Source organism: Bolinopsis microptera, chromosome 10, assembly GCF_026151205.1.
Source record: "Bolinopsis microptera isolate Bmic1 chromosome 10, MBARI_Bmic_1.0, whole genome shotgun sequence".
NCBI lineage: Eukaryota > Metazoa > Ctenophora > Tentaculata > Lobata > Bolinopsidae > Bolinopsis > Bolinopsis microptera.
The window spans coordinates 4,114,148-4,186,236 of record NC_087081.1 but is presented as its reverse complement, the minus strand read 5'-3'; the positions used below and the strand labels follow the sequence as shown (position 1 = coordinate 4,186,236).

Here is a 72,089-nt window from a genome sequence, read left to right as displayed (position 1 = left end):
TTAACGGGGTAGTTAACGGGGGACCTTATCACGTGATTAGGTAAACCAATCACCTGATCACACGTAATGAATAAACTCGTTATGCTTCATATCTCGGTCATCTGAGAAGCTACAGTTCTAATTCTTTCAGGACAAACGTAATTCTAGATAGAAACACCGGCAAAAGACTATTCAGTTATGTTAAAAGATCGGGCGCATCTTTGCGGAGAAGACTCCTCAACCCACAATTGCACGCAGAGAATAACACTATAACAAAAACAGAACCTTGCCATCAAAGAAATTGTAAGTGTTGTGCAATGATAGGAAGTGAAAAGTGTTATTGTATTAATGGAGTCAAGATAAGACAAGCTCCAGGGACCTGTTCTAGCTACAACATAGTCTATATATTCATTTGTAAATTGTGTCCATCTCCTTTCTGCTATGTTGGACGTACCATTAGGACTTTGCATGAAAGAGTAACCGAACATAGAGCTAACTATTATAAATTATTGAAAGACCCTTCCTTAAAACTTAGTGATGATTTTTTATCTGATGATAGTGACACTTATAGTTTAGCAGCTCACCTTGTAGACTCACATAACCTTTCCAATAGACCTGATTTTGATGCTTCTTATAATGTTTTTATCCTAAAGAATTCTAGTCCTAGTAATTTAGAAGTTAACGAACACCTACTTATACAAAAACTCAGAACTTTGAAACCATATGGTATTAATTCATGTGATCCTTTTGGTATGCCACTTTTATTTGAAAATAAAACTTTTGATAATGGTCCTTAAATTATTTCACCTTTAATGCAGGGACTAGTATATTTTCCCGACTAGTTGGGGCCTCACAACCCCCCATACCCGAGTGCTTCCCATTCCATTTTTGAGAGTTTGGCTTCTTTTTACAGCTAACATCCTTTAGTTCAATTTATAATTTTCTGATATAATTGGAGTATTAACCCTTATCTTTATTAGGTACTGAAGATGTCCGAAAATGTTTTACCAATGATGTTATAAAGATTTTGTTGGAATTTTTAAACTCATTCGTTGTCTGACTGTGGGAACTATTGATTCTTGATCAAACGTAATTCTAATGGCCAAACAAAATTCAATAACATTTAGCTTGATCCGATTATCCAAACTATCAAATAAATGTGAAAATGAACCTCCATTTGAAAAAAATGAACGTGAATATTTTTTGAGTTGACAAATTCCTCGAACCAGTGGTGGTACTAAGTCATACCAGAAAGAAGTATTTAAATTGGGCACTCGGTGACTGCGCTATAAAGGCCAACGTATGGGTACTGACTTTTGGCCCACCCTGTATTTTCCAAAACTTCAAGTTACTTCAAATTCATCGTAGCAACTTACTGACAGATAGAAATTTTTAACTTGGCAGTACCGTATATTCAATCAATTAAAATTATACTTCTATTTTTTTCCCTACTCTTGCCGAAGGCAAAAAGATCGTAGGGAATAAGTAATCGGGTTTGGATATATGAGGTAGCCCGATGGACCTGCGATGATGACAAAAGCCTGCTCCTTCGCAATATAGACCACTCCCCTAAAATTAAGCGTATAGGAAGCGTCTGTTATGCTGCGCGCGACGCTAGCCATGTGTTAATTAATTACAGTGAAATTCCTCCTTCGCAAAGTTATTTTCCGCAATTTTCTGGATCCTTTTTTGTTGATGCGCGGCGCTGCATTGGTCAAATAAATCGTCAATTTTTAACATGCACGAATCCCACTCATTTATAAAAAACATAGTATGTAAATATGGTGCACTTTTTTCCAGTCACACTTTTCACTCAAAAGAATTAATGGTACAAGTACATCGTAGGGAAAATTGATTGTGCGTGGTTTAAGCGCGGCAAAATTCTTGTTAACTTGGCAGTACCGTATATTCAATCAATTAAAATTATACTTCTATTTAATTAATAATTTAAACTTGTTATTTCTCGTGTTCGACAAAGTGCTAACAAATATGAACTATTTATAAGTGTTACATACTTCGTATTGTATCTATAGTTTATACAGTATACCATGTTTTTATTATTGATGTGATTATTATATTGTATTCTTTGACTTCCCTTGCCCTCTTTTATTTATTACTCCTTTACCGCTATATTCAAAACCATTGTCTTATTCGTGTACAAGGTGAACGACACCCACAAATTACAAATAAACATTACAAAATTGTAACTTACTTACTGCGTATTGCTATTATGTAATAGTTAACGGCAAATGCAGAACGATATTCATTTCACCGCTGAACTTGAAGATGCATAAATATGGGGCAGTTTAAAATTTAAATATTACGTTTTCAATGTTTGGAAACATTTACACTTGAGAGTGCCGCAAATTGGCGCCTCGAGTGCCGCAGTGCCCCAAAATGTTGTCCCAAATGCCTCAAAGTGGTGCCTCAAGTGCCTCAGGGCCTCAAAGTGGTGCCTCAATGGCCTCAAAGTGCTGCCTCAAGTGCCTCAGGGCCTCAAAGTGCTGCCTCAAGTGCCTCAAAGTACTGCCTCAAGTGCCTCAAAGTACTGCCTCAAGTGCCTCAGTGCCTCAATACGTAACAAGGTTGTCTCTAAAAATTTCGGAAAACCGTATTTTTTGAGTTTTATTTAATGGTTTTGATGTTTAATGATATCAATTTTCGTCTACCTTCTTTTTTTGTCTACCAGATCATATTACTGTATCCCCTGAATCAAGCAACAGGTGTTTGTGAATAGTTGATTGGTTACCAGATCATATGAATGGTATGTATGGTATCTTGGATGCAATTAGTTACGACTAGCATAATTAATTGTAGCGTAGTAAATTACTGGATCAAACTATTGATTACGATTCAAATGTGGTCTCTCGGATATAATTAGTTACGAATAATATTGATTGTAAGACCCGGCGGTCAGGTGGAAGACTACCGTAATCTACAATGGTGGACCAAACTGTACTTAGATAAACCTAGGGTGGAGTGCTTATTTTAGGCTCCACAAGAGCGCTCCTACAACTCTTGAAAAATGATTATGCCTGGCTAGCCGGAGTAACGAGTTCGACTTACCTACATCATGTCCTCCTTCAGGTCCACCAGGGTCCCGAGTTCGTAACGTCCCACTAATATAGTGGTACCCAACCACGGATACTCGGGAGCATTATTCCCGCAAGTGGCGGGAAGGAACTTAGTAATTTCAATCACAATTATAGCTCAGGATATTTCCTGGCTGGTGACTCAATAGTCACATACTTCAGTTTAGAGACTAGTAACATACGCCTATTTAAGGGGGCCGGAATAGAACTTCCGACATCAAGGTAATTAGAAGTAAACATACAATAGTCTTCAATAGAATATTTAACACGTAACCTATTAGCCCGTCCTAGGAGTACTCACCTCAGTATAGGAAAGGAGTTAGTTACAGGAAAGGAGTTCCGATGGGTTGGACTCTAGATATGTGATGATCTCCGCTGTTCACGATGATATGTCGTCAGTGCTCCTCCAAGAGTAGTATTCCATCCTGTCGTAAGAGAGTCCGTTGTGGAGAGAACCCAGGTTGGTGAGGACTGGAGAGAGAGAGAGCCCCAACTAAGTATTGTGCCGTATATTTATATCCTCCTCGTTAGGAGGTCGTTAATGAGAATTGTGTTATCTTGATTACTTCTCGATTGACTAACTCCGTTTAACGACCGTGAGGGGTTCCTTAGAGCGCTATCTTAACTTAGCTTGATTAGTTATGATTGACTGCGCTCGCTTCAGCTTTGTGATTGCTCCAAAACGCTATCTTGGTTGTCACTTTTATCTTGGTCCTTCCTTTGACGTGGGTTCACCAATTATCGTTGGCTGAAGTCAATTAACTCCGATAATCTAAGAATTAATATCCAAGAGGCATTACACACAGGTAACTGAACACATACTGGTATGCTGAATACACACCGATATGCTGAACCATCGGAGGTTCTTACAGCTTTCTTCTTTTTAACTTTGACGTCCGCGTCAAGACTGATGCATCCCAGTGGTGAGAACCTCGGCTGTGAGTCCGGCTTTTCCTAGAGTCCAAGCGTAAGGAGTGTGGGTTTTCCTACACGAACTAGGGGCTATTTAACACATATAAACAAAAGGTCTAGTGATTTGTTCAATGATACTATAAGGTATCGCTCCGTTGAACTTGAACATAACTAGGCTAGGGTAACGTCAGTTACCCTACTGGTGATTATGGTCATTGGCTAAATAATTTAACTCTCTGGTCCTATTGCATTCTTTAGTTCAGGGATAAATAATTTAACGTTATTGTTCTACTGCAACTGTCCAGTTCCTTTGGTTGGGATATCATGGGACTGTTCAGCATCAACATCGGCACCAAATCCAAATCCAAATTCTCCTTTTTGGTTTGTTGATATAGCATTGTTGTATTTGTAGTCCCGATGGAGGTATAGGGTTTGAGAGTTGTTCTCTGGCTTTGGGTTGTTGATGCGTTCCGTTCTCGTCACCAATAGCCGCGTTCTGAAAAAGGGGTAGTTAGTGATTCAGTTTGGAGAAAGGGTTGTCTTCCTTCAGATGTGAAGGGACTTAGTGCTTAGTTTTGATAAGATGAATCATTTTACTATGGTCGTAGCTTAGTTAGTATTCCCGTTATCTTATAAAGACTATAGCTTATTTTAAAGAAACGTTGTATTTAAATTTATATTTAGCGTTTTAATATACCCGTAGATGATAGTTTCACTAACTTAAAAATGGGGCCTAAAGATGAGGCCTATAAAAGATGTCATCAGTTGATACCGAATTTACTGTGACAGGTAATACTTAGACAGGTGGGTGTGGGGGTGTTTCGAAGGTAGCTGTGAAGAAGGTGTCGGGTAGATGTTCCGGTAGGGTTGTCGTTGATCTGGTGCTACGAAGCCTCGTGGTCACGTTTCCAACTTGTAGCTTTTGTCGTTACCACCAAGGAGATGTGGCTCCCGGCTCGTTATAAATGATTTGGTTAACTTCCAATTGATCCAGTCGTAGGGATATGTCGTTTAACCGTTGCCAGAGCTCATCTCTTTCCAGCTCGAAACTCCCGTTGTCCTCCTGGTAAGTTACCACGTTGACTGGCTTTATTGATGCCGTTTGGCATCCGTGTAAGGTGATCGCTGCATCCAACAGCTGCTCCATTTCGAGCTCTTGTAGTTCCCTTAGCCGCGATGCTAAATAGGAGTCGTTGATGTTGGCGATAAATGATTCTCTGAGAGACCCGTTTCTCATAGCATCATTGTTTGGATAAGCCTTCTTTGCCAGTTTGTGTAACTCGAGGTGGTATTCCCAGATACCTTCTGTCCGAAGTCTTTTTCTGTTGCGTAACTCCGTTATGTACCGTTCTCTGTTACGGCCTTGCCCTTCTGCACGTCTGATTTGGGCGATGAGTTCGTCTAAATCGCCCTGCACGAGTTGAACCGTTCTCGAGATCCCTTCTAGTACCTTGTCCTCCAGCAAGCTTATTAGAAGGTCCGCTTGTTCGTTTGCCGGACAGTTAACGGATCTGGAGTACGCCCGGAACCGTTGTAGGTATAGATCCAGGTCCATCCCGCTCTTAAACTGTGGTGGTGCTCTTATGAACATCGGGTTGAGACGCTGTGGCATTCTGGCGGCAGCGGCAGCGGCTGCCGCTGCGGCGGCGTTATTACCTTGCGGATCGGCCATTTTCTGTCAAAGTACCGATTAGTAGGGGGGTTATTTAAGTGCATTTTGTTTCAATAACTTTGTACTTTGTAATCAAAACACTAACTCGTACATTGTAATATAAAAGTATAATATGAGAGTATGAGGAATGATCTGGATTTTTGGTTTTTTGGTTAACATGATCTCACAGGTCCAGGAATATAATAATAACAGTTTGCACTATATATGAGTGTTTGGAAATGCGGATTAATTGCGACTCATTGTCCGCACACATTTTTTTTTTTTTTTAAAGGAACTTGATCTAAGATAAGGCTGATTCGGAATGCGGCCAGTTGCATTTCACGTGTGACTTTCGCCATTTCCAAAAGAACGACAGTGTGTCAACTTCAAGTTTACAAAGGTGCAAGTTGCTTTTCTCTTATTCCAGAACGCTGTAAGGTTGTGAATTGTGATTATGCACTATACTACTGAGATCAATTATAGACGGTACTGTGTTAAGGTGGTAATTTGTAATAATATGATTATTATAAATATTAATACTAAATAGTTCCACTTTTGTTGCACGATGGAGCAAATCCAGATCATCAGTACTGGTAAAAATAAACGTTGACGGTTTTTTAAATCAAAGTGTATCTGATGCTTTGCCAGAAGTATTCGTTATCTCTCAAATAATATAATAAATATCTCACGTGCAAAAACGAAGCTTGCTGAGTTTGTATACAAGTATACAGTATTCCGATGTTTTATAGTAGTTTTTAGAATAGCACTACCCGTGCATTGACTTTACCAAGGGAAAATCCCAGGTGAATTTGGTAAATTAATCAAGTACCGTGAAAATAAATGCATTGCCGTTTGCATTGCTAGCTAGAGGGAAATGCCGTTGCAATGATGTATGTGACGACAAGGGAAACAAAAAGGGGGAGCGGGAAGGAGCAATCTACTTGTTTACCATATTTGTGTAACCAGGTTACCTGGTTTGTTACCGAATATGTAACCAGGTTACCAGGTTTATTACCGTTTATGTAACCAGGTTACCAGGTTTATTACCGTTTATGTAACCAGATTACCAGGTTTATTATCGTTTATGTAACCAGGTTACCAGGTTTGTTACCGAATATGTAACCAGGTTACCAGGTTTGTTACCGTATGTGTAACCAGGTTACCAGGTTTATTACCGTTTATGTAACCAGGTTACCAGGTTTATTACCGTTTATGTAACCAGGTTACCAGGTTTGTTACCGAATATGTAACCAGGTTACCAGGTTTGTTACCGTATGTGTAACCAGGTTACCAGGTTTATTACCGTTTATGTAACCAGGTTACCAGGTTTATTACCGTTTATGTAACCGGGTTACCAGGTGTGTTACCATATGTGTAACCGGGTTACCAGGTGTGTTACCATATGTGTAACCGGGTTACCAGGTGTGTTACCGTATGTGTAACCGGGTTACCAGGTGTGTTACCATATGTGTAACCGGGTTACCAGGTGTGTTACCATATGTGTAACCGGGTTACCAGGTGTGTTACCATATGTGTAACCGGGTTACCAGGTGTGTTACCATATGTGTAACCGGGTTACCAGGTGTGTTACCATATGTGTAACCGGGTTACCAGGTGTGTTACCATATGTGTAACCGGGTTACCAGGTGTGTTACCATATGTATAACCGGGTTACCAGGTGTGTTACCATATGTGTAACCGGGTTACCATATGTCGAAAATACGTACAATACTGACGTTCTCGGTCTTATCACTTCTAATGTCACCGGCATTAGTTATTTAATTAATTTTATAATTGTGGTCGTAACTTGTAACAGTTCATTACATACGTTGGGTATATAATTGAATAATATAGAAATTTCTGCTTATGGAGTGTGTCCAATATAGTACCTATACTACCTGTCCTGTGTTACCTTACCTAAACGAGTGGCCACTCTTACCTGGGACACACTTCCATGCATGCATGCCTCTCTTAATCATTCTTAAGATTAACTTACTTTGAACTTTTATAGAATGAACTGCTTTTGCCTGGGCCTTTTTAGGTATACGGTATTTTTATGTTTCTTAACTTACTTCTTATAATCTTAACATACACCGTATATAATTTAAGGGCACGTGTGATAGCATCGACTGCGGCGGGTGCTGGGCACTAGTTGCTCTTGGGAGTAGATCAAGCCGACGGATCCCCGATCCGATTTTCAAGAGAATTATTGCATCCATTTAGGGACACTTGCACCTTCATCCTGTACCCAACAATCTGCGAGCAGAATTGCCGCTTACCCATTGGTTCGCTGAAATACAGGGAGAGGGGGGCGCTGATTTCCAGCATCCCTTGGTGCTCCCAACTGCGCAGCCAGACCCGCACAATCGACGCAACCACCCGTACACTCCATAGTAGCTGCCATTGTGATGTTATGTATACTTCCTAACACTTGTATCTAACATGTGATACGTGGTGATTTGTTAACATAACACCTGATAATCTGTGAGCCCTCTCATGGCCTTTTAACAATTGTTACAACCTGTTATTTATTTAGATTTCTTACTTTGGTTCCACACGTGACCTTTCACATGGCTTCTAATGCCGTTTACATCATGTGACCTTTTACATGGCTTCTTATGCCGTTTACATCACGTGACATTTCACATGGCTTATTTATGCCGTTATAACATGTGACCTTTCACATGGCTTATTTATGCCGTTATAACATGTGACCTTTCACATGGCTTATTTATGCCGTTATAACATGTGACCTTTCACATGGCTTATTTATGCCGTTATAACATGTGACCTTTCACATGGCTTATTTATGCCGTTATAACATGTGACCTTTCACATGGCTTATTTATGCCGTTATAACATGTGACCTTTCACATGGCTTATTTATGCCGTTATAACATGTGACCTTTCACATGGCTTATTTATGCCGTTATAACATGTGACCTTTCACATGGCTTATTTATGCCGTTATAACATGTGACCTTTCACATGGCTTATTTATGCCGTTATAACATGTGACCTTTCACATGGCTTATTTATGCCGTTATAACATGTGACCTTTCACATGGCTTATTTATGCCGTTATAACATGTGACCTTTCACATGGCTTATTTATGCCGTTATAACATGTGACCTTTCACATGGCTTTTTTATGCCGTTATAACATGTGACCTTTCACATGGCTTATTTATGCCGTTATAACATGTGACCTTTCACATGGCTTATTTATGCCGTTATAACATGTGACCTTTCACATGGCTTATTTATGCCGTTATAACATGTGACCTTTCACATGGCTTATTTATGCCGTTATAACATGTGACCTTTCACATGGCTTATCTTGTAAGTACCCTAGTTATTTCTAGATCTAGTACTTCTTCGCCCAATATTTTACATATGCAATAATTTTACGTTGGCGGAATCGGCAATATCAGCCGTAACATCTGCAGGAATATACCATCTGCAGAGGTTAATAACTACTTCGTTTGAGATCTCTACACTCACTTACCTTTTTATTTTATTTAATAGGGCCGGTGGCTAGTCCTTACCTAGGTTTGTTTAAGACTCGCGAGTCGCCTGTTAAAGCAACGGCACGTGTGTTCGGGAATGCGTTATAAGGATAACACTGATCGTAAGGTTGAATAACCAGGAGTTCAGTGAGTATACCTTTATCGCTTTACAACACATAACTTACTGAATCAGCCGTGTCCTTACCAGGTACTTCCAACTAGTCCTTAATGGCCCTATTAGTTCGCATATGATTAACTATATTCACTCCTTATATACTCTTATTATGATCGTTAGCAGTTGCACCTTCCAGCTCCCTTCCCCAGACGACGTTTTAATTGGCAATACGGTAATAGTAATTTTATAAAGGTCAAAATATAGGAAATTTCAGTGGTTTTGCTGTATATGGTGGATAATAACTATTTAGTTGACTGATATCCACCCTATTAAGCGCCTAATTGAAATAACAAAAATAATGACTGCCCTTTATCTTAATTTATAGTGGGTCAGTTATACCGATTATTATGTTGAAACCCGTTGTTTGATTAACTTAACCAGTGTTAAGTCTGTTTAGCTCTGTTAAATGTGTTATGCGCCCACAGTCCGATTACGTCATTCGATCACGTTATATATGGGTGTTTTCAGCCATATTTTAATATTATATTGCCACTATAGAGTCAACTTACTTAACTTGAATTACTGCGTGTCAGTACGCTTTTCAGTGCTCGGAGGTAAGTTTACGAAAATAAGTCTTAGTGTCTTATCTCTTCTAGTTAATTTTAGGGCTCTGTGGTAATACGGTTAACCGTTAACGCCATATGCTTTTAGGTTCACGCTGGTGACACACAAGGTCTCCTAGTATAGTGGGTCCGCAATCCCACTGAGGCTAGATGGCGTGTACTGCTTGTTGCACCTATGTACTTATGTAGATGATTCCCGATGATGATCACATCCAATTAAAACAAGTGTTCCATGTAACGTAGGATCAAAGGTAGAATGTGGCCGATTACTTAATTTGCACTATTTGTGACAGTTAACTATTTGACTACAGCGTGTACATTATGGTTAACTAACATTTCACCACTTCTGGTAACTGCTACTACTGGTGTTTTTAATCTCAGCCTCGTTAATGTAATGTTATTAATGACATAAATGTTAAATCATCTATTAACCTAGGTTCTACGGTATGGAAATGTGTGGTATGAATATGTGCTTTACCAATACATTACCCCGATTGAGTGGACTAGATTCCCATTGGCCATCAGAGGTCTATTAACGTGAGTGCTTGTTTACGGCCAATGCTAACGTACAACTCTTACCTTTCAGGTAGATAGATTAGGTAGCTGAAAGTGGCAGTTCACTGAAAGTGTGGATCCAGAAGGAGTACAGGAATAAAATGATATATGTGAAGAAATAGGGGGGAAGGAAAGTCAATATTGTAAATTTTGAATTTTCTACCTCGAAAACCGCGGTAATTGGCCCCGGTGGCCCCGGTTTCTAGACGGGGTGGTTACGAGTTCCACTTTACTACACAAACAACACAACATAACATTTCACGTGAACTTTAATCTGCCGGAGGAACACTGCTACTCTTATCGGAAGGTGTTTTAAGCTATGTTATGAACCATTTGCCGGCCACTGCTGGCTTATATTAACGAGCCACCACTCGACCGTGATGGTTCATTATTGACTCCTTTCAACGAGCTATTGCTCGACCGTGATGAGTCACTGTTGGCTCTTTTTTAACGAGGCACTGCTCGACCGTGATGAGTCACTATTGTAAATTTCAACGAGTCACTGCTCGACCATGATGAGTCACTATTGGCTCATTTCAACGAGTCACTGCTCGACCATGATGAGTCACTATTGTAAATTTCAACGAGTCACTGCTCGACCATGATGAGTCACTATTGTAAATTTCAACGAGTCACTGCTCGACCATGATGAGTCACTATTGGCTCATTTCAACGAGTCACTGCTCGACCATGATGAGTCACTATTGGCTCATTTAACAAGTTACCACTCGTAACTTTTCACAGTGTTCCCAACACTTAGAACGTGCCTAATAACACTAAATGATATTCCGCACAATTCTTTTTTTCGCATGTAAAAAATAATCATGACACGTTAGTTAGACAACCATTAGGGTTAGCACCCCTTGGTATGACCCGTGAGTGACGAAGTGTTTAGATCCCATCAATTAACCAGTGTCACGTGATGCCAATTTTCGGTCTCCACACATAAACGGTGATGGAGTGGAATTTGTTAATCATGATATAGCTCGTAGCGCAGAGCGCTGAACGGTCACGCGAACTTTATCAAGGTTTGGCATGACACCAGTTTAATGTCCGGGCTCTGTTTAATTTCCTTAAACACAATTTTTCGTTACCCCGGTTACAGTCAATGAATGTGGATTTTGGTTGGGTGATAGTGATTATGAAGGTAACCAAGGTAACGCTACGGTGAATGTGAAGTGATCCTAGTTAATAATATACTGGACGCATCGCCTCCCTTCTCCGAAGGGTGGTCAAATATTAACTCTTAAACCTCACTATCGTCATCTCGCTGTGACTGGCGATTAACGATCAAACTTGTAACTTAACACTCCCGTTTTTAGATTTAAAAATTGCTGTGGCAAAGTGCCTACACTACAGTATCTCAGTGTATTTGAAACTTCTTGGTACAATGTCAATATTTTACGAAAGATTACCCGATATAAAAGAAGGGGGTGGCTAGACCCTGAGTTAATGATCCATAAACGGGGATCGATATTACTGTGGATAGCCAATAATGTTGAATACACGGACCTGTTTTTCCTAGATTTTCATCCGGGCCGTGGATTCCATAGTGTGTAGTGTTTCCAAGAAGTGTCCTCTGGAGTCGTTGTTTCCGTCCTCACTCGTACTGTGTTTCTCGTCTAGATCCACGTCAGCGTCACTCCAGTATAATATGCGGGAGAAGTTTGTTAACAAATCTTTTAGATCACGTACGCTTTTACTTATGCGAGCTATATACTCGTGTTTGTACTGATAAGGACGTGTTACGTATAATATGTAGGCTCGTATTTCAATTGAAGTACTGTGAGTGAACATATCAGGCCTCAATTAGAGCGTGTTATTAATAGTATTACTCGTTCATTTCCTGCTTCCACACAGGGTACAATACTGCCCGGGGACCCGCAGTTGGGTCCCGGATACTGGCTACAATTTGTAAGACCCGGCGGTCAGGTGGAAGACTACCGTAATCTACAATGGTGGACCAAACTGTACTTAGATAAACCTAGGGTGGAGTGCTTATTTTAGGCTCCACAAGAGCGCTCCTACAACTCTTGAAACATGATTATGCCTGGCTAGCCGGAGTAACGAGTTCGACTTACCTACATCATGTCCTCCTTCAGGTCCACCAGGGTCCCGAGTTCGTAACGTCCCACTAATATAGTGGTACCCAACCACGGATACTCGGGAGCATTATTCCCGCAAGTGGCGGGAAGGAACTTAGTAATTTCAATCACAATTATAGCTCAGGATATTTCCTGGCTGGTGACTCAATAGTCACATACTTCAGTTTAGAGACTAGTAACATACGCCTATTTAAGGGGGCCGGAATAGAACTTCCGACATCAAGGTAATTAGAAGTAAACATACAATAGTCTTCAATAGAATATTTAACACGTAACCTATTAGCCCGTCCTAGGAGTACTCACCTCAGTATAGGAAAGGAGTTAGTTACAGGAAAGGAGTTCCGATGGGTTGGACTCTAGATATGTGATGATCTCCGCTGTTCACGATGATATGTCGTCAGTGCTCCTCCAAGAGTAGTATTCCATCCTGTCGTAAGAGAGTCCGTTGTGGAGAGAACCCAGGTTGGTGAGGACTGGAGAGAGAGAGAGAGCCCCAACTAAGTATTGTGCCGTATATTTATATCCTCCTCGTTAGGAGGTCGTTAATGAGAATTGTGTTATCTTGATTACTTCTCGATTGACTAACTCCGTTTAACGACCGTGAGGGGTTCCTTAGAGCGCTATCTTAACTTAGCTTGATTAGTTATGATTGACTGCGCTCACTTCAGCTTTGTGATTGCTCCAAAACGCTATCTTGGTTGTCACTTTTATCTTGGTCCTTCCTTTGACGTGGGTTCACCAATTATCGTTGGCTGAAGTCAATTAACTCCGATAATCTAAGAATTAATATCCAAGAGGCATTACACACAGGTAACTGAACACATACTGGTATGCTGAATACACACCGATATGCTGAACCATCGGAGGTTCTTACATTGATTGCTCAATGAAATAAATGATTACGATTAAAATGCCAAATATGCTTAGTTGACACTGGTTTATGGCTCCGGATCATATAAAAAGGAAGACCATGTTTCAAGGACTATACTACAGCCAACAACATGTCTACTATCCTTGGAAAACGAAAGCAACCCCGCAGAGAAGTCCCTTGGGTTGGTACTCTCCTGGAGAAACTACCCTTCTCAAAACTTCCAACCAATGGAACTGTTATACGAAGGCTGTTTTTTGAGCTTGAGAAGACTGCAGGTGATGGATCGTCAACCTTAGCCGCAGCTTGTGCCCAGGTGAAAGACGAGCTTATTGAACTATGGGAATATGCTGGGTATGGCGATATCCTCAAGCACTCCTCTAACATCATTAAGGATATCAAAGCTCTACGAACCTCTCACCAAGACCTCACTAAAACTCCAGCAGTCAGACGACAAAAGCAGTTCTTCAAGATGAAAGAAGTGGCGTTCCTGAATTCCCTAGAGGAGCTTTTCGACATTACAGTTAAATCCCTTCAGTCCTCTAAGCTGATTACCGATGAAGACCGCGACTTCCTTCAGAACCACTGGAAGAAGACAATCAGCTCTACGCCCGACCTCAACCTTCAGAAGAGCCTGGAAAAGAAGCTAGCAAGAGAGGAGTCCCTCAAACGATACTCCTTAGCAGAGTCCTCCACTTCTACTACTTTCCTCTCTACCTCCATGTCCTCAGACGATTCCCAACTGGACGCCAGCCGTTACGCCGCTGAGCTTAATGTAAAAACTGTATTACAATTGATAGCATCATTACAATTTCAATCACGTTTTAGAACAATTTACACGAGAGTAGGACAATTACAACCTGTTTAATCTTGTTCGGCGTCATCGAAAACATAGGGTTACAAGGTTTCCGCTTCGATTTCCATCAATAAAAAATCCTTCTAATTTCGATTCTCTGGGCCAGCTGTCTGCTGGGTTTCAGAAGGTGGTACCAGATGCTGCTATAATTGAGCGCTCAGCTGCTCTAATTGGGTCCAATTACACCCGATACACGATAGTATTCCATATACGGCCTGATAAAGTAGCTTCAGCTCTGGTGACGTCACAAAATCTCCTAGTCGGCATACGACACGTTACGAATGTGATCACGTGCCCAAGGCTTTACGAATCAAGGTCACGTGATAGGATTAGCGGTCACGTGATAGGACTGAATGTCACGTGACCTCAGTTATCCCTTATATGGCACAACTAGCTGCAATTGATCAGCTCTTAATTAGGCTGAAATCCTTGACAGGCCTATAATTACCCAATTTTAAATGAACGATATCTCATCCTACAGAATGATGAGAGCGTAAACAAAATGCTTCCCGGAATCAGCACAATGCAGGGAACAAGATGCTGTTGGAATATCAATTATTCATCTTCCACCCGTAGTCCCTACAGATGGGGGCGATATTTTGAACGATCCTATTTTATATTCATCTATTGCTGTACTCTGTAAAATTTGAAAAGTATTTAATAAAAAAAAATCATAAACGTGACCCCGTTTTACTCTGTTATCTTTTGAATAGTTACATTGGCTACGCTTTTACTGTCCATTTTCCCTTCCTCCCGTTTCGTTTCGGTATCTCTAAAACAAGTAAACTCCTTTTGTACCATGATAGTTTTTATGTATTCCTGTAGAATGCGCTGTTTTAACACCCAACTTCTACCCCTTTATAGACCCTCACGTGCCAAATAGACATCGCTCGAAGTAACCGTATCTGCACTGGGTACGGGTGCGCGTATTTTGCCGTATTTGCGCGTACCGACTGAAATTGTGGTGGTACGCGTACCGAAGTCAGCTTTTTTGACGTATTGACCCACGTATTGACCCACTAAGGTGATAATTAATCGATACGCTTGGATAACTTTTCAACTTTGCACCTTTAGTACAATGCTTTGTTGCTTATCATACCTTAACAGGCCATTTGATGTTTAAAGGTGTTTACTGTTTACGATGAAGTGTGTCTATTTTCTCCATGGTTGCTTACTTAGGACTCCAACCATGTTTGAGTTATAAATCATCAATCAATACAGATACAACTTGAGCATCATATATTATATAACCTCAGCTTTCTCTCAAAGGAAATTTTCTTACCGGACAACCATACTTTTTCAAACTTCTTAAAAGCAACCTCAGCTAGGATTGTCCTTCTTTGAATGTCCGCTCAGTACACAGTAAGGAACCTAGTGACTTATTACTTCGCCATGGTTCGTTATTAGCTAATGGATGACCGTTCGTGTCTTTATCGGATTTTGTTCGCCAGGTAGAAGGTACTGAATTCAGTTTTACTTTCATTTACTTGGAGGTTCCAGTCTTTGAGAACCTCCTTCACTGCAGGAAGGAAAGTTATCAGTTTCTCGATGTCCTCGTCAGTAAAGTCACAATCGTTCTTCAAACTGCCACCTTGAAAAGCTCCGAGTAAACTTACAAACTCTTCCGACAGTGAGGCGTTAATACGGACTCTTGAGGAAAATATTCGATAGAAGGTATTGAACTAAGCGAATGTCGTCCTCCGAACAACCAGCATCTTTCAAAACATTGATGATAGTGTCCCTTTTCACGGTATCAAAAGCTCTACTCATATCAATACCCATTTTGCTGAATGTCCATTTCTTCCTCATCACAACAGATATGAGCATTCTCTGAGCCCACACAATGTCAGAACAGCTCCTACCTCTCTTGTGAGCACTCTGCCATGGCATGGTGTAGTTTTCAATTCTACTCTCAACCCGTTTTAACTTTTAAGGCAATTTGACAATTTGTACCATAATAAAACTAGCACTGCCATGGGGTTCAAAAAGGGTCATTGTAAGCCTCCAGCGTAATGGTCCTAAGTCTCTGCCCCATGCAGTGCCTGTCAGCATCAGCTAACAGAATAGCCCTAACATAACGATCAAGCCACAAATTAGGTTCTATAATGATTTAATATTGTTGAATAAAGAGATTTGAATATAATATTTGTTTTATTCTGAATATTTGTTTTATTCTGAGTGAGCATCTTCCTCGATCCGTTTAACAGTGTAAGTGGTCTAAGGCTTGTGCGGCCGGGACCTTCAGGTTTACCGGGCTTCTCTTCAGGAGTCACAAAACTGTGTAATGGGGTTATCAAGTGGTTCGCAGGTAAAAGGTTACAGGCCAGCTTCAACTCCTTCTGTTAGTTGTTTCTCGAAGAAAGCTATCGCTGTGTTTGCTTTCCCTAAGTCAGTACCAATAGGGTTGTTGTTGATGTCATTGACCACTATGTTACCCGACTTTTTTATTCCAGCTAAATATCTTGAAGCTTCAAACATCTTTCTAGCATTGTCAGTGTTATTTATTTCTTCTGCTAAAGCGTCAGCCTTCATGTTATTTATTTGTCTCTTAGAAATGCTACTCTGAATCTTTATAACTTCTCTCCTATCCTCACTAACATCGCTACCACTTGGGGCTGATTTGATCTTCAGAGCCTGATCACACTTTTTAGCAAGTAATGAAGCTACTGTTAGATCACTGGAGAAATTTTCCCTTTCAGTGGTATAGTTTCTTCATCACACGCACGTATGTCACTAAAAAGTAAATTCATTTTCTCATTTGGGTCATCTGGATAAGTCTACCTATCAAACCTTCTAGACCTAGTTGTTCATCAACCCTAGTTCGTTTACCCAGCTTAGGGTTGAAATCTCCACAGTGGAACATTTCCCATTTTGATGGAGTAGAGGATACATTGTAAATCTCTATAGAACTGAGACAGTTTGAAAGGGTTTTGTTGAGCATGAAGAGATGTGAGACCATAACTGTTGACGATTCTGAAATTCTTATTACCACCACCCTTGAGAGAGTGAGAGGAAAACAAAAATCAATATACCCAACTCTATCAGAGATCTGTTTGAAAGTTGTGATGAAAGGTTCAAGTTTAGGGCTAATAACAAACCCCCATGACATTGTTCTTTCTGATCAAAAATTAACAGTCTGTAGTTGTTGTGAAGTACCAGTCAAGATCACCGTCCCAAGCTCAACAGCAGTTCATCAGATTCTGATGAAAATAGGGAGACTGAGGCTAGTTGAGACCCACAAAGATTTATGGATCTGTCCAGATAGATCAAGCGAAGAACGAGCAACGAGGAAGCATCTGGCCACTGACCTGAAGAAGAAGAGGGCTGAACGGACTCATCTCAACCACTATATCCGGTACGGGAAGGTCTGTGGCCGTGATAAGAAGCCACCATGAAGCAATTCATGTCTCTCGAACACTGATCAGTATATGAAAGTAATGAGTATCTTAATACTGGGGCAGCCAAAACTCGTATAAGTTCTGTATTCAAAGCACAAAAATATTGTCTCAGGGTACTGTTTGGCGACAGGGAGGCATACCTAGATAAATTTAAGACCTGTGCTCGTGCTCGATCGTTTGGCAACCAAAATCTGAACAAAAAATGTTTCTTGAAAGAGCACACGAAACCTTTGTTCAAGGAACACGGAATACTTGCCGTCCAAAACCTGTACACTTACCATTGTTTCCTTGAGCTCTAAAAAATCATGAAATTCCGTGCTCCGATTTCCCTCCATGAAAATTTCACCTGCTCAAGTAGGAAACCCACCCTTATACTAAGCCAAGCAGACCCCCCTGACAACTTCAATAGCAGCACGACTCGTATTTGTAACGTAATTGTGCCTAAGCTTGGTATACGTGACTACTGTCTAAGTGTGGCCTGCCTGAAGTCTAGGATGAAGCAATCACTGCTCGTCAACCAGCATAACCATGCTGATCTTGATTGGACAAACAAAGATTTCGAATGCTCTAATCTAAATTTTGACATTAAGTCTACCCTAGGGTCCACGCATCCAAAATGATTATCTTGAAATTGAAAATTAGCTGGGTGTGCATTTTCCTTTGTCTTACTAACGTGTGTGAGCGCAGTGTAGCGAGAAAGTGTTTTTAACAGATTTATTATTAGACTTAGGATTATGATTTTTAATATATTACATTGATATAAGATTTATTTTTGATAGGTACTTAATAAAGTTGATGAATTTCCCTCCCTATTAAAATTTTAAACCCATTTAGTGAAAATTGATAAACGAAGATCTAGATATTGATACATATTATAACCAACATTGCTTATATTCTGCCTTGTAAACAAAGAGCAAATCTTCTTAATGCCTTCTTCCTGTCCTAAAACTAAAACTTCATCCTATTAAAGTAAAGGCCAGTTGTTACCACAAGCTATTATACCGTCCCTCTCAAAAACATGCCTCAGCCTCCATCAAAAACAATTTTAGTTTTCAGTCCTTCTAGTTTCCAAAAATCTACCGAGCTAGTGTTCTGGTGTGCACAAAAGCCCCTAAGCCCGTGCATTCCTTGCCCCGCTAGCTGCCAGTCCTTGACAAACTTCCAATAGCAAAGATCAACTAGTCATTTACAAATTGAGCACTATACAATTTTAATTGTTTTAAATATTTGACTTTGTAAAATGAGCTAAAACATTGATTTATTAGTTTCATTGATTTATTAGTTTCATTGAATAGTTTTCGAACGTTATCTGTATTTGAGAGACAATTATATAATTTACATACACTATTTTTTATTGTTTTCATATTTCATAATTTTATTACTAGGTGGAGGTGATGTTATTGAGACTTTGGGCGGCCATAAAACTTGTGTTTAGAAAGTTGTCCTCTGTACTTGTTTCACCGACCCAAGCTTTTTAGCATTTATACATTTCGGCCCATTTTATATGTTTGTTCGATTTGCTGTACATTTGTATATTTGCTATTTTGTAAAAGTTTCAAATAAATCAAATCAATTGATAAATGGTACTGCAATATAAGTTGCTTAATGTGTGGCCGAATGACAACTAACTAAACAAGAAAAATAAACTTGGTTATATGATTATTAATTCGGCTGAACCAACACATAGCAAGAGCCACATTAATGTTGGGGCCGTCTACCAAATTTGCATGACAAACAATAACAAGAAATCAAACATATCATAAATAATTATATAAATATATGCTCATTACAATTCTGTACCAACAAAAAAACATTTCTGGGAATCATATGAGAAGACTGATGAGCTAATCTGGCCAAACTGTATCGGCAGCCCAAAGGCACTTGATCAGTTTTGCCTTAAAAGTAGAAATCCGCTCTGAGTTCTGACTGCCGGATACATACTGGTAGACTATACAATTTCAGCATGAATCTATGAAAGAAGCGCCATCCGAGCAGGGCACAGTGGTACTGATCATGTAAGTTGAAGTATCCGACCTATCAATTATTTGAGCATTGTGCCTAGCCGCCCTAGTGTATCGGTTGCCCTCTGGATCGACGGCATAGGTGATAGGACTATATAAGTAGGGAGCGATACTGCATGGAATTATGCTATTCACTATTTTATAGAATGTCATAAGATCGTTATAAATAAATTTCTGTTTAACAGGGAGAATATTTAATTTCTTTTGCTCTGTAGCTAGTTTATCGTCATTATGGTCAAGTTAGGAGACAACCTGTACATTTTTTACTTTTTTAGAAGTGTGTGGTGGAGCCAGCTCAACACAGAATGAAACTCCCTGATTATATGGCTGACAAGACATTTTTCAGGACTTTCTCTGAGTAAAAAAAAATTAAAAGGTTGAACGGTTGAGCAGATACAGGTGGTATTAAACAAACCCTTAAAAGGTGGAGATTTAAGGTGGAGACTGGCTCTGGTTGAAGAAACTTTTGATTAAGGTGGAAAAGGTTATTGGTAACACAAACTACATCAAATTTGCAATCTGATGGTTTTATCAATATTTTATTTAAGTGCTCAACCGGGGGTGGAGAAAGGTTTAGAGAGTTCTAGGTTAGCTAGAAAGTTGCGTCTCGGCCTTTTCTACTTCCCGTTAAATTTTGTTTTTTCCATTGACGCTCAACAGGGTGGAGATCTTTCATTAAGAAACAGTAAAAAGCCTGTCAAACATGCCTAAATTCATTGGTTTTATCACTAATTCTAATCTGCTCTGTTAACTGCTACTGTAGGGGATCATAAAACTGGTAACCCTTCTGTCTTAAAGCAAAGTGTTCTAGCAAATGAAAAAACTATCAAAGTTGTGAAAAGGTACTCAACAAGGTGGAGAAATTGTTGATTAAGCATTAAAACATTAAAAAATGCATTAAAACTGGCCCCACCGGGTTGAGTTGAGCTTTGGCAGTTGATTTCTGGAAGAAATAACATTGGGTGACCCTTTAGCATGTATACAACTCATAAAACTAGCCATCAACCACTCAACCGCGGTGGAGAACCTTGACTTCTGAGGTCAAATTTACGCCCAAATTTGCCAAATTTGAGTCTCCACCTATGTTGAGTGTACTTTTCAGCAAGGATGCCTTGTAATATGAGTTGGTAGATGATTTAGAATCATTGGTATTGCAAATGGACTGCCACAGTCACTCTACAGCTCCTAAACTACAAAATAACAGATTTTGAACTGCATGTCATGCTGTCTCCACCTCGGTTGAGCAGATTCTGAGGATCCTATTCTATTAAATATGATTGGTACAACCCATAATATTAAATATTAGGACTTTGGAGCAATTAAAAAGCATGAGAGGGTTAGTTCTAGTCACTTATATTAGCTCATGTAGTCAGTGAGCTGCTCCACCTGTGTTGAGCAGACAAACCTGCTCAACCGGCACTTTTTGAGTACCCACCTGTCTTACGTAACTTTAAATTGTGAAATTTGGAGTAAATATTTTTTTCATAAGTGATTTACAGCTCCTTTATTTTTGTACTTTTCAGGTGGCCACTGTCTCCACCAAGGTTGAGTTATTTAAATTTTGAACCCAGATATCATTATAGAAAGGTTAGGAGTATAATATCTGAAGAGCCTGTACCCCTTGGACTGTCAGAGGATTTATAATTGATTTTACCGTTTATGGCAGTGAAATGAGTGTAATTAGTGACTGATTTTATGTACAGGTTGTCTCCGAACTTGACCTTATAACTGGAGTAGGGTTCACCATTGATCCATTTAAAATACAAGTCAGAGATGGTGAAAATTCATTAACAAAATGTTTCATTAACGAAATTATTCCTAACTGTTCAGACATAAATTGATTACAATTCAACTTTTGCTGTTAGATACCTTTAATTCTCGTAACCTCGTAGTTTCGTAGCCTACGTTGAATTTTCGGCTGGCATAGGAATTCAAAATCAGTCCGGTCAGTTATCAACGGTCATGCGCGTTAGTCACGTGATGTCAGTTTATATTCCTTCTTTGGCACAAGTAGTTGCAATTGATCAGCTCCGAACTGTTACTGAGTGACTGTTGAGTGTTGGTATAAGATGCTTATGTTTAGATTTTCTGATTGGTTCTGATTGGTTACTATGGAGCTATGGCTACCTGGAACCACTTCTTTTTTTTTACTATTGTCGTAACAGAATTGTAACAAACTAAAAATTTTCTAAAAACATTTGGTCTGATAATTGATAATTTTTATCAAATACCTTTCCCAATATTTCAAGTTATGATTATTTTAAATTCTGGCGGGTACGTAATCTCGGCAAGTAATCAGTGACTTCATCAGGAGCGAGTCGCTGACATGCAACAATAGCCTGCACTGATAAGCCTCATTAGGTGGTACCAAGCATATCGAGGAGATGACGATGACCAAAGTCAAAATTTAATTGCGGTACGCGCGGAATCGCGATTTTTCCCATTCTCCGCGACAAATCACGATTTTTGACGTTTGCATTTTTTTTTAATTCTGAGGACCAAATTTGCGTATTATCCTTTCAATCCGACTCTAACGAGCTAGTTAACAAATTTATGAAATCTAATTCTAACTTAGCTCTGCAAATACATTATTTTTCGCCACGAATTTGCCACGATTTTGCCTAGTTTGGCTTGTTGCGGCGCTTTGATTTTTGGCCTAAGTAGTCGCGATTTTCTTTTGTCCTTAACATGATCAGTGTCTTCTTTATACTAGGACAATAAGCCCTCGGTCCCCACGAAAGATTTATAGTGAAGACTAGTAGAATTATAGTTAAGACTAGTAGAAGACGATTTACACATGTATTTTGAAAGCTCCTGCTAATAAAATCCTTTCGTATCACTTATATGTTTTAAATATCCCCCTCCAGCTATAGTAGTACAATTTGTGAAAAGGAACTCGTGGACCGTGGTCAGTCTATAAAACACACGAAAAACATTATGCTCTTTATCCCTTATGTCTCAAAACACGTGATTCGATCACGTGATGTTATCTCATTGTAAACAGGGTTAATTTGTTGGACTATACGTGTAGTATCAAGTATGGTAAAGTATTAACACAAGTTAACTAATAATATTGTGTATATGAGTACAGATTCGAATTCCGAAGTGGGACATCGAGTTCCGTTTTGGCGAGGTCTGGCGAGCTGGGAGGAACTTTTTAGATCGTCTGGAAGGGCTGATCTAAAAACCAATCTCTGCTCAGTATTTATAGCTAATCTTACTAGACTAACGAGCTAGTCAACAAATATATGACATCTAACTTTTGCTCTGCAAATACATTATATTTCACCGAGATTTTTGAGATTTTCGCCGCGATTTTGCCTAGTTTGGCATGTCGCAGCACCGCGATTTTTGGCCTAAATAATCGCGATTTTCTTTGTCCTTGTGACGATCTTATAATGCTGAGTAAATTAGTACCGATATTATTATTTATTATTACTTTTATATATGGTAGAAAGAAAACTCCATTTAAGGACGTGAGGAGAATTAGGACTCCTCAATATAACTACATTAAATACATTCCTTCTGTATCGTCCTCAATAAATGTAATAGATTTGTAGTGTTCATGTTGTAATTAGTTAAAAACTAATATATTACTAACCAGTTGAACGAAATTACCTCAACAAAATTCTACTTAGATAAAGCTCCAGACATCCCAGATATTAATTATACAGGGTGGCCCATAAGTGACTACCCACACGCAACCTCTTAATAACTCACGTAATTCGTCTCCAAATTGCACCAAAATTTCAGAGATTATAGATATGAGTCAAACTTCGGATTTTGATATTTGCTGTCGAATACATTACGTAATTCTTGTCTTGTAGATTAAACCTCGCAAAACTTTTTTGTATTTCTATATTGGCTTCGGTGCATTTGTGAATAGCTTTGCCCATTTAACTTTTTACCCTCGAATTTTTGGCCTTTTAAACTAATAATGAACCATAACTATATTTGTTTGTAATTTTTGTAAAAAACAGATAGTTCAGGCGATAAGTACTGTTATAACCGGCCTTGCTACTCAGAATAATACAAATATTCAGAATAAAACAAATATTATATTCAAATCTCTTTATTCATCAATATTAAATCATTATAGGGACCTAATTTGTGGCTTGATCGTTATGTTAGGGCTATTCTGTTAGCTGATGCTGACAGGCACCGCATGGGGCAGAGACTTAGGACCATTACGCTGAAGGCTTACAATGACCCTTTTTGAACCCCATGGCAGTGCTAGTTTTATTATGGTACAAATTGTAAATCGAAGTTATGAAAACGATCAGGTCACTCCTGTTTTATACTATCAACAGCTACTTAAAACAACCTAGATTGTACAACTCACTTTGAAGATTAAACTGTTAAGTGATGAGTGATTGGGCTCATTAAACATTTTAGTAGCGGAGACATGCGGATCAGCTTCTTGAGGTTCTAATAGTTCATTCAGACAAGAAATTTTACTTTTTCAAATTTATTCGTTCAAGCTGCATGAGTTCAGAAAGTTTGCCAAAGGGGCCCAGGTATTCTTGTCACCTTTACCATGGGACGAGAGAATAACTTTTTAAACTTTGATTTGAATACACCATGAGTGATTTCAAGGTCGTTCAGTGCCAACATCTGACGGAATGAATTCCAAAGGCAACTAGATTGGTAAATAAAACTGTTTAAGGGCATGGTTGTTATAAGAAAAGTTTCTTTGCCGGGTCTTTTAGACAAACAGAAAAGTTCAAATAGTGCAATTGGTGTTCGATATTTAAAGACTTTAAAAAGTTCATTGCAGCAGTGATACGCGTATAAATTATGCAATGTCATGAGTGATTGACGGGCAAAAAATTGGCTTGGTGTGCTCTCTCTCAAAGAATTTGCTCGTAAGTTTCTGTTCACTGATAGGTCTAGTTCTCGCACATGTCATAAATTTATCAAGGTATGCTTTTTTGTCACCAAACATGATACGAACACACTTTTTCTGGGCTACAAATAGTGGTTGAAGTTTATTATTACTTGCACCTCCCCAAACGGTAATACTATAAGATAGGTGACTTTCAAACAGTGTGTGGTACAGGTCCTTATGGATTGATGATGGAATTTTATCCTTAATCATGTACAGCCTCCCAGAACAGGACGAGAGTTTTCTAACTAGTTTGTCTCTATAGGGATTGAAAGTTAGGCCTTCGTCGACAATTACTCCCAGGAATTTCGTTTCCTGCACCTTTGAGAGAGGTAGGCCGTTGAGGTAAAGTCTATTTTCGATTAATAAAGATTGCTCATCAAGTTTTCTTGACTAAATGTGGAACACAAATGGCAAAACATTGAAGGGACACTCCACATGGAGTACTCTTTGCTGTTTAAGGGGGGGGGGGGGGGGGGGGGGGGGGGGGGGGGGGGGAGGGGGGGGGGGGGGGGGGGGGGGGGCCAATGAGTATTTTTTTGTGAAACTTGATTTCGAGATAGCAGTTGACCAACAAACTAGTGATCGAACTTTTGACGGTGCCCGTTTGGCGGCCAAATTTTGGAATTTGGCCGCCAAATGTTTTTGGAGGTCTAAATAAAAATTCGGCTTCCCACAATAAGGTCGAAATGCGATTAAGAGTCGATTCCGAAAATTTCATGCAAAAATTTTATAAACTGATTGAGTTATTTGAATTTCCAAATTAATGAAATCAATTCTGGGAATATCACGAACGAAGATACGGGCAATTTTGTTAATTTTTTGGGGTATTTTCGCCTTAGTATCCACATTTAAACAGATATAACGTTATAACTTACAGAGAATATGTAGTTTAGGCTTACCTTTCATATAAAGTTAGTCTCATCCATATTGATATTTGACCAATTTATGAGACGAAATCTACCAAATTTGGTGCATATGTCCAAACATGGGCATATGGTTTTTGGCTCATAACTCAGTCATTCTTTGTCCAATCTTGATAAAATTTCACATACGAGTTCAGGAGACCACTAGCTACAAGTAGAGCACATAAAATATGGGTTTTGGGCATGTTCGTGTTATTTGGCTAAATTGGGCCTAATTTGGACCAAATATGGGCGTGGCTACCCCGCGGTCACCGTTTGGCGGTTGGGGTCCGGGACCCCCTCAAAATTTCCCCAAAAATACCCATTGGCCCCCCCCCCCCGTTAAGGGTTAAAAAGCGCCAATAACTCATAAAAGCATAAAGTATGCTTTCTAGGGTTAGTATTTCTAAAAACATAACAAAAAAACTAATGTGCTCATTTTAATACGGCTAATTTTATAGTTGCATCTAAAACATTTTGAGTAGTTTTTCTATCAATAGTTAGCTAAATATTAAAGATTAATTATGATTCAGTTTTTGCTGTCGGATTTCGAGTGCCACTAGAAATTAACTTTCTTAAGCTTAGGTTACTTGGGTGAGCTTTATATCTTACTGATTTCTGTTTTCATGAAATATTGCTCGTTCTCCTTTGGAGAGACAAAACTTAAGGGGGGGGGGGGGGGGGGTTCACCCTGATTTTTTTGTGAAACTTGTTTTCGAGATAGCAGTTGACCAACAAACTAAGACCGGTGACCAAACTTTTGAGAGGGTCCCGGACCCCAACCGCCAAACGGTGCCCGCGGGGCAGCCACGCCCATATTTTGTCCAAATTATGCCCAATTTAACCAAACACCCTAGGGCCTGTCGTGATATCATGGATCGCTTAGGTTCCACCAGGATCTGGTAGTCCTCATAATTCTGCGGCCTCTATGTGTCGTCATCTCGCACAACTCTTTAAGAATCTTGTGGATTTGGCATGTGAAAATTTGCAGCCTTCCAGACATTGATTGGGTTAACGAGGTGTCGTACGTCACCTCAAGATCGGGTGACAGGGGGCTGACCAGGCCAGAACCCAATTGATTGGGCCTGAGGTCACGTGATTATGAGCCTGAGGTCACGTGACTATGACGTCACCAGACCTTCCTCTCCGTTTCCCGCTCATTGGACCAGGTGAGCTTGCATGCATGTGAATGTGGGTGTAAGTATAGCTGTACTGTAGTTTATACCTAATTAAACCCCTATAGAAACCGACAATTTATTTTCTGGCAGAAAGCTAGAAATTTACCAAAATATCGTCATTGTTTTAAATTTATTTTGATGACCATTCCTGACCTAAAATCGCACGAGAAATCGATTAAACTTGGTTTCAGAACTCAACAATGCTTCCTTATGCCTCAAAATCCATGTTTTATCGATACAATCAACATCTCGATCCTGTAGTTCAACTTATTACTTAAAGGGTTCAAGTATAGTTACGCGGTAGACAAACTAAAACAAAATTGTAGGTTTATAACCTGCCAGGACGTGTGTCGAGTTAAGCTCGAGTCGAAGGTAATATTTGGAACAAATATTTTACGAGTATCACCCGTTAAAAACAAAACACCAGTTTAATTGTCCTTTTGTCTGAACCATATGGTTAAGTGTAAGCTGTATACAATACGTCAAAAAATCATATCAACGAATCGTATCAAAGTCCATCATCAGTTAGTAACAGAGTAGAGATCAGAGCAGAACGAAGGAACATGCTTGCTTGCGGGAATCTTTTCTGAAATATTGTCGACAGGTTAAAATCAATTGCATTTCTGTTACTTGGGTGTGGGATATAAAGCATTATATGGTTGTTAAAAGCCTACATAATACTCTTCACTTAATATTTATGTATCTAGCCAGCACCTCGATCTTATGTTGGTGGCTAGGTTCGGGGGTGGACATGTGATAGCGGAGTATTCTCGATGCCATCGTCAGCCACCTTGCGTGACACAACGGCCCAATCTTGTTACCAGCCGATGCTGGATCAGCGTATCCTAATGAAACGAAAAAATTCTTTAGAAGTTAAAGAAAGACTGAATTTCAATCACAGGTCCCTCAAAAATGTAAATGTTTATTGTAATTGTGATTATGAATATGATTTTATGTCATAACATTCGTACCGTCCATGCAGGATATACAGAGTTTGTATAAATGCTTCCTGTCCTCGCTCATTGTTGCGAGAACGGTGTCAGGGAGCCTCGGGAAACCGGTGCACGGAATTCTCTGAAATGTTGTTATTGGTCGCTCACACACCGGTTTCCCGATGGCCTTGCCCATAGACCCGTTGAATTGTCCGATTCCTGAAAGTTAACAAGAATTAATCATAATATTAGTAATCGAGATGGAATTTAATATTAAACAGTCGACAGGTCGGGCCGAGCCCCAATCTCCTTTTATATCAACACAATGGTCTTCAACCGTAAATTAGTATTAATTGTACATTGTTTAATTATCAAAAGTCATCACGTATGATAAACTTAGAAAAACCTTGGGTGACTTCATCGAGAAAGCAAAATAGGGCTCTCAGCGGCAACTCTGCCAGGTGTAACAGGCAAATCGCCAAGTGACATGGTCGCCCTAACATATCCTGGATATGTCTCAATGCTCCTCCCTGAATGGAATGTTCTTTAACTCCAAGCCTGTCATTGAAAACATTTTACAGTTACTGTTAAATATCGCTTAATGATGCTGTGATTTGTCAACTGTACCTCGTATCCTGTCAATGAATTTGTCCCGTCAGAGCCAAGAACCTTGACATTGGACAGTTTTACTTTTTTCTCTTCTAAGTAGTTAATAATAGCACTTGCTATTCCCCGTCCTGGACATTTAAAGATTACAAATTAACCATTAATCAAATGAATCCGGCTGCAAAGAGCAATTAGTTACTATTTCTATTTTGTTTATTACTCGCTTTTACGCATGATATCAACTATAAATAAATCTCTAAACCGGCGATCACGTAGGTAATGACTGATGATAAACCACAGAATTGAATTTATAATGTTTCCCACACTAGCTTTTAATAATTCATTAAAGTGAGTACTTACTGACCTGTACCGACATTTATCAGGCAAGCCCCCAAACATTTCTCCCCCGGGTACCCCACCAACGACAAGCGGTCCTCTTTCAGAAGCACGTTCTTTCCACCAAGGTAGTGGAGGCTGTCCCCTACCTTCCCATCAAAGTAAAGCCCTGCACGAAAGTTCAAATTAAGTTTACACTTATACTCACTCATTACTCAAATATACAGGGTGGGCCAAAAGTCAGTACCCATACGTTGGCCTTAATAGCTCCGCCGTGTTTTATATTTGAGAGCTGTTGCTTTGCAGATTGCATACTGTACTTACTGGTTCGAGGATTCCGTCGTCAAAATTTGAAAATTCGAATATTTTAGACCACGCCCATTCAATATTAAAACACCTATATTGTTTTCTCTGAACATGCTGAACGCCTAATTTTTTCAGAGACGGTAGATTATCAAATGTTACATATGATCTGAAAACATGAGGCAAAACGGATTAGAAATGACGAAGTTATCAAGCATTTTCTGTATCTCGTTAACAAAATTGACTGGGTGATTATGTGACACCGTGACACGACACCTTAATTGGGCACTCTTAACAATTCCCATAATGTTTAACGGGGTAGTTAACGGGGTCACCTTATCACGTGATTAGGTAATCCAATCACCTGATCACACGTAATGAATAAACTCGTTATGCTTCATATCTCGGTCATCTGAGAAGCTACAGTTTTAATTCTTTCAGGACAAACGTAATTCGAATGGCCAAACACAATTTAATAACATTAAGCTTGATCCAACTATCCAAACTATCCAATAAATGTGAAAATGAACCTCCATTTGAAAAAAATGAACGCAAATATTTTTCGAGTTGACAAATTCCTCGAACCAGTGGTGGTACTAAGTCATATCAGAAGGAAGTATTTAAATTGGGCACTCAGTGACTGAGCTATAAAGGCCAACGTATGGGTACTGACTTTTGGCCCACCCTGTATATTTTTGAACTCTAAATATCATGAAATACGCAATCGAACAGATTTGTCTTACCCTCCACTTTTAGATCTTGCACCGACAACAGAGCACTCCTCCTTCGCTTATTTGTTGCCAAGCGCAACTGAGCCTCTGTTGCCTCCCTGTACAGTCCGTCCTGAGCAGTCATGTCACGAAGAATATTAGTCATCGTGACATTGCTGATGGTTTACGAAAATTGAAATAACAGACACTTTAAAAAAGCTGCCCAACTGAAATTGCACAAATTGCAATAAAACTGCCACATAACACAAGGTTTTTATACATATAAGTTTATTTAACGGGTGATACTCGTAAAATATTTGTTCCAAATATTACCTTCGACGAGTTTAACTCGGCGCACGTCCTGGTAGGTTATAAACCTACAATTTTGTTTTAGTTTGTCTACCGCGTAACTATACTTGAACCCTTTAAGTAATAAGTTGAACTACAGGATCGATATGTTGATTGTATCGATAAAACATGGATTTTGAGGCATAAGGAAGCATTGTTGAGTTCTGAAACCAAGTTTAATCGATTTCTCGTGCGATTTTAGGTCAGGAATGGTCATCAAATTAAATTTAAAACAATGACGATATTTTGGTAAATTTCTAGCTTTCTGCCAGAAAATAAATTGTCGGTTTCTATAGGGGTTTAATTAGGTATAAACTACAGTACAGCTATACTTACACCCACATTCACATGCATGCAAGCTCACCTGGTCCAATGAGCGGGAAACGGAGAGGAAGGTCTGGTGACGTCATAGTCACGTGACCTCAGGCTCATAATCACGTGACCTCAGGCCCAATCAATTGGGTTCTGGCCTGGTCAGCCCCCTGTCACCCTTAACATGCCCAAAACCCAAATTTTAGGTGCTCTACTTGTAGCTTGTGGTTCCCTGAACTCGTACATGAATTTTCATTAAGATTGGACAAACAATGGCTGAGCTAGTTATGAGCCAAAAACCATATGACCATATTTGGGCATACGCACCAATTTTGATCGATTTTGGCCCATAAATTAGTCAAATATCAATATTTTTGAATGGAACCAACTTTATATAAAAGTTAAGTCTATACTACACAATCTCTATAGCATCTCTATAGCATCTCTATAGCATAGTATAGATATCAGCTCAATATCTACCTAAAAATGCCCGGCAAATTTCAGAATTTGGCCGCCAAATTTTTTTAAAGGCCTAACTCAAAATTCTGTCCCAAAACTTAAGGTCGAAATGCGATTCTACGTTGATTCTGAAATTTCATGTAAAAATATTCAAACCCTATTGAGTTCTATTGTTTTGAGCGAAGTCAGTTTTGCAAATATCGCGAACTGAGATATGGGCAATTTTGTTCAGTTTTTGCGATTATTTGAACACAGAATCCACAGGACCACAGTTAGGTAGATACTGAGCTAATAATCATAGATAATGTGTAGTATAGACTTACCTTCCATATAAAGTTGGTTTCATTTCAAAATATTGATATTTGACCAATTTATGGGCCAAAATCGATCAAAATTGGTGCGTATGCCCAAATATGGTTATATGGTTTTTGGCTCATAACTCAGCCATTTTTTGTCCAATCTTGATGAAAATTCATATACGAGTTCAGGGAACCACTAGCTACAAGTAAATCACCTAAAATCTGGGCATGTTAAGGGTATTTGGCTAAATTGGGCCTAATTTGGACAAAATATGGGCGTGGCTGCCCCGCAGGCACCGTTTGGCGGTTGGGGTCCGAGACCCCCTCAAAAGTTCACTGGTCACTGGTCCTAGTTTGTTGGTCAACTGCTATCTTCGCAAAAAAATCAGGGTGAACCCCCCCCCCCCCCCTTAAGTTTTGTCTCTCCAAAGGAGAACGAGCAATATTTCACGAAAACAGAAATCAGTAAGATATAAAGCTCACCCAAGTAACCTAAGCTTAAGAAAGTTAATTTCTAGTGGCACTCTTAAGCATTTAAGAGGTGTTCCGTTTTATTGGAAAAAGCAAAATTCAGTTATTTTCTTTTGAGAATTAAATTAAACTTGCCCCATGACATAGCAATGAAGTTCAAGTTGAATGTCTTCACTGTTACTACCTGTTCATTTTATTTGTTAAATATCCCTTGATAAATCGAGCGCACACAATCAGTCAGTGTCGGTCATTTGAGTTTCCTTGGTCGCCTTTATCCCTTTTTATCGGACCGAATTGGGAAAATTTGTCTACTAACGAGACAAGTTAAAAATGAATTACTTTATGAAGGAGTAAAATGAACGACTCAGTCACCTAACTATCTCCATCGTTGTCTAAAAGGTCCACCATGTCGCCATGGTAACGTTACGCCACTGCTGTCACCTCGTCTGTAACCTAAAATTTAACAGTCACTGCTACAGCAGCAGCTGTCAGCAGACAAAAGATTTTGTGTTTTGCTCCGGGAACAGGCTTACCACATAGGTCCGGGAGTTCCGAACGTTTAGGCAGGGTGCTAGGTTGTCATGGTACACGCTCAACTATATGTTAAGGTAGTCTGAAAGTCCGAAAATCTCCAAATAGAGAAGCATCATCAGAGTGTGAGCCACTGCAGACAAGAGATACGAGTCATACCAATTACAGAAAACATCTTGTAGTATTAAGCATTAAGATCATATTACACATTAAGTATTAAGTGGCGGTCGCGCGCTACTGCAAGTATCAATTTGAACAATAATTATATATAACGTCACAAAAGTGAGTGTCCCTGACACTCCTTATATGGTCATCACGTGGTCACAGCTACTACTTAAATTTATATGTTTTTACAGCTTAACTAAAGTGTTTAGTTTGTTTCATACTATACAGATACTATCATTTTCCGAGTGGAGTTGAACCCCATCTATAATTACTTATATGTAACGAATTTTGACTGATTAAATTTTGCCTCAGTTGCAATTTTTACGTCTGAGTTAATAAACTATGATGATTATATATGAATTTTACTTGAAAGAGTGCTTATCTTAAAGTTAAATGTTTTTACAGGCTCTAATGTTGTAGTCTTACGAAGATTTCCTTACGTCGTGTGTTTCCCTAATTCGTGTCCAAAAGCATTATAGCTACTACTTTATTACTGAGTCGGAACTAAGAGTCCATTATACGCCAGATAACCCCCTCCATATATCCCTGTCCCGCATCAGGGTTTACAGTTCCTCTTTAGAGTTTGGTAATGTTACCATGGTAACCCTCCTCTGTATTACCATGGTAACCCTCCTCTCTTTAGAGTTTGGTAATGTTACCAATGGTAACCCTCCTCTGTATTACCATGGTAACCCTCCCCCATATAACTTTAGAGTTTGTCCCAACTTCTTTCAGCAACATACCTTATCGGACATAATTGTCACGTACTTTCACGCTGAAGACCTGAGCGTGAATAATTATGTCCGTGAAAAACTTGTCCATGACAATTGACAATTATGTCTGCTAAGGTAGGTATATTTGTCTCGGTCAGCCACCCAAAGGTTCCCATGGTAACCCCCCCCCCCCCCCTCCCACCCAAAGGTTTCCATCGAACCTGCTTGTTAGTTATCGTATGTTATCGCCTTTGATCTTATTATTAGTTTATAGTAGCATCTGGTACGTTTATATCGGTAGCAGCTTGGCAGATTTATTCTTCTTGATAAGTGGTCGCTTATAATGTTATAATGTTGCTGCCCCTTACTTCTGCTAGCGATCTTCAGTTTAATACTCTCCCCAATAGTGGGCTCTATCGTCTATTTTTATTTTTTATTTTAGGAAAGAATTTAGTAATTTAGTACAGACAGATCCGTCTGAAAAAATCGATCTGCTGACACACGAAGCTTTCAGAGGATTTTTGACGTTTTTGAGTCCCATTAGGTGCCCTTTATGGCTGACCAACTTTTCCAAACTTTTCCACTTGTCTTAAGGCCACTTTTTGCCACTTTACCACTTTTTACCACCTTTCTTGTTTGTCGAATATCTTTAGTTGTGAACATCGTAAAAGGTTGCGGATCAATCGAGTGTGTTCATATTATCAGGAAGAAAAACTTTTGTTCAAAACAACTTTTACGTCAGATAATAAGTTAATTGGATAATTATCAATTAACTAATTAGCAAAATTCTAAAAATTTTTTATTGGCTCAAAATGATCGGAATAGCTTAAAACACGGAGAAAAGTAGTTTTTAGAAAAAATTTGAAAATTTTTCACTTACATTTTTTTTCGAGACTTATAAAAAATTTCGAAAATTCAAAATATTTTTTCCGCCAAAAGTGATCAAACCGCATGAAACACGGAGAAAAATGCCTTTCAAAAAAACTTAGTGAATTTTTCGTTTCAAGAATACTTAAATAGCCAATATTTGTAGTTGGAGTTCAGTAAATCTCGGCAGATTTTAGTAATCAGGAATTACTAAGTGAAGAGGTCTGAAACTGAAAAACGTTAACCATACGATCGCGCGGCGATATAAGAGTTTCATAAACTAATTTTCGCAGAAACTGCACCAATGGCACAGTCAAGATCGAAACGATAGCCTGCTGTACTGTCATTTTATTGATTTCAATGATGAATCAGTGGGGTTAAGATAATCACATTTGTAATAAATAAACATCTCTGTACCGTCAATTGTGCTAATCTAAACCAGCCTACCTGTATTACCAGACCTCTTCTTTTCCTCGACAATCAAACCAAGTTGTTCATATCGCATTTGGTGGGTGATGTAAGTAGTAATACATATCGTGATTGTATTCAATCACAATACGACACAAAAAATTGGGACTTCCTCTGCACTTTACTTGCGACAACAGAGCACTCCTCCTTCGCTTATTTGTTGCAAGCGCAACTGAGCTCTGTTGCCTCCCTGTACAGTCCGTCCTGAGCAGTCATGTCACGAAGAATATTAGTCATCGTGACATTGCTGATGTTTACGAAAATGAAATAACAGACACTTAAAAAAGCTGCCCAACTGAAATTGCACAAATTGCAATAAAACTGCCACATAACACAAGGTTTTTATACATATAAGTTTATTTAACGGGTGATACTCGTAAAATATTTGTTCCAAATATTACCTTCGACGAGTTTAACTCGGCGCACGTCCTGGTAGGTTATAAACCTACAATTAAAATTTTGTTTTAGTTTGTCTACCGCGTAACTATACTTGAACCCTTTAAGTAATAAGTTGAACTACAGGATCGATATGTTGATTGTATCGATAAAACATGGATTTTGAGGCATAAGGAAGCATTGTGAGTTCTGAAACCAAGTTTAATCGATTTCTCGTGCGATTTTAGGTCAGGAATGGTCATCAAATTAAATTTAAAACAATGACGATATTTTGGTAAATTTCTAGCTTTCTGCCAGAAAATAAATTGTCGGTTTCTATAGGGGTTTAATTAGGTATAAACTACAGTACAGCTATACTTACACCCACTTTCACATGCATGCAAGCTCACCTGGTCCAATGAGCGGGAAACGGAGAGGAAGGTCTGGTGACGTCATAGTCACGTGACCTCAGGCTCATAATCACGTGACCTCAGGCCCAATCAATTGGGTTCTGGCCTGGTCAGCCCCCTGTCACCCTTAACATGCCCAAAACCCAAATTTTAGGTGCTCTACTTGTAGCTTGTGGTTCCCTGAACTCGTACATGAATTTTCATTAAGATTGGACAAACAATGGCTGAGTTATGAGCCAAAAACCATATGACCATATTTGGGCATACGCACCAATTTTGATCGATTTTGGCCCATAAATTAGTCAAATATCAATATTTTTGAATGGAACCAACTTTATATAAAAGTTAAGTCTATACTACACAATCTCTATAGCATCTCTATAGCATCTCTATAGCATAGTATAGATATCAGCTCAATATCTACCTAACTGTGAATTCTGTGTTCAAATAATCGCAAAATTGCCCATATCTCAGTTCGCGATATTAGCAAAACTGACTTCGCTCAAAACAATAGAACTCAATAGGGTTTCAATATTTTTACATGAAATTTTCAGAATCAACGTAGAATCGCATTTCGACCTTAAGTTTTGGGACAGAATTTTGAGTTAGGCCTTTAAAAAAATTTGGCGGCCAAATTCTGAAAAATGCCCGGCAAATTTCAGAATTTGGCCGCCAAATTTGTTTAAAGGCCTAACTCAAAATTCTGTCCCAAAACTTAAGGTCGAAATGCGATTCTACGTTGATTCTGAAATTTCATGTAAAAATATTCAAACCCTATTGAGTTCTATTGTTTTGAGCGAAGTCAGTTTTGCAAATATCGCGAACTGAGATATGGGCAATTTTGTTCAGTTTTTGCGATTATTTGAACACAGAATCCACAGTTAGGTAGATACTGAGCTAATAATCATAGATAATGTGTAGTATAGACTTACCTTCCATATAAAGTTGGTTTCATTTCAAAATATTGATATTTGACCAATTTATGGGCCAAAATAGATCAAAATTGGTGCGTATGCCCAAATATGGTTATATGGTTTTTGGCTCATAACTCTGCCATTTTTTGTCCAATCTTGATGAAAATTCATATACGAGTTCAGGGAACCACTAGCTACAAGTAGATCACCTAAAATCTGGGCATGTTAAGGGTATTTGGCTAAATTGGGCCTAATTTGGACAAAATATGGGCGTGGCTGCCCCGCAGGCACCGTTTGGCGGTTGGGGTCGAGACCCCCTCAAAAGTTTGGTCACTGGTCCTAGTTTGTTGGTCAACTGCTATTTTCACAAAAAAAATCAGGGTGAACCCCCCCCCCCCCCCCCCCCCCCTTAAGTTTTGTCTCTCCAAAGGAGAACGAGCAATATTTCATGAAAACAGAAATCAGTAAGATATAAAGCTCACCCAAGTAACCTAAGCTTAAGAAAGTTAATTTCTAGTGGCATTCTTAAGCATTTAAGAGGTGTTCCGTTTTATTGGAAAAAGCAAAATTCAGTTATTTTCTTTTGAGAATTAAATTAAACTTGCCCCATGACATAGCAATGAAGTTCAAGTTGAATGTCTTCACCGTTACTACCTGTTCATTTTATTTGTTAAATATCCCTTGATAAATCGAGCGCACACAATCAGTCAGTGTCGGTCATTTGAGTTTCCTTGGTCGCCTTTATCCCTTTTTATCGGACCGAATTGGGAAAATTTGTCTACTAACGAGACAAGTTAAAAATGAATTACTTTATGAAGGAGTAAAATGAACGACTCAGTCACCTAACTATCTCCATCGTTGTCTAAAAGGTCCACCATGTCGCCATGGTAACGTTACGCCACTGCTGTCACCTCGTCTGTAACCTAAAATTTAACAGTCACTGCTACAGCAGCAGCTGTCAGCAGACAAAAGATTTTGTGTTTTGCTCCGGGAACAGGCTTACCACATAGGTCCGGGAGTTCCGAACGTTTAGGCAGGGTGCTAGGTTGTCATGGTACACGCTCAACTATATGTTAAGGTAGTCTGAAAGTCCGAAAATCTCCAAATAGAGAAACATCATCAGAGTGTGAGCCACTGCAGACAAGAGATACGAGTCATACCAATTACAGAAAACATCTTGTAGTATTAAGCATTAAGATCATATTACACATTAAGTATTAAGTGGCGGTCGCGCGCTACTGCAAGTATCAATTTGAACAATAATTATATAACGTCACAAAAGTGAGTGTCCCTGACACTCCTTATATGGTCATCACGTGGTCACAGCTACTACTTAAATTTATATGTTTTTACAGCTTAACTAAAGTGTTTAGTTTGTTTCATACTATACAGATACTAACATTTTCCGAGTGGAGTTGAACCCCATCTATAATTACTTATATGTAACGAATTTTGACTGATTAAATTTTGCCTCAGTTGCAATTTTTACGTCTGAGTTAATAAACTATGATGATTATATATGAATTTTACTTGAAAGAGTGCTTATCTTAAAGTTAAATGTTTTTACAGGCTCTAATGTTGTAGTCTTACAAAGATTTCCTTACGTCGTGTGTTTCCCTAATTCGTGTCCAAAAGCATTATAGCTACTACTTTATTACTAAGTCGGAACTAAGAGTCCATTATACGACAGATAACCCCCTCCATATATCCCTGTCCCGCATCAGGGTTTACAGTTCCTCTTGAGAGTTTGGTAATGTTGCCATGGTAACCCTCTTCTGTATTACCATGGTAACCCTCCTCTCTTTAGAGTTTGGTAATGTTACCAATGGTAACCCTCCTCTGTATTACCATGGTAACCCTCCCCCCATATAACTTTAGAGTTTGTCCCAACTTCTTTCAGCAACATACCTTATCGGACATAATTGTCACGTACTTTCACGCTGAAGACCTGAGCGTGAATAATTATGTCCGTGAAAAACTTGTCCATGACAATTGACAATTATGTCTGATAAGGTAGGTATATTTGTCTCGGTCAGCCACCCAAAGGTTCCCATGGTAACCCCCCCCCCCCCACCCAAAGGTTTCCATCGAACCTGCTTGTTAGTTATCGTATGTTATCGCCTTTGATCTTATTATTAGTTTATAGTAGCATCTGGTACGTTTATATCGGTAGCAGCTTGGCAGATTTATTCTTCTTGATAAGTGGTCGCTTATAATGTTATAATGTTGCTGCCCCTTACTTCTGCTAGCGATCTTCAGTTTATAATACTCTCCCCAATAGTGGGCTCTATCGTCTATTTTTATTTTTTATTTTAGGAAAGAATTTAGTAATCTAACTATTTGCAGCTGTTATATTCAGTCGAAATAACGCAATTTTCCATTTTTTTGCAATTTTGATTATTATAGTTATCCAACTTTACACAAATCACAAATAGTTAGTTAAACATCCTAAATAAGATAAGTCTACAACGAAGTCCAGTAAAACATATAGCCGTAATTTAATTACTAATATAAATTTCTCCATAAAATACGGTTTGAGGCAATGTGTTTCAGTTTAGTCAATTCTTCTGGATTATTTAGTTATTTAATTATTTATTCTATTATAAAGGTCACTAAAAATAGTTTTGAACAAGTTACTACCCTATATTAACTACTAACAGCGAAGATAAGAGCTTACTGCGGTGTAGAGTTAATATAACTACAGAAAATTATTCCAACTTTAAGCAAAAAAGGGCACATTTTGACCACCTGGAATAATAACTTAATTTTGATAACATCATGTACGGCTGTGTTTTAGTTATCTTCATGGAAATTTTGTTGATATGCCAACGAAATTAACTTGGGAAACTCAGACCTTTCATTTCAAAACCACTTTTAGTTGATTCTACGGTCAAAAATAGGTCTAGAAAAGTAGAAAGGTGTATCTGGAGTCCCTAGCGTATCAAGCAGAAACTACTAGTACTGCTTCTCAGATCGTGTCCAAACATTTTCCATTTGGATTTAGTAACCCACTCTAAGGATGGTGTAACGTCGCAGTTGCAGTGAGCAGATCAGCATATTTATTGGTAGTAATACGAGGGTACCGCGTCATATTAATAATAAGAAGTGCAACAAATTATGGGGTGCTGGAACCCGCATAGCCCTCATTACAAAGATAAAGTTGTATGAAGCATTTGTAACCCCTGTGATGCTGTGGGCCGGGCAGTGTGTTACTATGGTAACTAGTAGAGTGTAACTTGTAGTGTAACATGTAGTGTAACTATGGTAACTAACAGCTGGGCCGGGCAGTACCAAAGAATGCTTTGAAAAAAATTGATGTCTGCCATCGTAAACAAATTTAATATTAATGGTTTTTTAAATTTTTATTTTAATAACACGTTCTTGCGCATTATTTATTTATTTATTTCTCTATTGATGTATAGTTAAGACGTGGATGTTAGGGCTCTCAAATTTATGTTTAATCCTGTTTAATCCTGTTTAGACAATGTTATGTATCTAATTCGTGATTTTGACACCACCTGTCCATTTTACTACGCTTTACTGTCGCTCCAATCATGATTATATCTCCATGGTAACTACTAACTGCAAGATAAGATTTAGCATTGTCATTTATACATGACTCTATAACTATAAGATTGGTCAGGTTTGACCAAGGTGTAAGGCCTAAGGGTTCGCTGTGCCCGCCTCAGTCTTGGTACATTGTTATGCAAAGTCCCATGACAATTACTGATTACTTTACCACTCGCGATGTCCATGGCTTTTAAGCCGAATGCTCAAACATCCATTGTTAGGGGTTGGAATTGACATAATTTGATGATATACTGCAGGTCCATTATAAATATAACTCCCCTTTGACCTATATGAGAGCAACCGAAAACATATTCGGTGCAATTATAAAACAATATATACCAGGTCCTTTATAACTCGGTCTTTTGTATTACAGGTGTAATAAAAAATATATACCAGGTCCTTTATAACTCGGTCTTTTGTATTACAGGTGTAATAAAAAATATATACCAGGTCCTTTATAACGCAGTCTCTTGTATAGAACGCAGTTATTTAGCACCGCGTAATAGAGGGGAAATACTGGATTATGAAATTTAGTGTAAGCGCGCCATTTCTGCAGTAGTTGCTCTGGAAACATTCGCAAAGTTATTTTACATGATTTCATGGTTTGAATTACTGTAAAGTGAGAAAGTGAGATACATGATCGTATTCGTATTATCTATTGTAACTCATAAGCTGCTATTTATCAAAGCTGTCAAATATCTCACCTATAAGTATGTGGACTCAAAGTCTTTAACAGTCGAGCTAACCTACCTACCTATTGAACCTATTGAGAGGTTTAGAAATAGGCGTCTTCACGGTCATCACGCAATCTGCGGACCACCTCCTTAACTGCACCAGTCTTTAACCGTGCAAGATGGTATGCTTTCTTCGAAGGGTTGCTATAATATGCAGCTTCTGATAGGATATAATGATGACTGATGAGTCTTATACATACTGGCGGGGAGGTGAAACACATTTGTTTAGCTATTAAATATCCCCGATATATAAATTTTCTTGTTACTTCCTTACTGGTACTACCGTTAAAACAAGATACCTCGATCTTTTAAAGTTTTAAAGAGTTGATGATCACAGTGCTGGCAAGCACGACCGCCGCCATTATACTAACTATACTATTTATCCCTATATTATACCCCTTTCCTGTTTTTCCAGGCATTAAGACTCATCGAAAGTCGTTCAGCAGGCATAATTTAAGTTCAAAACATTATAATTCAATGTTTAAGATGACAGGAATAAGAAATAGTTATGTGGAGGTTTCTAAGAAATTCGCGCAAAATACGCGCCAGCATGTTATACGAAATTAGGTAAAAAACCCAAAATCACCATATTCAGGTGCCTCAAAAATCATGTTAAAGTTGAGTTAGAGATCTGAAATTGCAGAGCGTCTAGATGTTGACCAAATCGACTGCAAAAAGGTTTCAAGTTTCAGGAGTATCGGGAAGTGTCTTTTCTGAAACCCCTGTTTTACAACAGATTGTCGTGAAGTATATAAGTATATAGATAGATGTATACATCTATATACATATAATACAATATATTATGGGCAAGTTTCCATAAATGAAATTTTATTATCAGCGCTGATAATCGCTTATTGAGCGCCATAATCGATTGTAAACGGCTGTTTTTTTTAAAGCGCCGAAAAAGCGCCCGATAAGCGATTATCAGCGCTGATAATAAAATTTCATTTATGGAAACTTGCCATATTATGTATGTATAGAGTATAGACGCTTTGGTAGTAAATTGTAGCCTGCATTCAAGTGTCTGCAGATTCAAAAGCTTTAACGATACAGCCATCTCGGACCACAGGTCTTGAAGATAATTGTTTAGACTAAAGTTTAAAATAAGTTTAAAAACGATTTAACGTCATTATCATCACTTGATGAAGTCATCAAGTTAACCGTTTTTAAAAATTGATTTTTGAGAAAAACAACTTTTCAAATCAATTTTACACCATTTTACACCATTATAAGGACTTATTGAAGTTAGATAAATGTTTAAGGTAAATTCTGAAAATTTACCGGAAAGTTTTCTTTGTTTGCTCCTTCATAAAAATATTCGTTATTGAAGCTATATCAATACTTTTTTGAAGAATAATTTTATAAAAACACAAATTTTGTGATTTAGTATTCTCTGGTGTTGGGCCATCCCTTGGGTTATGAAGCTCAGTTCTGCTTCCTATAGGTATATTATATATTGTGCATTAGGCGCAGGTTAGTTTAAAAGTTAAAATTCAAAAATTTGCACACGTGGGGACACGCCCAAATTGATGCAAAATTGCTAAAATCGATTTTTATCAACTTTGGAGTCCCGTTGTAAGTTCATTTCTTATTGAAATCTTTGGAAACTTTGTATGCTTATCAAAGCAGCTAGATCGGACTCTGATATTATGTATTAGCAAATTTGTATAGTGTATAATTTTTTATTGTTAATCATACTCTGTAACCTGGTAACGCGGCTGACACAAAAACAAAATGTTGGCCTGGCTTGTGCATAACCTAGTAAATAACACGCACTCCGATAAAAGCCGTCTTGAGAAACTCCGCAAAATGTTCATTGTAGTCAACGGGCACAAAGAAGCATTACTAGCAATTGTGTCCTTTACCCTCCTACATAATTTGAACATTTTTTGTGGCTAACTCATTGAACAACATCTGAATTAATATGTATTTAGTATTAAAAGATTCAGTAAGTTATCTTTTCATGTACGCTGTACACTGTAGTTAGTAAATCAAATCAAACTTTTTCGATCAGCCGCGCGCTGAACCAGTGTTGCACTAGGTAAAAATTGTGTATATTTTGTACATTTTTGAGTGTAAATTAATTTATTAATTTATCACAAATTATTTTATTATAATAAAATCAGTAACCACTTATGTGAAATGGTTATTTTGACTTTAAATATTTGAACTAAATATGAACTGATTGTGGGTATAAAACAAAATTTGTTTTACTAAAATTTGTTTTACTAAACTATATATAAAATACCAATATGCAAAAATCACTCAAAGAGTTGATTGGCTTACTTTTATAAGTTTGTACAGCCAAAAATGTTTTCAGATAATGTATTTGTAATTGGGACGGCAAGATTGTTTTTTAATGACATTTACAAAATTTGTGTTATGAAAATTGAATGTTTAAGCCTTTATACTCACGCACGATAAATTTTCCCTACAATGTTTCTCAAAGAGAGGCTGGGCCCGTATGGCCCATGAAAGGATAGCACGAGGATGCCTGCCCTTGGAGTATGGCAACCCCGGGGGAGGTTGCCAGAGATATCAATGTGTATAGCACGTGATATGAAGGGGAGAGCTTAAGTTATAAGTTCCTTATGAGTATTGCTGAAAGCACAGTGTAAGGCCTACACGGACCGCCTCTAACTAGCCAATCCCTGTTTACATGCCGTGTAGCAGGGGACTAGAAAGAGCTAAACTAGTAAGCGGGGCATAGCCAATACACTGTACTCCCATCATTGAGTATATTACCAACCAAAAGGAAAATTTCCTTGTGTTTGGAATCTACCAAGTGGGTAGATGTACATGTGGGCGACGGGTGTGGAACAGAAAGATGAGACAACTTGTAAGTAGTAACTATGTCACTCCGGTCTGGTGCAGCTCCTCGGGCACAATTAGGTTTGGTGCGGTCTGCGATATTAACAATAGTGGTGATGTGTCATGGTTGTCAACAATTTCATTGACGGAGAGGTAATTATAGTCCTGGAAATACTGCCCTCTTATTTGGGCAATGGCCATTACAGTTCAAGACAGTCTCCTCTTCGTCGCCGCACATAGGACAATGTAGTTGTACCACTTATTATTCTAAAGTGGATTCGAGTAAAATTTAACAAATGACATAACGTCCAGACCTCTGCACTAATATAGTAGTAATTTAGTTACATGTTGCAGTTAAAAGGAATTGTCCACTTTGACATGTTAATATTTAGTATAATACTATACTTTTAATAATTTCAACACTACTATATAACAAATAATTTGAGGCTCTAATGATCTTTATTTATAACCTATGCTGTGTATTTTCCTCAACATATCTAAATATTTTAACCATATTTATCAAAATCAATATTTCATTTCGATATGAGGCCGAATCGTCTCGCGTCCCTTGATAGCAGAATAACCGCCTCCACAGAAAAGTAGGGCCTGTCGTGATATCATGGATCGCTTAGGTTCCACCAGGATCTGGTAGACCTCATAATTATGCGGCCTCTATGTATCGTCATCTCGTACAACTCCGAAAAACCATTATGAGTTTGGCATGTGAAAATTTGCAGCCTTCCAGACATCGATTGGGTTAACGAGTTGTTGTACGTCACCTTAAGATCGGGTGACATGGGGCTGAACAGGCCAAAACCCAATTGATTGGGTCTGAGGTGACGTGATTATGAGCCTGAGGTCACGTGGCTATGACGTCACCTGAGCTTGTTCTCCGTTTCCCGCTCTTTGGACCAGGTGAGCTTGCATGCTTGTGAATGTGGGTGTAAGTACAGCTGTACTGTAGTTTATATCCAATTACCCCTAATAGAAACTCCGCTCGATCCTGTCTCTTGATTGCTGATGATGATCAGGAACACATGACGTATCATCACGACGATTATTGGTCACTCGAAATCGACCCGTTTAGAATGCAATTTAGGTGTGATGGTTGTTTCTGCGTATTTGTTACTGTTTAACAAATGACATAACGTCCAGACCTCTGCACTAATATAGTAGTAATATAGTTACATGTTGCAGTTAAAAGGAATTGTCCACTTTGACATGTTAATATTTAGTATAATACTATACTTTTAATAATTTCAACACTACTATATAACAAATTATTTGAGGCTCTAATGATCTTTATTTATAACCTATGATGTGTATTTTCCTCAACATATCTAAATATTTTAACCATATTTATCAAAATCAATATTTCATTTCGATATGAGGCCGAATCGTCTCGCGTCCCTTGATAGCAGAATAACCGCCTCCACAGAAAAGTAGGGCCTGTCGTGATATCATGGATCGCTTAGGTTCCACCAGGATCTGGTAGACCTCATAATTATGCGGCCTCTATGTATCGTCATCTCGTACAACTCCGAAAAACCATTATGAGTTTGGCATGTGAAAATTTGCAGCCTTCCAGACATCGATTGGGTTAACGAGTTGTCGTACGTCACCTTAAGATCGGGTGACAGGGGGCTGAACAGGCCAAAACCCAATTGATTGGGTCTGAGGTCACGTGATTATGAGCCTGAGGTCACGTGGCTATGACGTCACCAGAGCTTGCTCTCCGTTTCCCGCTCTTTGGACCAGGTGAGCTTGCATGCTTGTGAATGTGGGTGTAAGTACAGCTGTACTGTAGTTTATATTCAATTACCCCTAATAAAAACTCCGGTCGATCCTGTCTCTTGATTGCTGATGATGATCAGGAACACATGACGTATCATCACGACGATTATTGGTCACTCGAAATCGACCCGTTAAGAATGCAATTTAGGTGTGATGGTTGTTTCTGCGTATTTGTTACTGTTACCTGTTACTAATTAATCAACAGGATCAAAATGTTTATTGTATCGTTAAAATATGGATTTTAAGGTCATAATGGTCATACAAATAAATTTTGAACAAGGTCGATACTTTGGTAAATTTTTAGCTTTCTGTCAGAAAATAAATCTGCGTATCTATTACGGGTAATTGGCTTGTATATTCTGTTGTGTGACTTAAAAAACAACATAGGAGAATTTGTGAAAGTTTTAATTTTTCCAGCCTTGAAAATGCCAGATGAAAATGGCACAAAATTCCAAATATCAAATAAAATTGTCCAATGGTGTTTATATTCCGGTACACATGAATAAGTTTTGAAATTTCTGACTGGGAGTAAGACAGGACTGCACGTGCTACTTTTTGTGGACTTTATGATTAACAGTTTCCTTTGAATGATTGTTCTGAATCTCTGCAGCGCTCGTTGAACTCTTGCTGTAAGTTTCACCACTATAAATTCAAAATTTTAATAGTTATGAATTATGGTCCCTCCTATAATGCTTTCTGTTTGTCAGAAATGTCCACCTTATGCTCTATAGTATAATACTATAGAGCATAAGGTAAGTATTCACACATTTTATGCGAATATTTTATGGATAACAAATGAAGTTAGGCCCAGCTTCTCGTGCTGATTGCGCTATATATGTCTGCAAATCCTCCAAATGATTGCTCGATTAGATAACCTGTTTCTCGTGAGAATGAACTCTTTGCCGTATTTTGTGGCTTTTAGCTAAAAAGGTGTGTTCTAAATGATTGTCGCATATCAAAAATATGATTTTATCGAGTTTTTTTTTCTTCCTGGTGTCAACTGCAGTCAACTGAGTGCGAAGCATAATGAAATCGGACTTTTGATAACATATTCCAGGGATGTCCAGCTACAGAAAAAACCCCTAAAAATTAGCTAAAATAGATAAAGTAATAACGTCGTGAAGGGAACTACTAGACTGCCTCTAAATGATTGCTCGATTAGATAACCTGTTTCTCAAGAGAATGAACTCTTTGCCGTATTTCGTGGCTTTTAGCTAAAATGGTGTGTTCTAAATGATTGTCGCATATCGAAAATAAATAAAGTAATAACCTCGTAAAGGGAACTAATGCCTCAACTGTTGGTATATGTGTTGTTGAGCAGGTTACCTTCGGTTTGTACTGTCTAACCTCTAACTTCGATAACTTGATTCTTGCCTGGTTGAACAATTTAGGGGCCTCACAATCTAGTGCATAAACTCCGGTTTGACAATCCCAATGGTTACTTCCAGCAGTACTCAATAGGGTTTCAATATTTTTTCATGAAATTTTCAGAATCAACTTAGAATCGCCTCATGACCTTAAGTTTTGTATTGGATTTTGAGTTAGTCTTTTAAAAAAGTTTGGCAGCCAAATTCTGAAAAATGCCCGGCAAATTTCAGAAAATTTTATGAAAAAATATTGAAACCCTATTGAGTTCTATTGTTTTGAGCGAAGTCAGTTTTGCAAAATATTGAAATATCGCAAACTGAGATATGGGCGAGTTTGTTCATTTTTTGCAATTATTTGAACACAGAATCCACAGTTAGGTAGATATTCAGCTGATAATCATAGAGATTGTGTAGTTTAGGCTTACCTTTTATATAAAGTTGGTTTGATTCAAAAATATTGATATTTGACCAATTTATGGGCCAAAATCGATCAAATTTAGTGCGTATGTCCAAATATGGGTATATAGTTTTTTGCTCATAACGCAGTCATTTGTTGTCCAATATTTATGAAAATTCGTATACTAGTTCAGGGGACCACTAGCTACAAGTAAAGCACCTAAAATCAGGGTTTTGGGCATTTTCAGGGTATTTGGCTAAATTGGGTCTAATTTGGACCAAATATGGGCGTGGCTGCCCCGCGGGCACCGTTTGGCGGTTGGGGTCCGGGACCCCCTCAAAAGTTTGGTCACCGGTCCTTGTTTGTTGGTCAACTGTTATCTCGAAACCAAGTTTCACAAAAAAATCAGGATGAACAGCAGCAGTTAGCAGCAGTGAGCAGCAGTGATCAGCAGTGAGCAGCAGCTAGCAGCAGTTAGCAGCAGTGAGCTGGTGAGCAGCAGTGAACCGCAGTGAGCAGCAGTGAGCAGCAGTTAGCAGCAGTTTCTTTGCACTATAGTCCTCCTGTGCTTTACTATTTACCCCCTTTACTATTTTTCATGCATTAAGACACATCAGAAATCGTTGAGAAGATTAAATTTTAGTTCAAAACATTCTCATTCAATGATTCAATGTCAAAGATGACAGGAATAAAAAATAGTTATGCGGAGGTTTTTAAGAAATTTGTGCAAAATACGCGCCAGCACTGTTATACAAAATCAGGTAAAAAACCCAAAATCGCCATATTCAGGTGCCTTAAAAACCATGTTAAATATGAGTTACTTACTTTGGTTACTTTAGTTGACTTTATCCTCGTAGCAGGAAGGGTCATCAAATGTCTGACCACCTCGATGGCGAGTAGTCTACCAGGGAAATAGACCAGCTGCATCTATTACCGGCAATCGGAGGATTGTCCGGTATCAAAGCAACAAACTTAGGACAAACTAACTTTAAATGACTCAAAAGTAGCTCCAGCTACTTAATAGTGTCAGGCACTTTGTTCCATAGTTTGGTCCTCTTACAGCGAATGAGCTATCAAAGAGTGTCTGGTTGCTCAAGGAACTCAGCCTAGACAGGGAAGGGATGATTGCTCGGGTACCATGTCTGGATGTTTTTGTGAACCTAATATATTGCTGCAATTGGGGACAACATTGTGAAGGATCTTCCACCTCATCAGAATGGTATACCATTCCCTTCTAGTTCTGCGCTGCAGTGACATCAGTTTTAGATGTTAACGCCTCTCCCAATAGGTCTTATTTTCCAGACCGCATATGCGATTGGTGAATGTTCGCTGGACCCTCTCCAAAAGCTGGATCTCAGTCACATTAACAGGGTCCCACAGCGGACAACAGTACTCTAGTAGGCTTCTGACCAAAGACTTATATTACAGGGTAGTCATTACGGTCCTATCACGAGTTTTGAAGACACTAAACACCCATGATAATGTGCTTCTAGCTTTCTTGATCATATTACCGATCTGTTTGGACCAGTTCAGATCGCTTGATACCATAACTCCGAGGTCCCCAAAGTTCTCAACGGGTTATAGTATGTTCTCGCTGGTGACCTTGTAAAGTAGAGTTTCCACGTAAAAAGGGAGTTCAGAGAAGTGGCTCTTTCTGTTGTGGAGAAGATTCAAGAGCTCAAACTTCTGTTCGTGGAGCTTAATGTTGTTGCAGCGTGACCAGTCGAGAATACCGTACAGATCAGCCTGAAGCAGCAGGCAGTTTCCCTAGTATCGTCAGCAAAGAAGTTTACCCTGGAAGAGGTCAGAGTAACCGGTCTGTAGTTAGCACACCTACTACCTGTCTTGAAAAGCGGTGTGATATATCCAGTCTTGTAGAAACTTGGGACGATGCCTGTATACATGGACTCAGACCAGAGGAGATGAATCGGAACACTCAAACTTGAAGCACATCTTTTGAGGAGAATAGCAGGAATACCATCAGGTCCCGGTGCAGAGTCCAGCTTAATCTCAGATATAATGACTTATCCGACCGATATGCTTACCTGAACACAAGGAAATGTTTTCAAAGGAAAAATTTCGAAATCAGTGAAACTACCTCCTTATTAATGAAGATATCAGTTTATATTTGGATAGATATCAGTTTATATGTCGACTTGATAAAGTACCCTGATATTATAATCAAACAGAGATGATATTTGACCAAAACCCATAATTATGGGCAGTGTCTCTCTTTCGCAAACAAAAGGAAATGATATTAATTTGATTGACCGTCTGCAAATGCAAATTGCTACCAAGAATCAAATCGGATGATTTAAGGCGCCGAAAAGACGGAAATTGGCGGATGCTAGATTTCCATTCACTATAACTATAAGTATAAGCTCTAATCAGCTCACTTCATAATAATAATATTGATAAATTATGCTTTAACTAGGGAAATACCCTTTTTTACAAAAGGGTGAAATGGAAAAAAATCCTTCAATTTTAATTTTGCAGAAAAAGATAATTTAACGATAATGTTAGCACAGCTGCAGCTCTGTCGATTCTGATTTAGAGAGGTTAAGCGGTAATACCTTTACCATTATCGAGCCTTTGTCGGAATGCGCACTTTAAAAAAAACCTACGATCGTTTTGAAAACGTTTAGAAACAATTATGTTTCAGCCGGAGTTTCAGCCGGAATTTCTGCTAACTTTACATTATTGAACTACTATCAGTACCGTTTGATTTACTTTATAGTTTATACTGTTTAACACATGAAGACAACTGTAAATTGTTCACTAGCGTATTTAGTACGTTATACCACTTTATAGGTTTAATGATAGAAATTTGTCAAGGATCTCTATGTGGAGGCATTATTCTCCTGTTTATACCAATGGCTCACTGCATCAAACGGACCTTTACCGATAGTTGAAATTCGACATCTAGCGTCATTTAGCGTCATCTAGCGTCATCTAGCGTGAAATGACGCCTGATGACGCTAGATGACGCTAGATGACGAATTTCAACTATCGGTAAAGGTCCGTTTGATGCAGTGAGCCATTGGTATGAACAGGAGAAAAATGCCTCCACATAGAGATCCTTGACAAAGTTCTATCATTAAACCTATAAAGTGGTATAACGTACTAAATACGCTAGTGAACAATTTACAGTTGTCTTCATGTGTTAAACAGTATAAACTATAAAGTAAATCAAACGGTACTGATAGTACTGATATCTGGATATTATCCGGTTGGAAGAGACAAGGACAAGTGAAACAAGGAAGTTAGGAGTAAGGGCAAATTTTCGGCGTCAACGCCATCTTCAGGCTAAAATTGTTATAAATGTTAGTATATAATAAATGCTTCTATACTAGTTAAAATGCTAAATTGAAATTACACACACTGAATACAGGTTACATCAAATGGTATTATACATTACAGTAATGTATAATACCATTTGATGTAACCTGTATTCAGTGTGTGTAATTTCAATTTAGCATTTTAACTAGTATAGAAGCATTTATTATATACTAACATTTATAACAATTTTAGCCTGAAGATGGCGTTGACGCCGAAAATTTGCCCTTACTCCTAACTTCCTTGTTTCACTTGTCCTTGTCTCTTCCAACCGGATAATATCCAGATATCAGTATTTCAATCATGAGACTAATAAACAGCGAACTACTCCGTTATTTGGTACTGATAGTAGTTCAATAATGTAAAGTTAGCAGAAACTCCGGCTGAAACTCCGGCTGAAACATAATTGTTTCTAAAAGTTTTCAAAACGATCGTAGGTTTTATTAAAGTGCGCATTCCGACAAAGGCTCGACAATGGTAAAGGTATTACCGCTTAACCTCTCTCAATCAGAATCTACAGAGCTGCAGCTGTGCTAACATTATCGTTAAATTATCTTTTTCTGCAAAATTAAAATTGAAGGATTTTTTTCCATTTCACCCTTTTGTAAAAAAGGGTGTTTCCCTAGTTAAAGCATAATTTATCAATATTATTATTATGAAGTGAGCTGATTAGAGCTTATACTTATAGTTATAGTGAATGGAAATCTAGCGTCCGCCAATTTCCGTCTTTTCGGCGCCTTAAATCATCCGATTTGATTCTTGGTATCAATTTGCATTTGCAGACGGTCAACCAAATTCCATACCTCTTAAAGTCTTTACCATCTTAAACTGCTTCCCAAGAAATAAACCCTGTCATGCAGGGGTGATTCAGAATCAGCGTTCGAAAATACATCGATTGAAGTTGGTTACAACCATCGGGGGCTCTTTTAACTAGCGCTAGTTGTCGGCAACTAGCGCTAGTTGTCGCGTTTACACTATCGCAAAAGAACCGATTCAGGTTGGTTTCGGAGGCAATAATCCCGAAGATCGAGTGTAGAGTGATTTAGCAAGCTTTGTATTCATACCATTACGTCGTGGAAGCATTGAAAATCCTCAAACTAAGCCGGTCTATTTCGCTTTTTGGTTGGTAAGTACCTTATCGGACCTTATTTGGACGGACATTACATGAACGGACATAATTGTGAACGGACATTAATATGAACGCTCGAAGGCATTCAAAACCATCAAAAATCCGAAATTTTTTCAATTTTTGACGTTTTTTAATTTCAGCAAATGATTTTTTAATCCATTTTTTATACAGTAAGTAAAAATAGCATTCATTAAGCAGTAAAAATGTTAAATATGTGTACATGATCAGTGTCTAATATCACATATCATCTTCATTAAATGGGTTTTCGTGCATGAAATAGTCCATGCTTAAACAAGCATCAGTGATTTCTAGCTTTGTGGAAACCTTTTTTATCAAACTACCCCGGTCCTGCATTTCAGTGTTAACTTTTACAAGTCATTCGGCGTGAAGTGGTTTTATCTTAGACAACTTTAGGTTAACCTTAACATCACGTGGAGCTTTCCTAGCACTGTTTCATTACCTCCCCTCAGTAATATGAACTAAAAAAACGTCGGACAATGTCCTTGGCAACACGATTTACCGTAATATCTAGAGGCTGGAACAAGTTTGTCATGTTGGCGGGGACTAGCTCATGAACTATGTTGTTGAGTGCCATGATTTCGTTCACTTTTTCCGCCAAGTGACCCTTGAAAACATCATATACTAGTAGAGTTTTCTGTGCCTCCGGCAGACCAAGGAGAACCTTTCCTTGGTCTTTCTGGCACAATAAAGTTCTCATAGTTGTCATATTCTGGGTAAAAAGTTCGAAATGGAGAAATTTTTGAAAAAATTTCAACGGACTTTAACTTGGACGGACATTAATTGAACGGACTTTATTTGAACGGACATTAAGATGAACGCTAGGGCCTCCAGCGTTCAAGTAATGTCCGTCCAAATAAGGTCCGATAAGGTATCTCATTTAGAAAATCAACTCTTCTTATAACTTTATTAATTCATTTCTATCCCAAAATTTCATATCTAGGTCAATTTATTTGATTTTCAAATTAACCGATGCTGTTGATTGCTACCTCTACATTTAAGAAAAAGTTTATGTTCGATTCATATTATGGCGAAGAGAATTTTGAATAAAGATTAACATCTGTAGTAGTTGTACAGCAATACTAAGGTTATTTAACATCCTTGATAACATATCATTTTACGTCTTATAGTTAACATATACCGAAAACTAATAAACAACTTATGATTTTTTTCATCTCCTTATTTCACAAAAACGAAACCCAATGTTTGAGAAAATTAATCACAAAAATATTCTCTGATCAGCTGTTCCATCTAGTAAACAATTTTTCTGGAGCCTTTGAAAGTTAGTCTCAACTGAACTTATAATCCTTCAGAGGGTATAATACTTATAGCTTTATACTTTTATACTTTTATAGGAGACCGACAGTGTTTGTTATCTTAAAGTTAATCCACTAATCCCGAACTTTTGTGTTTTACAGTTGTAATTGCCTGCCTCCCTAAATAATTCTTTTAAAAGAAGTTATTTCTCAGGAACCAGCGTTTAATTGTTCTTAGCAATCAGCAACGTGTTTATTGTTTGATTTTGGGTCGATAAAAAATGACAAAATTGGCACGACTTTATATTCACAACTGATTTTGATTGATTTGAAACTTTTACAAATAGTACATAATATACAAAACAGCAAAGAGAATTTAAAATAAACGATATCATGAGGTATTATGCTGTGTAAAAGTTGTAGACCATATTGTAGAAATACTAAAAGCAATTAGGGTATGTGGTACAAGCTCTGGGGGTATACGTATTACTATTAGAAGTAATATTTCTACCCCCATGCCAGACTCACTAATAAAACCTCCATCTAAACACACAAATTTAGAATTATCAAAATAAATAATATGATAGATAATGCCACCATGACGATGCGACCGAAGATGTGGCAACAACAATGCGTAATGCGCAGCATTCGTGTAACACAGCGTAATCCAATTTTGAGATGTATCAACTTATACATTATATCTCGAGGGTTGCCTTATGTTTGAACGCAATCTACCCTGTTCACTGGTTGTTATCGGGGTTAAATAGGATGGGAGCTCCAGTACAGATTGGCTATTGCATATCTGATGAAATAATAGTAAGTCTGTGTATTCAAACTTCAGCTCCATTGGCAACATGTCTAGCTCTCTTAACCGAGCCTAATATTCTATGTCATTATAGTGACGATCCTGTTCGCCAAGGATCCACTTAACTGCTCTGCGCTGGATGTTTTCAACTTTGTTATTCAGGAAAACACTTGTTAGTCTCCAGACAACACTGCAATTTTCGAAAAGGCTTCTAACCAGTGCTAGATAGAATGCCCTTTTTTGTTTACGGTCCTTAATAAACCGTAGAGTTCTTTTCACTAGACCTAGACGTGAACTACCTTTCGTACAGAGGGCGACTAAGTTCTCCTCCCACTTAAGGTCTGTTCTAACAAAGACCCCGAGTTCTTTTTCGCTTTGGACGAAATCTTGTGCCATTCCATTTAGGTTGTAGACAAAGAACTGGAAGGGGAAAAACTCAAAATTCCCTTTTCGTTCATTTTGCTAGACACAGAGAGCACCCTGCATTTATTGGGATGAAACTTCATTTTGTTTCTTACTGCCCAGCAATGCAGGGCATCTATGTCTGCTTGTAGGATCTCGTGGTCCCTCCAGCCCACGATTTTACGCCATATTTTGGTGTCATCAGCGTATAGGGCCATCTTTGTACCTTCACTTACGCATTCTGACATGTCGTTAATAAAGAGTACAAAGAACAGAGGTCCTAAAATGGAGACTTGGGGAATCCCTGATTCGACATTTTTAAGTTCTGAATGGGATCCCCCAATTATAACACACTGTTTTCGGTCTTTGAGATAGTTCATAATGAACTTCAACAGTGTACCATCAATTTCAAATTCCGATTTTAATTTCTTTAGGAAAACGTGCAGGAACTTGTATACAAAATAATAGCTTTCTAACTAAGCAATTGATCAACAAATTCAACAAATTTCAACAAATTCAATGAAAATTATTTTCAATTAACCAAAACTGACCGTCCAATTTCACCAGGAAAATGACCGATGTGACAGAGGCAACACTAGAAATACCGGTATCCTCAATCCTAGAGACTCGCTCAATAAGTGAAGCCCGGATCAGTGAAACCCGGATAGTGCCACAAGTCAAGTACAACAACAAGCTGCAGACTACACACACTGCTACCATATTCAAATACTTCATGTGTACCTTCGTCATGATTGTGGGGGCGTTGGTACTCATACCTGTTATTGCTACTGAGATACTGTATAGACATAATGCTACTGAGGACGGTAGTGCTTACTTTAGTGAGTTACCGTAGCGTTGTTACTATGGTTACTATGGTTACTGTAGCTCTATAATTTTAGTCTATAATAACTATTGCTACTGATAGATACTGTATAAATGTTATAAAGACAGAATGCTACTGAGGACGGTAGTGCTTATACTTTAGTGAGTTACCGTAGCGTCGTTACTATGGTAGTATGGTCACCATGGTTACTATAGTAACTAGTGATTGCTGATACATTGAGCTGAGCGCTTTTATGTAAATCTTTCAAAACGATGTCATGAGTACAATATTTTATGTTTGATCGATTTATTTATTCCAGTTTATTTGCTTATCGGGCTCAATGTTATTGCGGGTGATGTATTTCTTACTGCACACTACCGTGTTTTGGTTACCCCTCTGGACCTCTTTCAAAACATAATTTGTGTTCCGATATAATGGACACTTAGATTGGTTTTCTTTTTGTATATCTCGGTTTATTAAGGGTCATTCTATTCTGTATAATTATTAATTTATATGTATTGTTTGAAAAAATTTCAGTTTGTGTTTCCAAAAAATAACACAATAAAAAATATGATTGCAAGTAAATTGAAACAATCCTTCAGAACAAATACAAAATTAATAAGACAATGCAATGAACTAAAAAACAAAGTACAATAACTTCTGCAATGAATACACACACACACACACACACACACACACACACACACACACACACACACACACACACACACACACACACACACACACACACACACACACACACACACACACACACACACACACACACACACACACACACACACACACACACACACACACACACACACACACACACACACACACACACACACACACACACACACACACACACACACACACACACACACACACACACACACACACACACACACACACACACACACACACACACACACACACACACACACACACACACACACACACACACACACACACACACACACACACACACACACACACACACACACACACACACACACACACACACACACACACACACACACACACACACACACACACATAATAATGGTTGTTTCATTTTCTTTAAAAATGAAATTGTACTATATAGATGTGCGTTGTGATGGCGATGCATATTTTTTGAAAAAAATGTGTTTGTCGTTTAAAATCGACAATTTGATTATCTACAGATTATTTTTATCTCACACCTCCCTGTTTTCGATCCTAGTTTCTGACTCTAACAGCCTCAGCCTCGAACTGCATTTATTATTATGATGGAATTGCGTACACATCTATAATTGTATAAAGATAGATCAATCATGCAATCTAATTGAAATGTCAGGACACCTTGTAAGCTTGTAGAATAACTTCAAACCTGACTGATTAGTTCAGAGCTTGCTAATCACATCTCCGCTCACCATGGTGATGCACTCTCTCAAACCCGAAAGCTTCATATCGCATCTCTTGAAAGCTATATATAAATATATTGACCATAAACTGACGGTGGTTGATCTAATGAATTTAATGAAGATTGCCCGTAAAGACACGAACCATGCCAATGGAGAGCTGATCGGTGGAATACAATGGTTATAACGCGTCGAAGTTACAACATGCTCACGCTCTTAATGGTCATTTTCTTTCCGATCAATCTATAATTGGTTTTGAGAGGTACACCTTGCGCGTGCACGTGGGCACCTTGCGCGTCGCATCCGTTCACGTGGGCAATTGTTTAACAGTAATGAAAATATGCCACCCAAGTGCATTGCAAGAGATGGTTAGAGCAGAGCAACATTGTAATACAAGGCAGGTTCTTTTTAGCAAACTGTTCAGTCAGGTGACATTTTGCATTTGTTATCCGTCACTTAAATAAGTTACTTTAATAGTTTAATAGGTGTGGTTACTATGGTTACTATGGTTACTATGGTTACTATGGTTACTATGGTTACTATGGTTACTATGGTTACTATGGTTACTATAGGTGGGTTGATAAGAGGTGGTGTCCATTAAATGGACAGGTTAGACAATTTCCCCATCCTAATCTGTATCATCTCATCTTCTAAATTGCATCATCTTGCCAGGATAGTGCAGCTTTACTGTTACTCACACAGTGCACTTAACAAGTTAACACTTTTCTTATTAATATCCACTACTTTATTAATATCCACTACTTCATTAATATCCACTACTTTCAGTTTTTCAGTTTATATTGCACTTATGGGTTTTGTGACACTGACAGCAGTTCAGTTAAACAAAAATTTCAGTTTAAAAAAAATTTAAATTGTATGCCATTTATTACAGAATAAACAAGTTTACAATAAATCAATTTGATATTTAAAGGAATCCTAATTCAATGTGTAGTATGGTTGTCACTCTTTAAATAGATTAGATATAGCTGTTGACGGGGCAAAGGAGTGTTCGTGCTGTTCGCTATTGCTCACACCAAACGGCAACCTAGTAAATGTTTTGTATGGACACCGGTCTCCATCACGATACAAAATTAGGATTCTAGAATTTATTGTATAACTTTTAGTGCAGTGGAGGTAGCGGTGTGATGCATTAATATTAATAAAGTGACAGCCTACTGATTTAGAGTTGTTTTTAAGTGAGCGTCATGGGTGTATTTTTGGACCTAAAGACTTCAGTATGTTGCAGCTCCTATCAGTATTTTACTTTTCCTATCCAAATATTCACTGTTAAATCATTTATTTACCTTATTGGACATAATTGTCACGGACCAAATTTTTCACCGACATATTTATTTAAGCTCATGACCGCCCAAAAATGTCCAAAAATTGTGAAAATTTTTGGTGATTTTTTAATAATTGTTTTACTCTTTTTCTGAACTGTAGAATGTGACTAAGGATTATAAGGACTAGCAGGAACCCGTATAACCCTAATATATATAAAGCGAGACGATATATATATATTTATTTATCCGCACCATTTTACTGACACCACGGCATCAACTTTAACACGGGTTTCCGCAAAAACCGTACAAGATATAAAACTGAAACTTTTTTAACTGATTCAAATGCTTTAATGGCCTTCAAATCAGCATGAAAAAATCGAAAATCGGCCAAGGAATAAGAATTTTAGTACCCAAAATTTGGACCCCCAAGTGGTGTCAAAAACGCGAATTAAATAGGTAATAATTATTTTTACTGGGAGACTTTAGGGTAGGAAACTGATCCGGCCACCAAAGAGCCTTGACACCAGTCTTAAAGGTTTGACGGGTTCCTGCTAGTAACCCTAAAGTGGTGTCAAGACTCAAAATACTAAAATAATTATTACCTATTTAATTCGTGTTTTTGACACCACTTGGGGGTCCAAATTTTGGGCTCTAAAATTTTCCTATTCCTTGGCCAATTTGTATTTTGTATTTGTTCGTACTGATTTGGAGGCCATTAAAGGATTTGACCCAGTCAAAGAAGTTTCAGTTGTATATCTTTTAAGGTTTTTGCGGAAAGTCGCGTTAAAGTTCATGCCGTGGTGTCAGTGAAATGATACGGATAAACACATTAAAAATTTGGACTATAATTTGAAACATTGCAGGAATGTTGTACAAATCGCTCAAACACACACACTAAGTTTTAATTCGGTAAAATTCCATTTAAAAATTAAATGATTCTCGATTTGTGGATGTTTAATGAAAATTTAATACTGTGTGACAACTTTAAGAATGTCGTAGTGAGAAAAAGTTAACTGTCGATATATTCATGTGAGGTATTATCGAAGTTCAAATTGTTGTGATGGGTGACATGATAAATGATAATGACTGATAAGAGAAAGTTTTCATGTCAACTGTGCCATATAAATCCATAACAGTATGATGACTGTCAAAGTGTCGACCGCTAGGTACTAGAACGAACAAGTGCATCCGAGGTGTTCCGTGTTCTGAGAGAATAAGCGAATAAGGGAACACGAACGGGCAAAAAAGTGAAATGCACAGTAAATAATATATACATACATATATAATATATATCGTCTCGCTAATTTATATACATTATCGAGTTTTTTTTTCTTTTGTGAACCCCCATTTCTCAAAATTCGACTTTTTGGAACAGAGCCAAAAAAATTATCAAAGTTGAATCGCTGGAACAAATGAGCTTAAAATTAAATTTGTAAGCTTCATAAACTTTTTTTTGGAAAACGAAATTAGATATATACAGAATAGTATTACAGGTTATATATTATGAACATCATCATTGCAAAAATAAAACCCAGTCCATGGGACTGAAAAAATTAGTTGACTTTCGATTCGAAAGAGTTAAATTCTAAATCATCCATGTTAATTAATTCGTAAGTTTTGTTTGAGGTATTTCTTGATCCTCTAATACACAATAAAATTAATTTCCTAATTAAAAATGATAATTTACACCGATAATAATTTATAGTATCGTTGTAATTCTGCTTTTTCTTATAAGCAAGTTTGTTGCAAAGCAGTTTCTCAAATGTCTTGGCTTGAGGTCCCATGCCACCCGTTTATAAACCGATCCTTTATAAAAAAATTTATTGTTTTTTAAAATCAGGACATTATTTTTTAAAACAACCTGTATAGTAAAATTTAATTGTAATCATGTCACTGAAGATTGTTGTTCTCAAATCCATGAAACTTTTAGTTTGACGATAACATCGTTTACTTTGTTACGCTTATAGTAAGATTACTATAATAAGTGATTATATTTGTCCTAGTATACTAATAAGCTAATATAGCAATCGGCTACAAACATATCTACGCATACGTAGGGACACACACACTAAAATGAATGGAAATAATTACCGGACTTTATTATTCACGGACCTTAATGCCACAGACATTATTTTCACGGACATAATCATTCACACTAAGGTCTTAAGTGTGAAAGTAATGTACGTGATAATTATGACCAATAAGGTATATATAATACTAAATTTAATATTTATCTGATATTCTATAATTTACTTACTCACCGTTACTCTATTATAACCGTTTAAATATTAATCAATTAATGATAAATCCCACGCTTTTTTCTTGATCTTCACTTGACGTTACCTGACGTCAATAGTGTTGTGTTCCGGGGTTCTTATCAGTGATGAACAATTGAAACGATCACTTCCTAAAACCTAAAGGCTATTAGTATGATTAGTTAACAATATAAAATCATATATCAATATATAACATTCCTCCTTGTTCAATGTTCAAATCGTTTGCGTATCGAAAACATTAAGATTCGTCTCAGCTCGGACCACGTTTACAGAATTAAATTAAATTGCGCGCGTTTAATGCGCGTGACTGAAAACAACAAATTCTCTATAATATAACGACGTCCGCGTTTTACATAAAATACATAAAATCCAAATTCACATTCTCTCTCTTTCTACGAATGTTAAAATCTGCCGTATGCCAGTTAAAATAAAAGTCTCGTGACAAGTTGCTTTCCGATTTAAACTGCCGTTTCATGTTAGAAATCAAATGTTAAAATGTCCTTCATCTATCGGGTATCAAAATAAACATCTTCGTTCGATATTACAATACACTGCACGTAGTGCCTTTACACTTAAAACAAAATAAGCTGTCGTATAAAATGAGTAAAAACAATCTGTAATAAATTAATTAATTCCAACGACGTCTTGGTTTGTTAGCCAGTCTGTCAGATCTGCGAAGTGATACTGGTGCAGATCCCGTGTTGGGTGTGTTGTTAGTTTTAGTAGTTGTCAATCGTGTAGACTGTGTAGTCACGTTAGAAGTAGTAGGTCGTGTTACAGTGGCTTGAATAGGTGTAGGTGGTTGTGATTGTGAAACACTCACTGATGGAACACGTGCTGGTGAAACATTCTCTAACTCTAACGGACCACGTACTGGTGAATTGTGCAATGGTGAAACATTCGACTGGACATGACTATTGCTAGTTTCTAGATTACCTGGGGGACTATACAAAGTTGGTTTCTTTCGCTGTAACATTGGTCTCAGTCTCTTCTTGATCTGATCTGCGTGTTTTACAACTTTTCTCCCACCAAACTGTACTTCATACATGTTGGAATTGCCCAGTCTTTTTTCAATAACACCTTCTTTCCATGTGTCTTTAGCTGTAGGTGGTTGAACATACACGTCTTGTTGTTCTTCAAACTGTCTGTTTCGAATTCTGCTAGAATCAAGAACTGCTTGCTCCTTCTCGATATCCATGCTGCCAACTTTCTGCTGATCCAGTAGGGTAATCTGATGAAGTCTGGATCTGAGCGATCTTTTAAACATCGCCTCTGCTGGTGGTGTACCTGTTACACTGTGTGGCGTGTTTCTGTACCGGATCAAGAAGTTCGCTAAATTCTTGTGAATATCTTTACAATCTTCGTTCATCTTTTTCATAGCAGATTTGAAAGTTCCTACAATTAACCGTTCACAACAACCGTTACTTTTCGGGTGATATGTTCCTGTCTTTAAGTGTCTGATGTTGTTAGATGATAAGAACTTTTCAAACTCGTCAGAGGTAAAGTTGGTTCCATTGTCGCTTACTATGACGAATGGCAGTCCGTTTCTACTAAATATCTCTCGTAGTGCTCTGATAGTAGCTGCTGGAGTGGTGTCTTTGTTCATCTTTATCACTTCTGGCCATCTTGTGTAAGCATCATAGACAACTAACCACATTTTGTTGAAGAATGGGCCTGCGTAGTCAATATGTACGCGCTGCCAAGGCATAGTGGGTTTGGTCCACGGATGTTCAGTGAGACTTGGTAAACTCTTCCCATGTTTACCACAACTTTTACATGTGCTGGCTAACTGTTCAATCTCTGAGTTAATCCATGGCCAGTACACGTAAGAACGAGCCAGAGTCTTCATTCCACTCATCCCAAGGTGTGTGACATGTAGCATCTCCAACACTGTCGATCGTAGTTTGCTGGGAATAATGACTCTGCAACCCCACGTTATACATCCTAGCTCCACAGATAATTCACTTCTTCTGTTCCAGTAAGCTGTCATCTCTTCACTGAATTGTATGCCTTTGTCCGGCCATCCATTCATGATGTAGTGTAACACTTTTGACAAAATCGGGTCTTTCTTGGTGTAACTCTCGATCTTCTTAGCAGTTAAACAGGTATCTTCAATGTCCACACTGAAGACTAGCTCTTCCTTAGCTTCTTCTTCGTCCTGTTTAGTGTGTGGAACTGGTAATCTTGATAGCATGTCTGCATTACCATGGGCTTTGGTCGAACGATATGCTATTTCGTAATCGTAATCCATAAGGAATATCGACCATCTGGTTAGTCTTGCTGCTGTCATGACCGATAACTGTTTGTTCTTATTGAATATGTGGACTAGCGGTTAGTTATCAGTGACTAGCTTAAACTTCCTCCCGTACAGGTAGAGGTGAAAACGCTTGACTCCCCAGACAATTGCTGTAGCTTCCTTGTCGATCTGTGAGTAGTTCTTTTCTGCAGATGTCAAGGTGCGTGAGATGTACTCAACAGGTCTTTCAGTTCCGTCAGGCATTACATGCGACAAAACATCGCCTAATCCATGTGATGATGCGTCTGTATCTAGCTTTAGCGGTAGATTAGGATTGTACAAAGTCAGAACTGTCTCCGAACTTAACATGTTTCTCAGTTTCTCCCAAGATTTCTGTTGTTCCTTGCCCCATTTCCATTTGACTCCTTTCTTCCTGAGTTCGTCTAAGGGTGCAATAATCTGAGACATGTTTGCAATGAACCTTCTGTAGTAGTTCACTCCTCCAAGAAATGATACAAGTTCGTCCACCGACTTTGGTACTTTCATCTTCAGTAAATCTTCCACTTTGGATTTTACAGGCTTTATTCCGTCTTTGTTCACAGTGTGACCTAGGTACGTCACTTCGTCTTCCATGAACTGGGATTTCTCCGGTTTACATCTGTATCCTTGATTTTCTAATCTTGTTATGACCTCGTTCAAAATGGTCATGTGTTCTTCATCGTCTTTTCCTGATATGAGAATATCGTCGACTCTACAACAACACATTTGAATCCCGGCTAGAGTTTGGTCAATGGTCTCCTGAAAAATCGCAGCAGCGGGTGCGATACCATACGGTAACCGGTTCCACATCAACTGTCCTAGATGGGTGTTGATTGTCGTTAAAATCCTGTCTTCCTTTCTGATCGGAATGTTGTTGTAAGGTTGTCGAACATCCAGCTTAGTAAACTTCTTACCCCCTGTTACCTTGTTAAAGCACTCTTCTATTGAAGGTAACGGGTATTGCTGAGCTGCCATCCCTGGATTCAACGTGAGATTGTATGATCCACAAATCCTTGTCTTCTCTCCTTTAAACACTGGAACTACGGGTGTTCCCCAAGGACTTGCTCCCTCAATTTTGCTCAAAATCCCTTCGTTGATCATTCTCTGTAACTCGTCCCCGACTTGCTTCTTCTTAGCATAGGGTAACGGTCTCACTCCAAGTGATTTAGGCTGTGGCTCCTTCCTTGAGAATCAGCTTTGCTTCAGCTCCTGAGATAAGTCCTAAACCTTGCTGAAAGATTGGACTTTCCTTGAGTTTACTAATCGTTCTGAGTTTAAATACTTCCATGTCTCTGTCTGATACTGCAGTGACAAGTTCTTCATCCACACTACTACACACATTTGCATCAACAGTCTCTTTGTCCTTCTGAAGATTAAGAATCTTTGTCAGCCAGTCTGGTCCTAAAAACTCTGTTATCCATGACTGCCCCATGAGCGACGGGCACTTGTCATCTGTTATATACCGCTCTAATCCCTGTATCAGTCTTCCGTTGAACTCAACGTCTACCAGAATTTTACCTTTGACAGACAGTCTCTCGTTGTTAGCAACACGCAGGGTCTTGTTAGCAGCACGCAGGGTCTTGCCTAACCCTAACTTAGAAAAAACATCACAACTAACTATACTTACCGTGGATCCACTGTCGAACTCCATCTGTAGATTAACTCCATTCAATTTAACCTGAACGAGTGGTTTAGAAATGTTCGTGTAGTTAACTGTCAGTTCATTGTCATCATAAAAATCATTATGAATTTCAACATTGCTCTCAGAAAACTTGAGCATGGTACAATCTAGGTCAGAAATTTCATTTTCAAATTCAACATCATGATAAACAGAGGACTGACACACTAAACTTGTGTCAAATTCACCTAACTCACTCTCTGAGTTATCTAAGGGTGAATACTCTAACACCTCCTCCACAAATAAAATTTCCTCACTTGACTCCTCACTCTCGCTCTCAAGCTCTGAATTACTCTTTTCTGAACTTTCACTATCTGAACAAGACTCCACATGATAAGTTTTGACGTCTTTCTTTCTCTTCTTCTTTCTCTTTACGTGTTGACAGTTCTTTCTGATGTGTCCCACTTTCTTACAGGCATGACATTTTGTGAAACACTGTTTCTCTGAATGTCCCTTCAGTGTACATTTCTTACATGTGACCACTGTTTTCTTGTCAGTCCTGTGGGATCTCTCTTTCTTCCTAGACTTAACACTGTTTACTGTTCCACTGCTTGATGCGTTCATTTCTTGAGCCTCCAATTTGGTCTTCTCCAGTGACAACATGTGCTCTCTTGCGAATTCTAGGGTCAGATTGGTCTTCTTTAGCAGTTTGGTTTTCTCTCTCTCTTCTCTTAGTCCTGCTACAAACTGGTCTAACAATCTGGAATCTAGATCCTGAAACTCGCAATCAGTTGCACATACTAGCAGTCTCTCCATATAACTAGTGCTCTTTTCATTCTCCTTTTGTCTGATCTGTGTGAAGTGGTATCTTGAAGCGAATTTGGTTGGCCTGGGTGCGAAATGTTCGCATAGTCTCTGCTTCAACTTACTGTATCTCTCTTCCACTAGCTTCGCTGGTTTACACAAGTTTGTGGCTTTTTTAAACATACTTGAGTCCATGTTGACGATGAGTAGCTTGGTTCTTTGGAGCTCTTTCAATTCCTCTATCCGGACTTCCCTTTCTCTAGTAAGTCTGTCAGTTTCGTCCTGAGCTCTGTTGTCGTCCTCCGGGATTTCTGGGATTGTCGGGTCTTCCACCAGTTCCCCGACCTCTAGAAAAACCTCAAATTGTTCAAACCAACTTCTTACATCTGTGACATTTGTCGTGGAGAGTGGTTCATTAAACTGATATCTCATCACAGTCGCCATTGTTGTGTTCCGGGGTTCTTATCAGTGATGAACAATTGAAACGATCACTTCCTAAAACCTAAAGGCTATTAGTATGATTAGTTAACAATATAAAATCATATATCAATATATAACAAATAGGTATAGTTGTAAATTGATAAAGGCGGTCCAATAATTAAGAGGATGTAAAAAATAAATTCCCAAATTTGTGCGTGCTTTCAGTTTTGTTCAACGAATTGTTCATGAAACGATAATAAGATTGTATGATATCCAAAGATCACGTTTTCTTGTGTTTTGCCCGTAAGAGCCTCTACTATAATTATAAGTATTATAATTGCATAAGAGAAACTTAATCTGTAACTATACTGTACTAATGTAATTTGATCGATAGAATTATTAATTTACCATACTACTACTATTGAATATTGATTATTCTATAAATAATTGTTATACTATTGAATATTGTAATTATGTTAAGTAGAAATAATTACAGATTTAATTTTACTATCACCTAATCCATTTCGTTTTGCTAGGAAATGTATTCGGTGTGTAATGCAGGTATATCTTTATGAAACGTGACTGTATAAGGTAACAGATTAGTACCAAGCACGGTCAGCATGGCTGTGCAATGACCGGAACGTGTCACGGGATAACTGCAGCCTTGTCGCCAGACCGGCGCCCACCGACTTACCTTGTCTGTTCTATGACCAAATATAATGATACTAGTGTGATAGTGGAAAGAGAATTATTGGTGTAAGCTGTGAAGTTCTGCTAATGGACCTCCCTAGTCCTCCTTGCTATACAGTTATAAAGTTGAAATGCATTATTATTAGTAGGGATGTGCGTCTGACTATAATCTGTTCCCATTAAAGTGATCACGTGACCAGAATTAGTTCCGTTTCTATGGAGATCACGTGACCAGATTTAGTTCCGTTGCTATGGAGATCACGTGACCAGAATTAGTTCCGTTGCTATGCATGGAGATCATGCTTACTTGTACTTGAGAAGGTCTCCTCCTAGTCGTTGGAGTGGCCTGTACCAAATAGTAACTCCTTTCTCCGGTGTATTAGACCTCTCCAGTGAACCCTGTCTGTAGCGGCAAGTTGCCATAAACGAAATTTTATTATCGGTGCTGATAATCGCTTATTGGGCGCTTTTTCGGCGCTTTTTAAACCTCTGTAGCTTGTTGTTCTGCATCTTCTATCGAGATGTTCTCGCGACACCTGTGAAGATTGCTGCATCCTCCCGGACACATGACAACCAGTTTTTCCGAGGTCTACCTCTTGACCTTTTACCATGCATTGGGATCCAGTACAGAAGATAGTTGGGTATTCTTTCTTCTGGCATCCTCACCACATGGCCAAACCATCGGAGTCTAGCTGCTCGTACGAAAGTATCAACAGGGAGATCACGGGACCAGAATTAGTTCCGTTGCTATGGAGATCACGTGACCAGATTTAGTTCCGTTGCTATGGAGATCATGTGCCCAGAATTAGTTCCGTTGGCGTTGCTATGGAGATCACGTGCCCAGAATTAGTTCCGTTTCTATGGAGATCATGTGCCCAGAATTAGTTCCGTTGCTATGGAGATCATGTGCCCAGAATTAGTTCCGTTGCTATGGAGATCATGTGCCCAGAATTAGTTCCGCGTTGCTATGGAGATCATGTGCCCAGAATTAGTTCCGTTGCTATGGAGATCACGTGACCAGAATTAGTTCCGTTGCTATGGAGATCATGTGCCCAGAATTAGTTCTGTTGCTATGGAGATTACGTGACCAGAATTAGTTCCATTGCTATGGAGATCATGTGTCCAGAATTAGTTCCGTTGCTATGGAGATCATGTGTCCAGAATTAGTTCCGTTGCTATGGAGATCATGTGCCCAGAATTAGTTCCGTTGCTATGGAGATCACGTGCCCAGAATTAGTTCCGTTGCTATGGAGATCATGTGTCCAGAATTAGTTCCATTGCTATGGAGATTACGTGACCAGAATTAGTTCCGTTGCTATGGAGATCATGTGCCCAGAATTAGTTCCGTTGCTATGGAGATCATGTGCCCAGAATTAGTTCCGTTGCTATGGAGATCATGTGCCCAGAATTAGTTCCGTTGCTATGGAGATTACGTGACCAGAATTAGTTCCGTTGCTATGGAGATCATGTGCCCAGAATTAGTTCCGTTGCTATGGAGATCATGTGCCCAGAATTAGTTCCGTTGCTATGGAGATCATGTGCCCAGAATTAGTTCCGTTGCTATGGAGATCATGTGCCCAGAATTAGTTCCGTTGCTATGGAGATCATGTGCCCAGAATTAGTTCCGTTGCTATGGAGATCATGTGCCCAGAATTAGTTCCGTTGCTATATGGAGATATTATAATGGACATGCCCAGTTCCTAAAGTTCTTCTTGGTGATGTTTGTTTGTTTGGGGACCGGTTTTTGGTACCCGGCCAATGTTTACAAAATAATATAATACATAACAATATAGTTTTATTTAATATGCGTGAATATGAAAATTGAAAATGTTGATTACGTCTATTCATTAAAAACAAAAACAGAAGCTTTAAAAATTAAAACTTGTATATCATGATCTATTAACATATAGTGACAAATAATTTGATTTGATACGACAGATGATCACACGCACTGTTTTATAAGCTACTTGAGGTTAAAACAAAAAAGAATAACTGAGCCCATGTCTTATCAGCACCTGCTAGCGCTATCTATATGATGCTATTAATATGACAGTGAATGGGCAGTGAAAAAAGTGGCATATGGTTGATAGTGACTAGTGTGCTAACCGTCTGGTTTTATTTATTCCTTAGTTTATTCTCGGTAGTTGATTTGTTGTGTGCCTGATCTTGTCGATTTACGTAGCCCGGGTAAATTATGTAACAGAAAAGGTGGCCATTCTTCATCGTTTCCTGAGCTTTGTAGTTCTATCATTACACGCTTCGCTGATTTCTTATATATGCTTATTGAGAAAATGCTAGATGGGCAAGTTATGCGACTAATGTTGTGCTCGGTAATAGCTAATATAGGACCTTTATACAGAACACTAGCGCGTAGATCTGGTTGAGAGTACGTTGTTAGCCAGTCGATATTGTCGTCATAAGACGTGCCATACTTTGGTATATCGGGAGGAAATAAATCTTTTATCGACGACGGCAGAAGGCCAGGCATGTAAGTTATCTTGTGCATCAGAGTCAGAGCATTTTTTATGATGACCCCGTGTACAGATAATATTTCGTACTCTTTAAACGTAGTTTTAGTATGATCCGGAAGCTTACCGTCCTTGTAGTTGTAATAGTAATTCACGTAGCCCGGCATAACTGCTCGTATTCCCTGCTTTTGTTTAGTGAACAGTGATTCAATATGGGATTTTGCAGCAAAGCCCCAAACTAGTGAACAGAAATTTAAGTGAGATTGTACAAAACTTTGGAAGATCTGTAAGCGTGCTTTGATTGGTAATTTGCGTTTTATTTTGAACATAATACCTATAAACCGTGACATTTTTGTTTTGACGGCTCGGATGTGGCTGGCCCATTTTAGTTTGTCGTCGACGATAACTCCTAAAAACCTGGCCTCCGTTTTGCGTTCTATAGGAGAGTTGTCGATACTTACTTGTAGAGACGATAGATCTACCCGTCTTTTTGAAAATACCATATAGCAAGTCTTCTTCAGATTAAGAGCTAGGCCGTTCGAGTTAACCCATTTTATCAACACGTCAGTGAGGTGGTTTACTTTGGATATAATGTCTTGTACATTTGATCCGGTGATAATAATGTTTGCGTCGTCTGCGTATAATATAAATTTAGCTAGGTTACTGATTCCTGGTAAGTCATTGATATATATGACAAAAAGCAGGGGGCCTAATATGCTCCCTTGTGGAACACCGTATATCATAGATTCTAATGATGAATTGGAGCCGTATAGGGAAACAAATTGACTGCGACCACTGAGGTATGATTCGAACCATTTCAACGCAATGCCACGAATACCGTAATGCTCAAGTTTCCTGAGTAATGTCGCGTGATCTAGGACGTCAAATGCCTTGCTATAGTCTAAAAGTAATAAAAGTGCTATTTGGTTCTTATTTAGAGAATGCAGAATAGAGCTCTGAGCATTGAGAAGTGCGTGCTCACATGATCTTCCTGGTCGGAATCCGTACTGATTCTCGAATAGAGAGTTATTCTTGTCGAGAAATTCTAAAACGCGTCTGTGCATTAGTTTTTCATAAATTTTTGAGAACGAGCCCAGAAGCGAAATAGGTCTATAATTCGCTACGTCGAGTTTACAACCTCCTTTGTGTATAGGTGTAACTTTTGCCGTTTTCAAAGCTTTAGGGAAAGCTCCCTCTACAAAAGATGTGTTAACTACTTTTGCTAAGGCGCATAAAAAATTTTGGCATGTGCTGGCTATTTTCAAGGGCTCAATCTTTGAATCGAGAGTTGCCTTATTTTTTAGGCCAATAATAATTCTATGAATCTCGGTGGGCCCAGTAGGTTCGAGGTAGATAGACGTTGGACATGACCCGGTCAGATACTCCTGGAACCCCCCAGGATCGAAGGTCTGTCGGGAACTGATCTGAGACTTGATGTTGGCTGCGATGCTGGAAAAGTAGCCATTGAACTTTTCAGCGACTGCCGAGTTAGTACTCAAGATCGTCCCGTCAGTATCCCTCAATCTGATTTGATCAGATCCCCGTCTTTTTTCTGTTTAGCAGGCCGTTAATTATCTCCCATTGTTTTTTGGAACAGTCCTGATATTTTTCAAATTGTTTTTTGTAATACCGCTCCTTGGCAATGTTAACGTGTTTACTGCAAAATAGTTTCATTTTATCGTATGGGATTGCTTGTAATAGTTTGCAGATGCCAGGGAGAGTTGGACAGAGATTGTATTATGTATTATGTTATAGTATTATTATTATGTTATAGTATTATTATTCGTCAACATGGTTTCATGCCTCACAAATCTTGTGCAACTCAGATGGTTGAATTCTGCGATAGCCTATCCCTCTCTCTTAACAAGAACATTAGATCTGATATTGTTTACTTCGATTTTGCCAAAGCATTCGATTCCGTTAACCACGACCTAATACTATACAAGCTAAAATTTTATTATAACATCGATGGAATGCTTCTCCAATTTATGAAAAGTTACCTCTCCGGACGTCAGCAATGTGTAGTTGTTAATGGGGCTATCTCTGCAACCTTACCGGTGTTGTCAGGTGTTCCTCAAGGGTCAATAATCGGACCCAAACACTTTTTGTTCTTTTCATAAATGATATATATTCTGGACTTTCTCAGGGCACTAATATCCTTTTATACGCTGATGCGATACTAAAATTTGGAGAGAGATATCCCAAGAGGAAGACCACCATATGAGTATTGCTGAAAGCACAGTGTAAGGCCTACACGGACCGCCTCTAACTAGCCAATCCCTGTTTACATGCCATGTAGCAGGGGACTAGAAAGAGCTAAACTAGTAAGCGGGGCATAGCCAATACACTATACTCCCATCATTGAGTATATTACCAACCAGAAGGAAAATTTCCTTGTGTTTGGAATCTACCAAGACGAAAGTTGTACAATCCAGCGAAATTCCGAAGAATCATTCCAGTAGACTAGGCGCATTGCAACCACAGCCACGGAAATACTTATGAGTATTGCTGAAAGCACAGTGTAAGGCCTACACGGACCGCCTCTAACTAGCCAATCCCTGTTTACATGCCGTGTAGCAGGGGACTAGAAAGAGCTAAACTAGTAAGCGGGGCATAGCCAATACACTATACTCCCATCATTGAGTATATTACCAACCAGAAGGAAAATTTCCTTGTGTTTGGAATCTACCAAGACGAAAGTTGTACAATCCAGCGAAATTCCGAAGAATCATTCCAGTAGACTAGGCGCATTGCAACCACAGCCACGGAAATACTTATGAGTATTGCTGAAAGCACAGTGTAAGGCCTACACGGACCGCCTCTAACTAGCCAATCCCTGTTTACATGCCGTGTAGCAGGGGACTAGAAAGAGCTAAACTAGTAAGCGGGGCATAGCCAATACACTATACTCCCATCATTGAGTATATTACCAACCAGAAGGAAAATTTCCTTGTGTTTGGAATCTACCAAGACGAAAGTTGTACAATCCAGCGAAATTCCGAAGATATACTTCAAAGCGATATTAATTATCTCATGACATGGGCAAGAACTAATAAGATGAAGTTTCATCCTGATAAATGTAAGGTCTTAGCTATACTTAAGAGGTGGTCTCCCTTAGATGGCATTTTACCATTTACACGTTACACTTACTCTATGGGCCAAACTCTTCTTGATTATACAGATTCTGAAAAAGATTTAGGCATAATCATGACGTCTAATCTAAATTTTAATAGCCAGGCCGATGCTCTATATGGTAAAGCTAACCAAAAATTTGGCATGCTTAAGAGAAATTGTCATTTTATTAATGATCTGAACAAGAGAAGAGTCTTGTATCTTACTCTTGTACGCTCAATATTCGAACACTGTCCCATCATTTGGCGACCAGCGTCCAGTAGCACTATCAATAGGCTTGAAGGATTGCAGAAAAGGGCCCTCAAATGGATTCGTAATGATTACGGTGTAAGCTATAGTGTAGAGGAAATCTATAATGCCCATTGTAAACAGTTAAATATTCTGCCCCTAAAGTACAGGTTTGATTACCATGATCTCAAGTTCTTTCATTCCCTAGTGCATCAATACCACCCATGCACCACTCTGCCTCAGTACCTTACTTCCTTCTCCGGGTCAAGCCGACTGAGAAGCTCACATCTTGATCACTTATCAGTAATATCTTCAATTCCACCTGGCTCAGCTATATCTAAATCTTACTTTTATCGAGCTCATCTCACTTGGAACCGACTTCCACTTTCCCTTCGAGAGATTATCAGACCAGGTGTGTTTAAAACAGAACTTATTAAACACATCTGGAAGGAACATGTTTGTACTGCATCTGTAGATATTGACCCTAGTTCAGATCCTGACAATTCTTTTTCTCCTGACTACGGGTAGTGTATTTCTCTATTATTTTTGTTTTTATTTTTTTTGAGGTACTCATCACGCATTTTTGCTTTATTCGGATACAATTTTGATTTAGTCTTTTATATTCAATTATTTAAATTTTATCGTTAAAACTTCATTCCATTGGAAATATTACAAATCAGCCAATTGTAATTGAGAATTTTTGGGTTGTGGCAATTATTCTTAAAAACCTAGAAATGCCTCCTAAGTTCACAGCTCATATTATTTGCCCATTTTTCTCCTTCTGTACTTGGGGCCCAATGTAATTGCTCGACTTTTCATCAGGTCTCTCGAGGCCTTTTGTTTGGTTATTTGGGTGTATTGGTGTCCCCTGATTGTTATCATCGCTGTACACTTGTCAAGGCATTTTTTGGTTTCTCTAGTCCATTTTTAGAAATTCTATACAACATTGATATTGTAATAAATTCTAATGATAATAATTGAAAGATTTCAATAAAAAAAAATGTTATAGTATTATTATTATATTATACTTATAGTATTATCAGTTCCTCGGGAAAATACATATTTGATTTACAGTCCCCTTGTTAATGATCGGGCCAAGACGCGAAGAAACTGAAGTATCTGATAAATGCTGTGATACTCTAATCTTACTATATATAAAGCGAGACGATATATATATAT

The 72,089-nt window shown here is 38.4% G+C and overlaps 1 protein-coding gene across 1 annotated transcript; it reads right to left on the bottom strand.

Annotated features, from left to right (window-relative positions):
• Positions 1 to 27,603: 27,603 nt before the first annotated feature.
• Positions 27,604 to 61,565, bottom strand: LOC134822240 (uncharacterized protein K02A2.6-like). The gene is made up of 3 exons (XM_063833147.1): positions 60,212 to 61,565; positions 28,555 to 28,695; positions 27,604 to 27,803 (listed from the first exon to the last, which is right to left on the bottom strand). Exons 1-3 carry the CDS (start codon positions 61,563 to 61,565, stop codon positions 27,604 to 27,606), a joined length of 1,695 nt encoding a protein of 564 aa, XP_063689217.1.
• Between the last annotated feature and the right edge of the window lie 10,524 nt (positions 61,566 to 72,089).

What these genes read in the sequence shown, in the direction of transcription:
- LOC134822240 (XM_063833147.1), bottom strand. Translation starts at nt 61,565, where the DNA reads ATGACAGCAGCAAGACTAACCAGATGGTCGATATTCCTTATGGATTAC. An exon ending in AACTTTGTATAGTCCCCCAG is followed by an intron (nt 28,696 to 60,211) that starts GTAATCTAGAAA and finishes ACTTTCGTGCAG; the next exon opens with GGCTTTACTTTGATGGGAAG. An exon ending in CCTGATAAATGTCGGTACAG is followed by an intron (nt 27,804 to 28,554) that starts GTCAGTAAGTAC and finishes GTTAACTTTCAG; the next exon opens with GAATCGGACAATTCAACGGG.